The 58,524-nt window shown below is 43.5% G+C and overlaps 2 protein-coding genes across 3 annotated transcripts; one reads left to right on the top strand and one right to left on the bottom strand.

Moving 5' to 3' along the window:
• Positions 1 to 251: 251 nt before the first annotated feature.
• Positions 252 to 16,445, top strand: LOC109872655 (uromodulin-like 1). The gene is made up of 17 exons (XM_020463968.2): positions 252 to 445; positions 889 to 1,131; positions 1,440 to 1,604; positions 1,745 to 1,854; positions 1,969 to 2,155; positions 7,724 to 7,864; positions 7,967 to 8,362; positions 8,633 to 8,890; positions 10,046 to 10,158; positions 10,367 to 10,586; positions 10,858 to 10,995; positions 11,147 to 11,724; positions 12,051 to 12,211; positions 12,442 to 12,678; positions 12,852 to 13,011; positions 15,307 to 15,391; positions 15,554 to 16,445. The coding sequence occupies exons 1-17, from the start codon at positions 370 to 372 to the stop codon at positions 15,739 to 15,741; spliced, it is 3,456 nt and encodes a 1,151-aa protein (XP_020319557.2). The 5' UTR covers positions 252 to 369; the 3' UTR covers positions 15,742 to 16,445.
• A 5,081-nt stretch (positions 16,446 to 21,526) lies between these two features.
• LOC109872518 (microtubule-associated protein 6 homolog) lies at positions 21,527 to 53,240 on the bottom strand. Of its 2 annotated transcripts, XM_031807825.1 has the most exons (5): positions 52,189 to 53,226; positions 32,985 to 33,204; positions 28,041 to 28,273; positions 23,290 to 23,400; positions 21,527 to 22,051 (listed from the first exon to the last, which is right to left on the bottom strand). In XM_031807825.1, the coding sequence occupies exons 1-5, from the start codon at positions 52,920 to 52,922 to the stop codon at positions 21,913 to 21,915; spliced, it is 1,437 nt and encodes a 478-aa protein (XP_031663685.1). In that variant the 5' UTR covers positions 52,923 to 53,226; the 3' UTR covers positions 21,527 to 21,912. The 2 variants fall into 2 exon arrangements, 1 of the variants encoding a protein (XP_031663685.1); XR_004205965.1 differs by lacking the exons at positions 21,527 to 22,051; positions 23,290 to 23,400 and adding an exon at positions 23,890 to 26,149 and having other exon boundaries at positions 26,216 to 28,273; positions 52,189 to 53,240.
• Positions 53,241 to 58,524: the final 5,284 nt, after the last annotated feature.

Genomic DNA, 58,524 nt, shown 5'->3' with positions numbered 1-58,524 from the left:
GTGCAAAGCCTTATGTTTGTCCCGGCCACGCATAACTGGTTGGGATGATAAGCACACACTCAACAGTTAGGGATGAACAGTACTTTTAAATACAGGAAACATACAGGAACATAGGAACAAACAAAGGGATCAATTTGAATCCAGAAATGTCACAAATGTGAATGGATACACCGTCTCCATATAGCTGTATGCACTCTCCATCTAGATATTGCCATGCAGTATGTTACACTGGGGACTGTGGGAGCAAGGGTGGAGGATATCAGGGTGTGTGGACGACGAGGGAAAAGAAACTCCGTTACCAAAAGCTCAGCTCTGAAAATGGTAGTACAGCATGGTCCTTGAATACGTGGCGTATTTCATTTATTCAAGATGAGTTGGATGTACTCTCTCAGTCTGGCCGTGGCTCTTCTGGACCTCTGTAAGGGACACAGCACTTTGTTTAAAGGTAGGACAATAAGTTATGACACAATCAATATTGTGATCATGTGTAAGCTTTACTGTTTATTGCCATGTTCCATGATATCTTTGTTAATGTTTTCTTTGTACAGGTTGAGACAGGTGGCTTATATCTGCTAATCAGTTTCGATTCCATTTCTAAAACCAGGTGTAACCATAAAATGTTGCATACTGTACGTGCGTTTATGTTGTGGGCACTCCTTGGCCCTATATGAATGCTGGCTGTTGTGGAAATTAAAACCTTTTGTTATGTGTTTGTGTTCATATATCCTGTTATTTATGCAACATTGATCTGCAAATACTTATTTACAATATTATGTATTTGTAGCTGTTGTTTGGAATTCCCTTCCCATTTGTCTTACATTCTGCAAACATAAAGAACAGCATTGTCTCCATTAGATACTATATAACTTAAGTATTTCTTTATTTCAGGATATGACCTGTCTATGTCCAGCTACCACCTGTGTACTGGACATGAGAGCACGGTGGTGAGTAAAATGTGGTCCTATAAGACCTCCTACAGGGACCGGAGGTCGTGTGGCGGATGGCTACCCTGGAAGACGTGTGTGGTCACTCTTTACAAAACAGCCTATTGGACTGAGTACATGAATGTCACTGAGGAGGTTATGAGGTGCTGTGAAGGCTATGAACAAGTGGGCAGCTACTGTGCTTTACGTGAGTGTTCCAGCTTACATTTTAGAACTTGTTCATCATGAAAACAAAGTATATTTAGGGGCACACAGAAGTATCTATGTGTAAAGAACATATTTAACCGTTTACTAATTTTCACAATTTACATCAGCACCCTGCCCTACAACAATCAGGACCTGTAGTCACGGAGACCCCTTTTTATGAAGTATCTAACAAAGATCAATAGATGGGGCTGTCGACCAAGAATACAGTTCGTAGTTTGCTATTTACAGTGCTCTTTGTAAACATTTGATATGATATCCTCTCTATTTCTGTTTCTCTCATTGATTAAGCTATGAACAGAAGTGGAGAGTTCACTGCCAAACCAGGCTCCTGCCCCAAGGGTGTAGTGGACACACCCAGGAATACAGGGTGTGAATGGGACTCAGACTGTCCAGGGTGGAAAAAGTGCTGCCAGAGAGAGGGCCTCTCTTTTTGCACCAACCCTCAACATACAGGTGAGAACAGATCCTAGATCAACTTTATTGTTGAAGTGATTCAAGATGTATGTTTTAAATTGTATAATAACTGCAATTGTGTAAACATCACGGCACATAAAATCATATTGCAAACCGTTATTCATTATTATTTCACTCAGGCAATAGAGGCTGTTGCTTCAACGTCACTGTGACCGTGAAGACAGATTACCAGCAGCTGATATCCATGGGTGGGGGAATCATGAACCACACAAGGCTTTTGCACTCTGTGGTAGGCTACTGTATCTCTCCCTATGTTTTTCTCATGATGGTCCATTATATTGTCCCTACATTTCTCACTGTGCGTGCCCAGTATAGGCCTTGACCATTCTGTATTGGCTTATAGGTGACCGGAGCCCTGGACTCCCCTGACATCTCTGTATACTACATCAGCTCCTGGCCTATAGGGCCATTCAGAACCGCTTCATCTATGCTGATTGGTTCCCCTGAAACTCTGTCCTTGTCCAACATGACCACAAAACTGCACCTTCTTCTCAAACACATTGAAGAAGTCACCTCTGTGTCAGTTGAAGGTAAGAGGATATAGTACTGCACTGTGGGGTGTAAATACAAGGCTTTTGTAGTGTGTAACATCCAGGGCCATAAATATCTCTAGGTAATGTAAGTGAGCACCATATACCAGAAATACTGTAACATCTGTCTATCGACTTTGTTGTGTTTTCTGGTGGCTATGATTATGTAGTCTGTGTTGGAGTTATACTCGTGTTACTGAGAACACTGTGCTGACTCAGTAACACCACGGTGTCCCACTCTGCTTCCATTTCCCCTTCACACTCATCTGTGACATGTTTCCTCTGGAAATTAAAAACATGTGTCATTGACACACACTCTGATAAACACACACCACAACAGTGGAAACACACAATCATACACTCACAAAAACACACACAGATGTGCACAGAAGCACACATACTCGCACACATGAACACACACATGAACACGCATGCGCACAATCATGCACGCCTGTATGACCTCCCTACAACGCCTGGGCATGCTCCTGATGAGTCTGTTGGTGGATGGAGCGAGACATGATGTCCCAGATGTGCTCAATTGGATTCAGGTCTGGGGAACGGGCGGGCCAGTCCATAGCATCAATGCCTTCCTCTTGCAGGAACTGCTGACACACTCCAGCCACATGAGGTCTAGCATTGTCTTGCATTAGGAGGAACCCAGGGCCAACCGCACCAGCATATGGTCTCACAAGGGGTCTGAGGATTTCATCTCGGTACCTAATGGCAGTCAGGCTACCTCTGGCGAGCACATGGAGGGCTGTGCGGCCCCCCAAAGAAATGCCACCCCACACCATGACTGACCCACCGCCAAACCGGTCATGCTGGAGGATGTTGCAGGCAGCAGAACGTTCTCCACGGTGTCTACAGACTCTGTCACGTCTGTCACGTGCTCAGTGTGAACCTGCTTTCATCTGTGAAGAGCACAGGGCGCCAGTGGCGAATTTGCCAATCTTGGTGTTCTCTGGCAAATGCCAAACGTCCTGCACGGCGTTAGGCTGTAAGCACAACCCCCACCTGTGGACGTCGGGCCCTCATACCACCCTCATGGAGTCTGTTTCTGACCATTTGAGCAGACACATGCACATTTGTGGCTTGCTGGAGGTCATTTTGCAGGGCTCTGGCAGTGCTCCTCCTGCTCCTCCTTGCACGAAGGCGGAGGTAAAGGTCCTGCTGCTGGGTTGTTGCCCTCCTACGGCCTCCTCCACGTCTCCTGATGTACTGGCCTGTCTCCTGGTAGTGCCTCCATGCTCTGGACACTACGCTGACAGACACAGCAAACCTTCTTGCCACAGCTCGCATTGATGTGCCATCCTGGATGAGCTGCACCACCTGAGCCACTTGTGTGGGTTGTAGACTCCGTCTCATGCTACCACTAGAGTGAAAGCACCGCCAGCATTCAAAAGTGACCAAAACATCAGCCAGGAAGCATAGGAACTGAGAAGTGGTCTGTGGTTACCACCTGCAGAACCACTCCTTTATTGGGGGTGTCTTGCTAATTGCCTATAATTTCCACCTCTTTTCTATTCCATTTGCACAACAGCATGTGAAATTTATTGTCAATGAGTGTTGCTTCCTAAGTGGACAGTTTGATTTCACAGAAGTGTGATTGACTTGGAGTTACATTGTGTTGTTTAAGTGTTCCCTTTATTTTTTTGCGCAGTGTATTATATATCCTGTAGATATACACAGTGTCTACATAAACTCAGCAAAATAAGAAACGTCCCTTTTTCAGGACCCTGTCTTTCAAAGATAATTCGTAAAAATCCAAATTGTAAAGGGTTTAAACTCTGTTTTCCATGCTTGTTCAATGAACCATAAACAATTACAGTTTTTAACAATCACTTTGGCACTTTTTCAAAACTCTAGACACAAAACTCAAAACGGTCATCAATTGTAACACAGGCTGTTCAAAACATAGCATTGTGCATTCATATCGTTAAAGAAACCTTGCACTTGCAGAATCATTGGTTCAAATAACTCATTTATCATGAAATACCATAGGAACATTCATTTAGATCACCCACACACGAGATACCGATAGTTTTACTGTGTAGTTGTTCGTACAATCATTAAATATTGTAGTACAAAATATGTGATACATGTTTCATTATGCTACTACACGTAAATACATCACTGTAAAAGGACTAGTAGAGAGAATACTACAGACACAGTGGAATCATTGAACAAAATATGAAATATATTGATGAAATACAATAAAATCACAACATAGGTTTCTTTGAATCAGAGCAAAAATAATTAGCTACAAAAAAAGAAATAACAGTTAAAGGTGATCTGCAGTGTTCCTCACCTGGCTTACTGTAAAACATCACTGCAGTGTTCCTCACCTGGCTTACTGTAAAACATCACTGCAGTGTTCCTCACCTGGCTTACTGTAAAACATCACTGCAGTGTTCCTCACCTGGCTTACTGTAAAACATCACTGCAGTGTTCCTCACCTGGCTTACTGTAAAACATCACTGCAGTGTTCCTCACCTGGCTTACTGTAAAACATCACTGCAGTGTTCCTCACCTGGCTTACTGTAAAACATCACTGCAGTGTTCCTCACCTGGCTTACTGTAAAACATCACTGCAGTGTTCCTCACCTGGCTTACTGTAAAACATCACTGCAGTGTTCCTCACCTGGCTTACTGTAAAACATCCCTGCAGTGTTCCTCACCTGGCTTACTGTAAAACATCACTGCAGTGTTCCTCACCTGGCTTACTGTAAAACATCACTGCAGTGTTCCTCACCTGGCTTACTGTAAAAAGCTAAACAAAATATTGATTACTGTACTTCTATATTTCCATCAACCCTGTCTTGGGGATTTGGCCACAGGTTCTCATCCACGTCACAATGGATGTTTTCATTAGCCAAACATCTTGGGAAGAATCTTCGGGCATGGCAAATCCAGGCCTGACACTGGTCTGCCGTGATGTCATTACATGCGTCATCCATGGCCTGGAGAAGGGCGGCTTGTTCGTGAGGGCGCCTATCATATACCTTCCACCTCCATGTGGAGAAAAATTCCTCAATCGGGTTAAGGAAAGGAGAGTATGGGGTAAGCACAGGGTGGTAAATTGTGGATGGGCCTGAAACCATGCTTGCACCATTTGAGCATGGTGGAACCTGACAGTATCCCACACAATGACATGGGTCATGCCATCAGCTCTACAGACCTGATTTAGCTCATCAAGGACAGTTAGAGTAGAACAGCAAATCATGTGGCTGCCTGCAACTCAATATATAGAGTATATAGAGTAGAGAGCTTATGATGTTGTTAGACCAAATATTAGAACGGGCAAGATGCATAATCTAAGCAACTTTGACCATGGTATGATTGTTGATGCCACACATGGTGATTCCAGCATCTCAGAAACAGCTGCCTTCCAGGGATTTTTACGCACTACAGTCTCTAGAGTTTACAGAGAATGGTGCGATAAACAAAACACATTCAGTGAACTGCAGCTCTGTGGGCAAAACCACCTTGTTAATGAGAGAAGAGGATGTCCAGACTCATTCAAGCTAACAGAAAGGCCACAAATGCTCACTGTTTAAAACAGTGGTGTGCAGAAGGGCATCTCTTAACGTACAACACCGTGAATAATTCAGGCTGTTGTGGAGGCAAAAGAGGGTCCTACCCAGTACTAGATAGGTGCACCTAATAAAGTGTAGTGAGTGTACAGTAATGTCAAATCTGAAAACATGGTCTGGAAAATTGATACATGGGACCATAGAAACAGTGTCTGATAAAGAATGATGATGAAATATTATATCCATAGATAATGTAGTCCAATTGGTTCATGTTCCACGGTAATTGGTGTCAATGGATCTCGTTATCCTGAAACTTTCATGATCTAAACATGGAATATTGTTTGTCAGTTTCCATAAAACTATGCATTAAGAGTAACGCAACAGTTACTTATCATTTTGAGCAGTTGTATCAATTGATAGTTAGATCATTGTAATTAAATGAATAGACAGTCAACTCAGATATAATGTGTGAATTGCATTTTGAAATGGTAATACTTTGATGTTAGGTTGTGTCATTTTGAACAAGTGATTTTAGTTCAATGAACAAATGATCTTAGCTTTATGTGTATTGTATCCAAGCAATTGGAAAAAGTGTTAGTTTTGAAAAATTTGCATTTTGATCATTGGTTGTGAGTTGTGTCTAGAGTTTGGAAAAATGACATCAAGGTTCCGAAATTAGTGCCAAAGTGATTGTAAAAAACTGTAATGAACATGCACCTGTGGAACGGTCGTTAAGACACTAACAGCTTACAGGCGGTAGGTAATTAAGGTCACAGTTATGAAAACTTAGAACACTAAAGAGGCCTTTCTACTGATTCTGAAAAACACCAAAAGAAAGATGCCCAGGGTCCCTGCTCATCTGTGTGAATGTGCCTTAGGCATGCCGCAAGGAGGCATGAGGACTGCAGATGTGGTCAGGGCAATAAATTGTAATGTCTGTACTGTAAGACAGTGCTACAGGGAGACAGGATGGACAGCTGATTGTCCTCGCAGTGGAGACCATGTGTAGCAACACCTGCACAGGATCGGTACATCCGAACATCACACCTGCGGGACACGTCAGGATGGCAACAACAACTGCCCGAGTTACACCAGGAACGCACAATCCCTTCATCAGTGCTCAGACTGTCCGCAATAGGCTGAGAGAGGTTGGACTGAGGGCTCGTAGGCCTGTTGTAAGGCAGGTCCTCACCAGACATCACAAGCAACAACGTCGCCTATGGGCACAAACCCACCGTCGCTGGACCAGCCAGGACTGACAAAAAGTGCTCTTCACTGACGAGTCACGGTTTTGTCTCACCAGGGGTGATGGTCGGATTCGCGTTTATCGTCGAAGGAATGAGGGTTACACCGATGCCTGTACTCTGGAGCGGGATTGATTGGTCTGGGACTGTGTGTCACAGCATCATCAGAATGAGCTTGTTGTCATTGCAGGCAATCTCAACACTTGCGTTACAGGGAAGATATCCTCCTCCCTCATGTGGTACCCTTCCTGCAGGCTCATCCTGACATGACCCTCCAGCTTGACAATGCCACCAGCCATACTGCTCGTTCTGTGCGTGATTTCCTGCAAGACAGGTATGTCAGTGTTCTGCCATGGCCTGCGAAGAGCCCGGATCTCAATCCCATTGACCACGTCTGGGACCTGTTGGATTGGAGGGTGAGGGCTAGGGCCATTCCCCCAAGAAATGTCTGGGAACTTGCAGGTGCCTTGGTGGAAGAGTGGGGTAACATCTCACAGCAAGAACGGGCAAACCTGGTACAGTCCATGAGGAGGAGATTCACTGCAGTACTTAATGAGGCTGGTGGCCACACCAGATACTGAATGGTACTTTGATTTGGACCTCCCCCATTATTCAATTTCTGTTAGTCACATGTCTGTGGAACTTGTTCAGTTTGTCTCAGTTGTTGAATCTTATGTTCATACAAATATTTACACATGTTTAAGTTTGCTGAAAATAAACGCAGTTGACAGTGAGAGGACGTTTATTTTTTTGCTGAGTTTATAACACACATTATGCTGCTGTCCTTTCAGATATAGATGAGTGTACCTATGCCGCTCTCAGCAGCTGCTCACGTCAGGCAGACTGTGCCAACACAGAGGGCTCCTACAGCTGCACCTGTCATCCTGGATTCACTGATCTGAACCCCAACAACACTGGGGTAGACTGCCAAGGTAAGAACAGAGAGTGGTGTACACTAACTCTGGGTTATATTAAATGAATGTCAAAATCAAAATGTTTAACTCAAACTCTCAACCTATTTGTTTTCCTTTCAGCTTCTGACCTTGTGACCTCAGCCCTGCCCAGTAATGCCACTCATATGTTTTGGTGGGCCAATGCAACAGAGTTGCCACCCAACAGCACCAGTTATCAGTCATGGGACTCCAGCTTTATTGATAACCCAGCAGCCGTAGCTACAACCACAGACAGAGGCATGATGCTGAGCTCCACCCATATGCCTGTTACCACACATGACCTAGCTATAGCCAGCTCCAACAGGTCTGAGACCAGACCAGCTCTCACATCCTGGAGTAGTCCCACCTCACTGCAGCATACCACTAACACCAACACTCCTACCCTGCCCCTCTCCACCTCTATGCCCCAAACCAGCATGGGACCTACTGTGGAGGACATGTACCTGAGTGTATCCTCACTATCACCATCCACATGCCGTATGTAAATCAATAAAACTCTCTTTATACAGTGTATAACTGTGACAATTTTTTGTCTCCAATATCAGTTTCCCCCAATGACTCCCCTGCTGTTTCTCAAAGCCTTGAGGCTGTTTGGATAATATTTTCCAAAGTGCTCCACTTTAATCTAATAGTTTTAAGAAATTGAACACTTAACAAAATCACAACTAATTTCAAAGCAGCTCAGATGCTGTAATATTTCATAGAAGGTGAGATTGACTACTGATTCCCTTCTCCCCTCTCCCCCAGACCCAACCCCCACCACCAACTTGCAGGCCTCCAATGTTACTGGCTTCTCTTTCTGCCTGTCCTGGACTGGCCAATCCCAGAGCGGGCTCAGCTTCCTCGTGGTGTTGAAGGAGGGGTCAGAGGTCAAGGGACGCTGGGAGACAAAGCTGTCAGTCTGGGAGGTGACAGGGCTGCAACCTGGGGTTCTCTACAACGTCACTGTCACTCCTTGTGCCTGTGGGAGCCATTGGGCCAGCCTGCTGGTGCTGGTTAAGACTGGTTAGTACCATGTGCAGGATGTTCGACAGATCAACTAACTGTAATATGCTCAAACTTGAATTGATATGAGGTTTGTGTTCTCCTAACTGATGCTGTGCACTTTATTCATTACACACTGGCACAGCAAAAATGCTGACTCCTATAGCAGATATTAAACTTTTCTACAGTGGTGGAAAAACTACCCAAATGTCATACTTGAGTAAAAGTAAAGAAACCTTAATAGAAAATGACTCAAGTAAGAGTGAAAGTCCCCCAGTAAAATACTCGTTGAGTAAGAGTCTAAAGTTATCTGGTTTTAAATATACTTAAGTATCAAAAGTACATGTAATTGCTAAAACATACTTAAGTATCAAAAGTAAAAGTATAAATGATTTCAAATTCCTTATATTAAGCAAACCAGACGGCACCATTGTCTTGTTTTTTTATTTACGGATATCCAGCGGCACACTCCAACACTCAGACAGTCCGCCAGATCGTAGGCAGTAGGGATGATCAGGGATGCTGTCACGCCCTGACCTGAGTATTCTTTGTTTTCTTCATATATTTGGTTAGGTCAGGGTGTGACATGGGTGATGTATGTGTTTTGGCACTGTCTAGGGTTTATTGTAGGTTTATGGGGTTGTTTACCATCTAGGTGTTTATGTATGTCTATGGTTGCCTACATTGGTTCTCAATTAGAGGCAGATGTTTATCGTTGTCTCTGATTGGGAACCATATTTAGGCAGCCATCTGCTTTGGGTATTTCGTGGGTTATTGTCTATGTGTAGTTGCCTGTGTCTGCGCTCGTTGTCATAGCGTCACGTTCGTTGTGTTGTTTTTGTTCTTCGTGTTCATCATTCATTAAAATAAGAATGTATTCTAATCACGCTGCGCTTTGGTCTCCTCTTTACGACGATCATGACAGATGCTCTCTTGATAGGTGTGTGAATTGGACCCTGTCCTGCTAAGCATTCAAAATGTAATGGGTACTTTTGGGTGTCAGGGAAAATGTATGGAGTAAAAAGTACATCATTTTCTTTTGGAATGTAGTGAAGTAAAAATAAAAACCCAAACTACTTAATAGTACTTTAAAGTATTTTTATTGAAGTATTTTACACCATATTGCTTTTCTAGTTACTGCAGTGCATTGACTGGATGATTGTATCCCATCCACAGCTGCACAGACACTTCGAGCAACAGTTCGCCTGACCAACGTGCAGTTCACTGATGCCTTGCTGTACCCCACTAGCCAGGAGTATCAGAATCTCAGTCGTAGTATTGAGGAAGAGGTACAAGGCAACGGATGCTTTGATAAATGTTTTTTTAATGTTGTCATTGTCCTCACTAATAGCATGGAATACATTAATGATGTAAAGACACCTACACATGTTTTGTAGTTCCTACATGTTGTTGTTGTAGTTCATACATGTTGTAATGTTGTAGTTTGTATCAAACAACACTGACACAAACACCCTGTCTCCGCTAACTGTCTCATAGATCCTCCAGTCTCTCCCTCCTGATATCCTGCCCCTGGTGAACTCAGGAGATGTGAGGGTTCAGATCAGAGGCCTGACTCCTGGAAGTGTAGTAGTGAACTTCATCATCATCTTCACACCCAGTCAGTCCCAGGACATCCTGAAGGTGTCCTCTGCTCTGATGCAGGCCCTACAGAACAGCTCCAGATACACTGTTGACAGCAACAACACCCGTATAGATGGTAACACTGTCTTAACCTTTTACATTTGTAAGAATACTTTGCTTTTGATAAAAGAAATGTGCACAAGATAATGTGTTAGGTCTTAAATTGGCCTTCTTGAAAACTATTATTTGTATCAATAGAACTTCCTGATGAAATATACTGTAGGTTAAATATGAAAGAAGGTAACTCTGTGAGTATTAGATGGAGGGCACATTTTGTGATACAAATCTGCATCAACTGTTAACCTGATTTTCAATGCCAGTTCTATTTTTGTTTTTGTCTCTAACAGATGATGATGAGTGCAGTACAGGGGACATGGACTGCTCCCCATGGGCCCAGTGCACTAACACCTGGGGCTCCTACAGCTGTCTCTGTCTGGACGGATTCACTGACTCCAACCCCTCCAGGCCAGGACGGGGTTGTTCAGGTAGACAATAGAGAATCCTTTCTTTCACTTTAGTTTGATAGTCTTAATTCATATTCATATAGGTATTTGGAGATAGTAGAGTACTTTGGGCTTCATTGCCTAATCAGTTCACTACAGTTCAACCTGTAATTTTCATGTTTTTGCCTTGCAGCACCTTTGACCACAACCCTACCTACAATGCCCATCACGACACCTGTCCAGACGACCACAGCTCCAGCTACAATCACAACCACAACCAACACTCTGGTTACAACCAACAATATAGTTTCAACCACTACAACCTACAATCCAACCTCAATCACATCCAACAATAAAAGTACAACTACAATCAACACACAAGTTACAACCAACAATGCCATTAGAATCAACAACACTGTTTCAACCGCTACTCCAATTCTAATCACAACCATGACCCCAGTTCCAACCACAACCACCACTGACGTTCCTACAGCAATGACCACCACTGTGACCAGCGGTCTCATCACAACGAGTCTGCAGCCTAAGACTCCTACATCTCCGGCTATTCTGGTTTCTTATACGAGGGGCATCTCTGTGGAGTGCAGGGCCAGCTATATCATCGTGACAGTTGCGAGGGACTTCCTGGAGGCGAGGCACATTGGGGACTCTTCCCTCTACCTGGGGAGACAGGAGTGTGGCGTGAACGAAGCGAACAGCAGCCATGTCCAGCTGACGGTGGCTTGGGACCAGTGTAACACACAACTCTTATATGTGAGTCAGTACATTTGTGAGTCAGTGGCTAGAGGATGATAACTGTTGCCCCTTTGTGTCACAACGAGCATAGTCTCTGGTGTGTTTTGGGTAAATTAAAGGCTATTCTGTAATGTACAGTACATAACAGACCTGTATTTTATAGGTTTAATGTCCTTATTTAGTCTAAACATGCAACAACAACAAAAAATATGCCTGTGAACAGCCTATGAACATGGTCTCTTGTAGGTGCAGATGTTTGATCACCAAACTAGATTGAACTGTCCTCATGGTCTGTTAGAAAGTAAAATAACTTTCCCATACCCATGTTAACTTTTGTATTTCAGAATAGCACTCATTACACTGCTCAGACGACTCTGTTCAATTCCATGGATCTCCAGAGCCTGCCCGACAGCAAAACGAGAGTTCCTACAGTACGATTGGAGGTCCCCATCATGTGTACCTTTGGGAGGAGCATCCTCATCTCTGCGGGTTATGACCCCACAGGGTACGCTGTGCCAGGCGCCATGGTGACTTTATCTACCGTCACTATGGTCACCACCATTTTACACCCACAAGTCACTGCTCAGCTAGACTGAAACTGATTACACATAACTCTACTCAATAAAGGCTTGAAACGTCTCTCTGATTGACATATAGTAATGCAGTATCTATGAACTATGACATATTCAGCATGCTGTTACAAAATATCTTATTCATGACATATTTTGTTGACAGGTATGACATGATTAAAGATGTCGTCATGGGCTCAGGGACTTTCCATGTGACGGTTCAGCTCCTGAATGGAATGTCCCCTCTCCCTCAGAACTACAGCCTATCTCCCGAGGAGGAAGTTGTGGTCGAGGTCAGCGTCAACTCCACAGTTGACCAGATCAAAGTAGTCATCAACAAGTGCTGGGCCACCCAGAGCAGCAACCCTTTGGAACCAACTATTTACTTGTTCCTGGAAAACAGGTCTGTTCTACAATTTATTTTTATGTTGCCCTATCATAGTTAGTTTAGATGCTAGGTTTTCCTTAAGTGGCATGGAATAGAACAGAATAGAATGGAAATGTTCCTGAAGATTCAGATGTGTTTAGGTACTATCTAAGCTTTCTGCTAGTTATCTGTCTCTTTCTTCTCATCAGCTGTCCCCTCGTCAACACATACACCACAGTCTTGGAGAACGGCAACTCCAGCAAGTCTCGCCTGTCCCTTCGCATCTTCTCCTACGTCAACCTCAATGTCATCTACTTGCACTGCCAGATTCATATCTGTATTGAGACTGGCTCAGCCACCTGCCAGCCTGTGAGTGTCTGTCCATCTTTATTCATACTGTACTATTCAAGTATACAGTATGTATATTGATGTCTAGATTTACTGTTCAACCAGGGGTTCAATTGGGAACTGGGGAAGTCCTGGCGGGTTGAATATAAGGGTTATGCCAAAATTAGGGTTAGCGTTAGGCTTACTGCTGTGAGTACAATGTATTACTATTCTAGGGTTAGGATTAATACAGTGCTCAAAAAAATTAAGGGAACACTAAAACAACACATCCTAGATCTGAATTAATGAAATATTCTTATTAAATACTTTTTTCTTTACATAGTTGAATGTGCTGACAACAAAATCACACACAAATTATCAATTCAAATCAAATTTATCAACCCATGGAGGTCTGGATTTGGAGTCACACTCAAAATTAAAGTGGAAAACCACACTACAGGCTGATCCAACTTTGATGTAATGTCCTTAAAACAAGTCAAAATGAGGCTCAGTAGTGTGTGTGGCCGCCACGTGCCTGTATGACCTCCCTATAATCCCTGGGCATGCTCCTGGTGAGGTGGCGGATGGTCTCCTGAGGGATCTCCTCCCAGACCTGGACTAAAGCATCCGCCAACTCCTGGACAGTCTGTGGTGCAACGTGGCATTGGTGGATGGAGCGAGACATGATGTCCCAGATGTGCTCAATTGGATTCAGGTCTCGGGAACGGGCGGGCCAATCCATTGCATCAATGCCTTCCTCTTGCAGGAACTGCTGACACGCTCCAGCCACATGAGGTCTAGCATTGTCTTGCATTAGGAGGAACCCAGGGCCAACCGCACCAGCATATGGTCTCACAAGGTGTCTGAGGAACTCATCTCGGTACCTAATGGCAGTCAGGCTACCTCTGGCGAGCACATGGAGGGCAGTGCGGCCCCCCAAAGAAATGCCACCCCACACCATGACTGACCCACCGCCAAACCGGTCATGCTGGAGGATGTTGCAGGCAGCAGAACGTTCTCCACGGCGTCTCCAGACTGTCACGTCTGTCACATGTGCTCAGTGTGAACCTGCTGTCATCTGTGAAGAGCACAGGGCGCCAGTGGCGAATTTGCCAATCTTGGTGTTCTCTGGCAAATGCCAAACGTCCTGCACGGTGTTGGGCTGTAAGCACAACTCCCACCTGTGGACGTCGGGCCCTCATACCACCCTCATGGAGTCTGTTTCTGACCGTTTGAGCAGACACATGCACATTTGTGGCCTGCTGAAGGTCATTTTGCAGGGCTCTGGCAGTGCTCCTCCTTGCACAAAGGCGGAGGTAGCGGTCCTGCTGCTGGGTTGTTGCCCTCCTACGGCCTCCTCCACGTCTCCTGATGTACTGGCCTGTCTCCTGGTAGCGCCTCCATGCTCTGGACACTACGCTGACAGACACAGCAAACCTTCTTGCCACAGCTCGCATTGATGTGCCATCCTGGATGAGCTGCACTACCTGAGCCACTTGTGTGGGTTGTAGACTCCGTCTCATGCTACCACTAGAGTGAAAGCACCGCCAGCATTCAAAAGTGACCAAAACATCAGCCAGGAAGCATAGGAACTGAGAAGTGGTCTGTGGTCACCACCTGTAGAACCACTCCTTTATTGGGGGTGTCTTGCTAATTGCCTATAATTTCCACCTGTTGTCTATTCCATTTGCACAACAGCATGTGAAATTCCTTGTCAATCAGTGTTGCTTCCTAAGTGGACTTTTTGATTTCACAGAAGTGTGATTGATTTGGAGTTACATTGTGTTTATTAAGTGTTCACTTTATTTTTTGGAGCAGTGTACTTTATCCTACTCTTTTTTGAACCCGTATGGTGCTGGAGCTCTGCTCTACCTGGCTCTGCCTTTAACCCAAGGTGCTGGAGCTCTGCTCTACCTGGCTCTGCCTTTAACCATTTTTTCAACCTTTTATTTAACTAGGCAAGTGAGTTGAGAACTAATTCTTATTTTAAATGACGGCCTGGGAACAGTGGGTTAACTGCCTTCTTCAGGGGCAGAATGACAGATTTGAACCTTGTCAGCTCAGAGATTCGATCTTGCAACCTTCCGGTTAGGGATTCGAGCTCGGGGATTCGATTTTGCAACCTTTCGGTTACTAGTCCAACGCTCTAACCACTAGGCTACCTGCCACCCCTAATAGGTGCTGGAGTCCAGCTCCGGGTATTTCCAGTTTAATTTCAGCCACTGTGTTCAACCATTTTGGTATGACTACTCTAGAGGCTTTTGAAAACTTCTCTACTAGGAGAAGAAGTTTAACTAGTTCAATGCTGTTCTCTTTCCATATATTAATTTTTGTTAGGATTGTATTGAACGGACAGAAAGATTCTCTAATCTAATCGGAATGGGAAAAGCAACCTGTGGACCATTCCTTCGATCACACAAAGGTAAATGCTCTTCAAAGTGTGACTGCATCAAATAATGACTAGGCTACTGATAATATCCAAAATATCCAGAATGTCCTACTTATAGCCCATGACATACAGTATATGATGATGATCAGATGTACATATTGGGGAGTTAATGTATTCTGACATGTTTTCTGGCAGTTCCCATCAAAGAGAGTTCTGTTACTCTTCGTCTGGTGGACTACGTCTTACTGGGAATAGGACTGTTCCTCCTCTTCGTCGGTAGTCTCTCGTCCTTGTTCTTCTGCTACAGGAAGCGAATTGGAACCTACAGCTTCAGCCTTAAACCCAAGCAAGAGAACTTTACCTATCATGTTTTTGATGCTTAGCACTGGAATGCTTTTAGGGTAGTTTTAGAGAACTTAAAGAGATATTAAAGTTGGGATTCAAGCTGCAATGCCAGTTGTGTAGTAGTCAGTGTAATGAAAGTGTCAATATACTGTAGTTTAATTGAAATAAAGATAAATTATTAGAAAAGTGTATCAAAAGCCACAACTCATTATTCATTTGAATAACATCGTCACTTCAATTATTTCAACATTGATACATGTATACGGTATGTACGTGTTTAAAAGGCACCATTTGCCAGATTTGTAACAGTCTAGTTAACCTCTTGCTCCTACTTGAGACATTTGCGTCCCAACTAGACATCTGGAAATGCAAATGCACTACGCTACATGCTAATAGCACTCGTTAAAACTCAAACGTTCATTAAAATACACATGCAGGGTATTGAATTAAAGCTACACTCGTTGTGAATCTAGCCAACAAGTCAGATTATTAAAATGCTTTTCGGCGATCAGATTTGTATAGGAAATTGTATTTATCAAATATATATACTACAATCACTTTATTTTATTTTTAACAGATGTTTTTCTATAACTGAGAAAATCTACCGTTTTTAATGATGGAAATTGCATTTATTTTATCAGCATATCCTGAAGTCTTATTCAATCAATATCTAACACGTCCTGGAATATTGACCTGATGAAATGTAAATTATGTTAATAAAAACCATAGTAATAAAAACGAATGAATTGTATACTGGCTCATTTGTAGCAGAGGAAGAGAGTATTTCCCCAGTCACTATTTATGAGGTGAAATACAATAAGTACTTACGTTGAATTTGTGATCCAATCCTAGAAGTACTGTAATGATCCATACACTAGAGGACACTGTTGGGTCATTGCATGAAACCACTGTAAAAAAAACAAAAAAAAACATGGCCCCTTTACATATAGGTAGGACACAGATGTGATTTTACAGTGTTATGACAATATTAATTACATATGGTTACATTCATAAATCACCACTTTACTCTATCAAATCCCTTTTAGTTCAGTTCAAACCGCTGAGCCTTCTGCTAATGAGTGCTGATAATCCTGATAGGTAGGTCGTTTGTGACACACGTCTTTCTCTCTCTGAGAGGCGAGTCCGGTGGAGGGATACATGGTAACCAAGAGGCTGGCTTCTTTGAGAGGCGTACCCTGGAGACCTGGGGGGTGGGTGGGGGTTAACATCTGTGTTGAGGTGGGCTCTTATAAACCCCACCCCCAATTAACCCATACAGCCGCCCCCCGTTACTGGCAATCTGTTTCCATGGAAACACCTCTGGCCGCAGCCTCAGTGTGCATGGGGGTGTTTGTTACAGTTATACCCACATTGTAAGCTGAGTGAACTGTAGATTCAGTACCCACCAGAATAACATCCTCCTTCAATCAAATTCAATGGATGATTGTCAGTGCCATAGGTTTGATTCCCAATGATCCACCTCTGCAATTTTGTTATATGCATTCTTCCCCTGATCTAATGACCTAATTAGAGATTCCTTTAGCAATTACTCTGGCTTTAAACACATTCGATTACCTTGTTAGGGATATCAGGATTTTTTTTATTTTATGGTGGGCAGATGTGTTGGTTCATCCATAACATTCAGAGTGAATAAGAAAACACAGAAAGCTGTACTGAATTTCCAAAGAACCCCCATTGTTAAGTACCGTCTCTGTGGCAGATAGGACAGGCACAGACAGCATTTATCGCCCAGCAGTCGGTCTGTCTGTCTATGTGTTCAGTCATCTCCCTGGGCTTTCAGACCAGTCCCTTCTCAGTGCTCAGAACTCACACAGATCATTACTAATTCATTTTCTCTCTTCCTCTTCCTTTTAGCCTATTGTCCATTTATGTACCATAATCAGCCAGGGCATGCTCTTTGCACCTCAACTACATAATTATCGCTGAAGGTGAGGACATTCACTACTTTAAGAGGTCGTATTACTGCATGGTCCTGTATGGCTCAGTTGTTCTAGCAGAGGCTTGCACTGCCAGGGTTGTGGGATTGATTCCCGGGGCCATCCATATTTTAAATGTATGCACGCATGAATGTAAGTTACTTTGGATAAAAGAGTCTAAAATGGCATATACAGTATATACTGAGTGTACAAAATATTAGGAACACCTTCCTAATATTGAGTTGCACCCCCCCTTTTGCCCTCAGAACAGCCTCAATTAGTCTGGGCATGGACTCTACAAGGCGTCAAAAGCGTTCTACAGGGATGCTGGCCCATGTTGACTCCAATGCTTCCCACAGTTGTGTCAAGTTGACTGGATGTTCTTTGGGTGGTGGACCATTCTTGATACACACAGGAAACTGTTGACTTGAAAAACGCAGCAGCGTTGCCATTCTTGACACACTCAACCCTGTGCGCCTAGCACCTTGTCAAAGATACTTAAATATTGTTTATCATCCATTCACCCTCTGATTGGCACACATACACAATCCATGTCTTAATTGTCTCAAGGCTTATAAATCCTTCTCTAACCTGTCGCCTCCCCTTCATCTACACTGATTGAAGTGACATCAATAAGGGATGGAATTGTCATGGAAAGAGCAAGTGTTCGTTATGTTTTGTACAGCCAGTGTATATACAGGGCCTTCAGGAAGTATTCACACCCTTTTACATTGTCCACATTTTGTTGTGTTACAGCCTGATTTTAAAATCTATTACATTTATGTTTTTGTCACTGGCCTACACACAATAACCCATAATGTCAAAGTGGAAATATTATTTTCAAAATTTGTACAAAATAATAAAAAATGAAAAGCTGAAATGTCTGGAGTCAAGAACTATTCAACCCCTTTGTTATGGCAAGTGTAAATAAGTTCACGAGTAAACATTGGCTTAACAAGTCAAAATAATTTGCATGGACTCACTGTGTGCAATAATAGTGTTTAACATGTTTTTTGAATGACTACCTCATATCTGTACCCCACACATACTGTAAAGGTCCCTAAGTTGAGCAGTGAATTTCAAACACAGATTCAACCACAAAGACCAGGGAGGGTTTCCAATGCCTCGCAAAGAAGGGACCCTATGTGTAGATGGGTAACAATAAAAAAAGCTAACATTGAATATTATTAATATTAAGTTATTAATTACACTTTGGATGGTGTATCAGTACATCCAGTCACTACAAAGAGACAGGCATCCTTCCTAACTCAGTTGCCGGAGAGGAAGGCAACCGGTCAGAGTTTTCATCATGAAGCCAGTGTTAGAGTTTAATAGCTGTGATAGATAACTGAAGATGGATCAACAAGATTGTAGTTACTCGACAATACTAACCTAATTTACAGAGTGAAAACAAGGAAGCCTGTAGAGAATAAATACATTCCAAAACATGCATCCTGTTTGCAACAAGGCACTACAGTAATACTGCAAAAAATATAGCAAAACAATTACGTTTTTGTTCTGAATACAAAGTGTTGCACTATTTATACAAAAGTACGTGGACACCCCTTCAAATTAGTGGATTCGGGCAATTTCAGCCACACCCATTGCTGACAGATGTAAAAATGGAGCACACGGCAATGCAATCTCCATAGACAAACATTGGCAGTAGAATGCCCTTACTGAAGAGCTGGCACCGTCATAGGATGCCACCTTTCCAACATGTCAGTTTGTCAAATGTATGCAACTGTAAGTGCTGTTATTTTGAAGTGGAAATGTCTAGGAGCAACAACGGGTCAGCTGTGAATTGGTAGGCCACACAAGCTCACAGAACGGGACCGCCGAGTGCTGAAGTGCGTAGTGGGTAAAAATCGTCTGTCCCCAGTTGCAACACTCACTACCGATTTCTAAACTGCCTCTGGAAGCTTAAAACCACCAAGCTTAAAACCACCATGTGCAATGTGTCGGCTGGAGTGGTGTGAAGCTTGCTGCCACTGGAGCAGTGGAAACGGGCTCTCTGGATTGATGAATCACACTTCACCATCTTGCAGTCTGACCGATGATTCTGGGTTTAGCGGACAGCAGGACAATGCTATCAGCCACAATGCATAGTGCCAACTGTAAAGTTGGGTGGAGGAGGAATAATGGTCTGGGACTGTTTTTCATGGTTCAGGCTCAGCCCCTTAGTTCCAGTGAAGGAAAATATTAATGCTACAGCATACAATGACATTCCAAATGATTCTGTGCTTCCAACTTTGTGGTAACAGTTTGAGGAAGGCCCTTTCCTGTTTCAGCATGACAATTCCGCCGTGCACAAAGCGAAGTCCATACAGAAACCGTTTATCAAGATTGGTGTGGAAGAAATTGACTGGCCTGCACAGATCCCTGACCTCAACCCTAATGAACTGCTTTGTGATGAATTGTAACACTGACTTCGAGCCGGGCCTAATCACCCAACATCACTGCCCAACCTCACTAATGCTCTTGTGGCTGAATGGAAGCAAGTCCCCGCAGCAGTGTTTCAGCATCTAGTGGAAAGCCTTTCCAGAAGAGTGGAAGCTGTTCTTGCAGCAAAGGGGGAACCGATTCCATATTAATGCCCATGATTTTGGAATGAGACTTTCGAGGAGAAGGCTTCCACATACTTTTGGTTATGTTGTGTATGTTGGAGCTAAGCACAGGCAAAGTCCTAGAGGAAAACCTGGTTCAGTCTACTTTCCAACAGACACTGGGAGATGAATTCATGTTTTAGCAGGACAATAACCTAAAACACAAGGTCAAATATATACTGGAGTTTCATACCAAGAAGAGTGAATGTCTCCCTGTGGCTGAGTTACAGTTTTGACTTAACTCTAGTTGAAAATATATGGCAAGACCTGAAAAGGATTGTCTAGCAAAGATCAACAACCAATTTGACAGAGTTTGAAGAATTTTGAAAATAATAATGGGCAAATGTTGCACAATCCAGGTGTGGAAAGCTCTTTGATACCCAGAAAGACTCACAGCTGTAATCACTGCCAAAGGTGTTTCTACAAATTATTGACTCAGGGGTGTGAATAGTTATGTAAATGAGATATTTCTGTATTTAATTTTCAATACATTTTAACATTTCTAAAAATTGTCATTAAGGGCTATTGTGTGTAGATGGGTGAGAAAAAACCCAACATATCTCTCCTCTGTCCATGTCCCTGTTATAGACAACAGCTTTATATGGAACATTACTGAAATATCCTCTAATCGTTATAACCGACAATAACTTTGCAACAAGATTCTAGTTGGACTGTTTGTAGGCTATGATTTCCTATTAATTGTAATAGCTATGTTTACTGGTAGTAGGAGGAGACTTGTGTGTGATGAGACACAGTCTATAGGAGAAGAATCATCCTCAGAGATACGAGTCCTCCAATCCTGATGAGCAACTCAAGTCCTTGTAGCATCATGTGAAGATGTGAAGGCTTCACATCAAAGTCTTGTGTGCATGCATGTGTGTTTACTCCTCTGGGGCGGCACATTGAGGAGGAGGCAGCAGAGCACATCTGTACAGTCAGATGTCTCGGTGCCTACACTGATTATTCTTATTGTTTAATACTAACTCTTTCCTCATCTTTTACTGCATAATCAAAGAAAGGAGAGAGGGGTACTTAATGAAGAGTATTATGAAGAGTGACAGAGAAACAGCTGCTCCAGCCAAGAACTAAAACCCCCTTCACACAAGAGTTTATAAGCATTATCACACAAATATTCACTAGACTAAAATGAAACTCATACAGTAAATTAATATGTGTCCTAAAGCATTTCTGCTTCACAAAAGGGTGGCCTGACAACCTTGATATTCATTTTGAAGTGCGTTTACACACTTCACACACCAGTAAAAATGCAACACAGATTAGCAAATCCACAAGTGATATATATTTATTTGCATTTGAATTGATCAATATATAGTAGAGTGCCGTTTCATTTTTTCAATAAGCACTTTATGGTTTGGCATTTCTAATATCATTACCAATGAAACAACATTATTTTCAGACATGAGCATGTCACAGAAATTCTATTCATAGCACCTTTTGCATTTGCAATTGCTCAAACAGCTATGACCATTACGCTGTTTCAAACACACTACGTGTATGTGGGTTTACCTCACTCAGAGGAGTTCTTAATGGGGTATTTCTCTTCATGAATAGAACTCGAAAATACTAGATATGTACAGTACAGATCAGAACAATAGTCCCTCCCTGTATACCACAGGCCTACAGTGTAGATCTAGTGGCTCTACTTCTACTTTACATCTGGGGAAAAGCGCACGACTCCGCCGCTCCTCCGTGGTTCGGGTCTTTCCTCCAGTGGTTCAGGTTCTCCTCCAACGGCACCCTGGGAATGATGATCACCGGGTCGGAGAACCTCGCCATTAGGCTCTCTAGGAGGTGAGGCAGCACATAGTTGAAATACAAATAAAAAGGCACAAACAAAGAGACACAAGATGAGGCATTTCTCAAAGGCCAATCAAAAAGCATTTAGCTGAGTTGAGCACCCTGTGGCTACTCATATCAGTGTACAACATCAGACTGATACTGTGTGGGCATGAAGCTCAGTCTCAGGCAAAGCTACTCTTGGTTTCTTGTCACTAAATCTAATGTTGCTCAAAAAGGCTGTTGGTGGACTTAAACAATTCATATTTTCTTCCCTAATCTTCATTCTGGAACAGACTGTTGGCATTTATAAAGAAAACACATACCTTCCCCAAATCCGAACAAAAGTTGGCATTGTTCTTCAATCAGAGTGAGGATTTGATCCATTTCTGTTGAGGGATTTTTGTTACTAAGTTCATGTCAATAAATAGCCACTGCTCTCCGAGTTTGAATCCAATCTGTCACCTGAAACCTTTTCAGACTAAAAGCTAGAGCACACTAATGGGAATAATGAGAGTCTAATGAGAGGCCCAGGGTGTTCAAGAATACACAGCCACAGGACATTCAGAAATAATCTAACCTAAAATGAGCTAGAAACTTGAGGAGACTAAAACATGCACTTACAATCTTCTCTAGTATTTTTTTATTTATTTATTATTATTATTTATTAGTAGCAGAATTGTCTCTCTTTACAGCTAGAGTTTCAGTACACCCACCCTATTCAAACCCATCCCAATACCCATTCAATATACATTTAAGAAAATAAATTGTTATGTTATATTTAGTATCACATTTGGTACTACAGTATAACATTTGAATTGCCGATCTAACTCAAACAACATAACATCATTACATCAAATGATCAACAATGATAGAACAAAAAAGTTCAGATGTATAACTATGTGTTAATATAAACATCTGTAAGGTGTGTTATCCAACATGTTTATTAAGGCACCATACCTACAGTATAGGATGTGACAGCCAACTTTCAAGCACTCACTGACAGACAGACTGACTGACTGACAGACTGACTGACTCCCCTACTCGTTTCCATATGGAAGAGGAATCTGACCTGGTGGGAACTGTAACCGAGTACAGAGAGATTCATGGTGGGTCACTTTCAAAACAAAACTGTGCCACTATCAAATATCGAAGAAATCATGACTTTGAATGACATTTTATGAACACATATGCATGATAATGAGAGATTTATGGCTTGTGGCGGCTGTGTGTGTTTCTAGGTTACCTTGGAATGGGTAGTGCACAGCCCCACAGGTGTTGCTTTAGCGTCTGCACCCAGCCTGTATCACGGATTGGCTGACAGAGCTGTATGTAGTGGTACTGTTTTAGCACAACCCTTCAAATGAATCAGAATGTCACTCGTTAGATTTTCCAGACGTAGGATTTCACATCCTCAAAAAGCTACTCAGTAATGACATGATTAAAATGGTTTCAGAAAATATATCCAAATGTCTCACACATTCTCACAGCCAAACAAAAGGACCTTTCATAAATCATTACATTGTGTAAATTTGTACAGTTTGTTGGCCCAGTGTATTTACATGACATCTAATTCTGTAATAATGTTCCACCCATCCTTAAATTGTACATTGCTGTATAATTTAGGCTTTGAATATATTGGGACACATGATGCAAAATAACATACTGTAGCAGCAATATTCAAGCTCTTGAAAGGATGTCAGAACTCATGCCAGAATGTCTTTGATGAGCTTTGATAAGCGCTAAAGAAAATCTGAAGAGAATTTGTTTTTTCTTCCATGTGGATTCACTCTCTCAAAATCATCTCATGTCTCACAAAGACAAAGACACAACAACATTTAAACAAGTACCTGCAACCGCTGTTCTTTCACCGTCCTCCATACGTTTCAACACAAAGAACCAAGAGGACACTGCTTTTTCTGCTTTTGCATTTATTCATATTTCAGTAAATAGGAGCAAGCAGAGAGAAACACAAGCACTTCACAGTAAAATATATTGGCCTAACACTTCTTTGTTCCATTATTACTTTAAATTTGTAGCTTTTGTTTCTAATGCTTGGATTCAAAATCGATATCACTGGGTGGGTTGTGTCAGCACTTTACATGTAAGACCCCCCGACCCCCCCTTCCTGTGTTACGAGAGAAAGCATCCCCCTTCCTGTGTTACGAGAGAAAGCATCCCCCTTCCTGTGTTACGAGAGAAAGCATCCCCCTTCCTGTGTTACGAGAGAAAGCATCCCCCTTCCTGTGTTACGAGAGAAAGCATCCCCCTTCCTGTGTTACGAGAGAAAGCATCCCCCTTCCTGTGTTACGAGAGAAAGCATCCCCCTTCATGTGTTACGAGAGAAAGCATCCCCCTTCCCCAACCAAAGGCTGCAAAATGCTAATAAGATGGCCCTCGCTCTCTGCTCCGTGGGCGCATGCTCAGTCTGAGTGGAATACGGTGTGGTGATTCATTGTGACATACTAACCAAGACACCACCATGGCAAATGGAGAGACAACACACTCCATTACTCAAAACTGAGGGGAGGGAGGGAGTCAGGGGACACTGACTAGCACAATAGATTACAACAACACAAGAAAGAGACTGGGGAGTGTGAGGAGGTGGGGGTTGACCCATGACAAGACAAGTGCTGCACAACGCACTGCTCTGTTGAGGCCTATCCTATCCCAGGAGTCTGAGACGCTGTTCTGGTCTTTTCTAGTAACATGCTATTACTTACAGCAAATAGAGCTCCACTGGCACTATACAGCCAATACAAAGGCACTATACAGCCAATACACTGGCACTATACAGCCAATACAAAGGCACTATACAGCCAATACACTGGCACTATACAGCCAATACACTGGCACTATACAGCCAATACAAAGGCACTATACAGCCAATACACTGGCACTATACAGCCAATACACTGGCACTATACAGCCAATACAAAGGCACTATACAGCCAATACAAAGGCACTATACAGCCAATACAAAGGCACTATACAGCCAATACAAAGGCACTATACAGCCAATACACTGGCACTATACAGCCAATACAAAGGCACTATACAGCCAATACAAAGGCACTATACAGCCAATACACTGGCACTATACAGCCAATACACTGGCACTATACAGCCAATACACTGGCACTATACAGCCAATACACTGGCACTATACAGCCAATACACTGGCACTATACAGCCAATACAAAGGCACTATACAGCCAATACACTGGCACTATACAGCCAATACACTGGCACTATACAGCCAATACACTGGCACTATACAGCCAATACAAAGGCACTATACAGCCAATACACTGGCACTATACAGCCAATACACTGGCACTATACAGCCAATACACTGGCACTATACAGCCAATACACTGGCACTATACAGCCAATACACTGGCACTATACAGCCAATACAAAGGCACTATACAGCCAATACACTGGCACTATACAGCCAATACACTGGCACTATACAGCCAATACAAAGGCACTATACAGCCAATACAAAGGCACTATACAGCCAATACACTGGCACTATACAGCCAATACACTGGCACTATACAGCCAATACAAAGGCACTATACAGCCAATACACTGGCACTATACAGCCAATACACTGGCACTATACAGCCAATACAAAGGCACTATACAGCCAATACAAAGGCACTATACAGCCAATACACTGGCACTATACAGCCAATACACTGGCACTATACAGCCAATACAAAGGCACTATACAGCCAATACAAAGGGGACAAGTCTAACTTGATTCATTTTGACATCATTCGGTTTTCATTTGTAAAACAGATCATTTTCCTTTCTCACTCATTTTTATCCCATTCAAGAAACTGCAAACATATGCAGAAGTATAACACAAATGTAATCCAAATATAGAATCGAGTTTCGCTGCTTATCCTAATTCAATGAAATCACAGGGGAGAAATATCAAGTTGCTCTACATTGTTAGCCTATGCCTACAATATTTAGATTGCCATGGAAGGCAGCAGAGAGAGATTGATTTGAAGTTGAATGTGTTGAATATAATCTTGACATCTACACGTAATCTTGTCAACCTAATCAAATCCACACACTTAAACACACACCTGGTTGTGGAAGAGGCCAGTTCTTTGAGGCCTGTGTTAGACAGACACACACACTTAAACACACACCTGGTTGTGGAAGAGGCCAGTTCTTTGAGGCCTGTGTTAGACAGACACACACACTTAAACACACACCTGGTTGTGGAAGAGGCCAGTTCTTTGAGGCCTGTGTTAGACAGACACACACACTTAAACACACACCTGGTTGTGGAAGAGGCCAGTTCTTTGAGGCCTGTGTTAGACAGACACACACACTTAAACACACACCTGGTTGTGGAAGAGGCCAGTTCTTTGAGGCCTGTGTTAGACAGACACACACAGATAATAATTTGAGAAAAAGAAGCATTCCAAACAGCCAGCATTCAACTTACCATCACATCACAGTCGCATTATTATTCAATAAAGAGAGGTATTAGCATAGGTTGTAATCAGTGTTTCATACACAAACAAATAGATTCATAAATAAAACATAAATAACATATAATTCCAAAACCTTAACCATGAGTCTGCTCCTACTAGTGTGGACTAATATCACATCCAGCCAGGCACCTCTTTAGACCTCTGGGATGTGATAGTGTTGCTGGGGTCCCATCTGCTAGTCCCATGGGGGCCTAATCACGTCAGTTACAGTCCACCATGGCTCTGTGTGTGTGTGTCTGAGAGGAGGGGAGGGGCTGTAGGCGGGGGTGTGTGAGGTTATAGGTTAGGCTGCTCTATGTAGGATTAGAAAGTGATCCTGGTACTCCACTGAGCTTTATCTATACAGAGTCTGCATGGTCTGGGTGAAAGCATAGCTAACGACCACAGAGCCACAATATCAATTTCCTATCGTGACTCAGTGGCATGTAATGTAGTTATGTAAATGGCTAATGTAATTATAATTTCATGATAGTAACATTTTATTTATCTGCTGTGCAAATAACTGGTCTAGTAATGCATCATCATGTTACTGTAACCCAGATGGCTCCTGGTTTGGCAACAAGGTTGATGAAATAAGATATCCTTGTCTGACCTTTAAAATAACTTGATTAACTCATTTTCCTGTGAATAGAGAGAACACTTTGAATGAGACAGTATGAGGTTTTAAATGTTTACCTGACAATTCATTGCTCAAAACCATTCCCACATCATCCACAATCAACAGTTATTAGGTTTACAAAATAAGATTTCATTCAGGAATGATGGCAAAGTTTAACAAAGCATCTTAGTAATGGCAATCTGATTATAGACAGACTTGGAGGCCCGTGTGCACTGGAAGACAGCATTCAGGACCTACAGAGCAGGCACACACTCAGCCACGGACCAATACACTCTAGAAATACCAAGCTGCACATTTATCAAAGATTTTCAGACCATAATTCTAGATGAGTATCTATCTTTGGATACGTTTAGCACGTTACAGCTATAAAGATCAAGTCCATTCAGTGAGCCAATTTACATGGTTTTCTCTTTGCCAAAAATCCTTGATAAACTCAACAAAGCAATCTGTTCAGTTGGAAGATGGAAGCCAACCACACAGGATTGCTAGTCGGTGAGCTCATGCAACAATAGCACACGCCGTTCATTGGTAGCCATGGCAACCTTGAGATGGAGACGGAGAGAGGGGGGTGGTCGATGGCATCAGGAAGCAGAGGAAGCGGATGCACACATCCCCTCGTTAGTACGGTGATCTAATGTAATGTGAGGCAGGGAAGAAACGACATGTCATGTCCCAACTCTGACATTTACTGTAACTACTACTAACTTAGAGAAGAGAGTGAAAGAGAGAAAGAGCAGAAAGAGGAGAGATAGAAAAGAGAGACAAAACTTAAAAAGGGGATGAGAACCTCTAATTATGCAGCCTTTGTGTTCTTTCCCTCAAAGAAGAATAAAAGGTAGAAGTGATGATTTTTACTCTTTTGCCTCAGCCAGTTTGTTGTTCATCTCTTTACTTTTCTCCTTGTCCATCTCCGCAGGCCTGGACTCAGTGGGCTGGTTCTCCAATGTCTTCTTCTTGGTGCCCCGCAGTGCTGTGCTGCCCTGCAGCTTCTGCTCTTTTGCCTTTTTCACAGGTTTGTCCCCTTGGCTCGCTAACCTGGTGCCCGCCTTTTTGGGTTTGGATCGGGGAGCACTGTTAGACCTCTCAACCTAGGCACAGGTGATGGGGAAGATTGGGATTCTTTATATAGTCTATCACCCAAGAAATTAGCAACAGGAGTAAATCACTGTGAAAAAAAGCTGCAGCAGTCCTCGGTTTGATGTTGTGTTTGTTTCATTATTACAATTAGATGTGTTTTGCCATCACGAAATACACAGTAAACAGAACAGCAAGAGAAATATTCTGTCATTCACAAAGACAGTGGGTTTGAAAATGTACTCTAGGTGGCTGTGGTTCTGAATAGGAGATTATCTCCCTAGTCAAAAAATCCTATAGGATAAGTGATTTTTCCAATAGAATCCTAGAGGATTCTCACCAACCTATGGGATTATGTGTCACCTCTATCAGAATCCTATTGGACTACTTGTTTTGCTATTGGAAATGAAAAGTATTCCTATTGGATCCAATAGGATTCTCACAGTCCTATAGGATTTTGTGTCACCTGTATCAGAATCCTATTGGAATTATATTGGACTATTTCTTTCCTATTGGACCCTATATGATTCTCACAATTCTATCAAACTCCTATTGGAATTCTATTGGACTCGTTTTTACTTATTGGAAATCAAAAGTAATCTGATTGGATCTTATTCATTTTTGATAAACCTTTTTGTGTCACCCCAATCCGAATCTGAAAGTGGAGGTGGAGGTAGAGGATGATTATGGCCAAGGAGGTGTGTGTGCATGGACGTCGGAGGATCTGGCTGAGGAGATCGCCAGGGCGTCGGAGCACAGAGGCCGCTTGATGGAGACCGCTAGAATGATGGTGGCTGAAGCGGGCATGAGAGCTTCATCGACCGTGCTTCGCACGGATTCTAATGGCCGGACCAAAGGGGTGACGTCAACGCTGCGGGACTAGGAATCTGAGGCTCAGGATGTAAACGAACATGGCGGCGTCCAGTTCCCGATTGCGTCCGTATCTGCTAAGACTCCGAAGTACTCCGGTAAGGCGGATTGGGAAGCTTGTCATGCTCAGGTAGAACTGTTAGCTCATTTTGGGGGGTGGTCAAATGAAGTTGCAGGAAGACAGACCCACTGTCTGAGCTGGTGGGCAGAGCAGCCCAGAGCCGGAAAAGCCTGCATGAGTGGCTGAAATGACTGAACTCATTCGTGCTGTGTCGCTACATGCAGCACGAAACACACGCCCTGGTCCCAGGGTCTGCTGGGGGTGTGGCCAGCCAGGCCATCTGCGCAAGGATCACCCCAAGACTCCCAGAGCTCAGGGAAGCGGCTTGTGGTCTGCATAGACGGGGTAGTGCGGACCCCTGGCTCTCTTTCCCAACCCCCACCATCTTCAGGAGGAGCCCACCGGCGAGGATGGGGGAGCAAGACTCCATGTCCCCTAGAAGCAGACGAGGGTGCTCCCCTGAACCACCTGCTGCCGAAGGACAAGGCATTCACTTGGATAGTGGAGTGCGAGGAGGCCTTCAGCACCCTCAAACGTGCACTGATCAAGGCCCCTGTGCTTGCCCCCCCTGACGCAAGCAATATGGGCATGGGTGGGGTGCTGGCCAAGGTGGGTTCAGAGGGGGAGAGAGTGGTGGCATACTTCAGCAAAACATTCAACAAACATGAGCGCCGCAACTGTGTCACCCGGCGGGAGCTCCTTGCTGTTGTGGCTTCCATCAAACACTTCAAGTATTACCTGGGTGGCCTGCCCTTTACTGTAAGGACTGACCACTCTGCTCTACAGTGGCTCATGTCTTTCAGGTGGGCAGGTGGCACGCTAGTTGGGGGAGCTTCAGCCGTATGACTTCACAGTGGTGCACAGGGCAGGGACACGCCACTCTAACGCCGACGCCATGCCCATCAGCCCTGTACTGCAGACGGCTGCTGCCACTGTGAGTGGAGAGAGGGCTGTGAGAGAGAGCTGTGTCTCCAGAGCACTCATGGGGTGGTGGAGACTGGACACTTTGGGGTCACAAAAACACTCTGCGGCCTCCGTCAAGGCTTTTATTGGGGGCAGCACAAGAGGGATGTGGAGGACTTTTGCAGGCCTCCAGGCCTCTCTCATGCTCAGCTCCAACAGTTCCCAGTTGGGGCTCCCATGGAGAGGGTGGGAGTGGATGTAGTTGGGCCGTTCCCCACCACAGACAGCGGAAACCGATGGGTGCTCACGGCCATGGACTATTTCACAAACTGGCCCGAGGCCTATGCTCTGCTTGACCAGGAGGCAGAGACCATCATCGATGCCCTGACAGCGGGGATGTTCAGCAGGTTTGGAGCTGCGGAGTCCATCCACAATGACCAAGGCAGAAACTTTGAGTCCTGTGTGTTCACCATCATGTGTGAGAGGCTGGGTATTGCACAAGTCCCGCACTACTCCTCTCTATCCTCAAAGTGATGGCCTTGTGGAGCGCTTCAACAAATCGCTTGGACAGCAGCTGGCCATCGTCTCTGCCAAACACCAGCGTGACTGGGACAAGCATCTGCCTATGGTCCTCATGGCATGCCGCTCCGCTGTCCAAGCCTCCACTTCCTGCACGCCTGCCCTCCTCATGCTGGGGAGAGAGATCCGCACCCCTGCAGAGATGGCGTTTGGTGTGCCCCTGGATAGCCCTCCTGTTCCCCCGGGACGGAGTATGCCCGGAGACTCCAGGACCGCCTGGAGACAGCCCACACCTTCACCAGAGAGCAGCTGGTGAATGCAGGTGTGAGGCAGATGAGGAACTATGATGTGCACACCCGGGGAAGGCACTTTGTGGCTGGGGAGCTAGTCTGGGTCTATAGCCCCCTGAGAAAGAAAGGCAGATGCCCCAAGTTGGACAGGCACTGGGTGGAGCCCTGCAGAGGGTAGGGGAGGTTGTTTCCCAGGTGCAGCTTTTTTTGTTGTTATGGGACAAGTTAACCCCACACAGAGGGGCCTCTTCTCCCCAAACCCCAGGAACCCCCACAATTCTCCTCTCTGGCAATGACATTCACCAGCCTCCCCCCCGGCACCGCAGACAAGGCTCCAGACAGCCCATTCCTCCAGTCTCCAACCCTGTTTCACCGCGTAGTTCCCCGGAGCTACGGACTGTATTCCCCGTTCCCTCATCCTTGTCCCCCATGTCCCTGCCTTCATCCCATGGGCCCCAGATGGGCAGCCCCCTTCCATGGAATGAGCTCCCTGTTTCAAATCTGGACACTCTGCAACCATCACGGCCACGCAGGCAAAGGAGACCTCTGGGTCGCTTCAGAGACTTTGTTTGTTCCGTAGGGGACGAGGGACTTTGTGGTTGGGGGGCTGTGTAGCGACCCGCACAGACAGCTGTGTGTTATGTGTTATGCTGTTAGTTGGTTGTGTTGTACTTAACAGTACCAGTGTTCACGGGGTCTGACATGCCAATCAACCTGCTATCTGCCAATCACGGGAATGCCTGGAATGTTCTGGTTGGTGGAGTGACAGGGGTTGGCAGGGGGTGGAGCATTGCATGTTTAAGCCCATGTTTTAGCCAATGTTCTCTCACTTATGTCTGGTCTTTACAAGAGAAGGTCATGGTTGTTTTATACGGGTATCTTTCATTTATTTGGTGTGGGCTACGGCCAAACAGTAACCTGTGCAGAGTTGGGAATAAACCGTGAATTTGTAAACTCATTCCTCTGTCTGGACAATTGTTCCTTTATGATCTAGCCAGGTCATTACATATACTATTGAACATTGATTTTGAAAGTTCCATTTATATTCCTAAAACATACATTGAAAATGATGCTGTTGCTGCTTCCCATTGACAATAACTTTTGATAAAGAGCCCAATGTCAAAACACTGTTTTGAAGTGTCCAAATCAATAATTAATAAACCGTTTGTGATATATTGAAAACATAAACATAAAATGCACTACCTACACATACATGTACCATAATAGCGATCATATTACTTATAAACTTTTGACAAGTGGCAATTGATCACTCATATTGATTAGGGGAGAAATCTGTACGTGCAGGAAATTAGCGCAATATAAAATAATTGAGGATATAAAAATAAATCAACATTTCAATTTCTCACTAGCTTAACAATTTACAGAGTAAAAAAATGCTCTTCTGCACAATTGAACAGGCCTGCTCTGGAAAGAGCTCCCATAGTGACTGTGCAGTTCATTCGCCCTGCATACTAATTATAACCTGTCAAGCCATAATATTGATATTATTCTATTCATTTTTATTTCAGATCACATTGTATGGACACTAGAATTACATAAATACAGCTTTATTGGAAAATCTGGGTGGCAGTAACCGAAAGGTCGCTGGCTTGAATCTCGGAGACGACTAGGTGAGGAGAATTGTTTTTTGTCGGTGTGCCTTTGAGCAAGGCACTTAACCCTAATTGATCCTGTAAGTCACTCTGGATAAGAACGTCTGCTAAAATGTAAATCTCACAGCTAAATATGGAACAGAAACCTGAACATTTATGTTTACCTGCAATCAAGATTAAAGACCAGTAAACTGAGGAACATCATCTCCCCCGTGTCTCTGGAGCACAATCTCCATATCTTTGCCTACCACTGAAAAAATCCTGAGGTTCTCAACCTCTTCATCACACCATCACAAAATGGGATAAAATCATATAGGATAGGTTCCAAAGTTTGATTGCAATTTCTATTGGAATTTGTTTTTGGGAATCCTATTCGATTTTTTTTTACTAGGGCCGCATTATTGCTGTACCATTGGTGTAGTCAATAGGACATGGCCTGCATGGTTTAAAGGAGCTTAAACATTCTCACCTTGGTCTCTTGTAGCCCTTTGTAGGGCTCATTGTACAGGCTGCGTATCCTCCTCCTGTCCACAGCCTTGTTGTCATTGGGCTGCTTCTTGGCCTGCTCTCCCCTGTAGGTGGCACTATAGCTGGTCTCCAGGCTGGTCTTCTCATCAGGGGGAAGGAACTGGGACTTGGCTCGGATCAGCTTCACTGGCTTCACATCCCTGTGGGCCTTGAACTCAGTCCTACGAGAAGAATCCGTATCAAATACAGTCACGGAAGAAACTGGGATACAGTAGTGTGATGAAAAAAGCTCTCTTCACATTTCACCTACAATCTATTTAGGGACATTAAAGAAGACTAGATCTGTATTGTCCCAAAGGGCAATTTGTGTTGCAGCATGTAAATACTCATGAACAATGAAGCAGTCACATACCAATAAGTACATTGACATAGAGCAGGCAGTGGTAGTCAAAGTAGCCTACTGTTTGGATATAGAAATATATTTAGTTGAATGACTGGGTCTCTCCCATAGTATGGGTGAATAGGTGGGTGTATGGGAGCAGTGACTGCACCAGGCAGCTCAGCTCAGGTATTTAGTATAGTCCAGACACAGCAGTTCTTCAGAAGGTCAGCTTGACCTCCAGTCTCATAGAGAGGGTTCTGTACAGGACAAGCCAACCTCCAGATTATCATCAAATTGAGATCTGTTCACTATCAACTCTTTTTTAGCAGGTCTATGAACGAACATGTTGCTAATCATTTGAGTTTTAGATTGAACTGCCTTTCATAGATCAAGTTGATTTCAAGAGTTGTAATGGATTTTGAACTCATAAAAGCGGACCTAATTTACCAGAAATGACTACATGATGGCCTTCTCAGTGATGAGCAGCTTGAGGCTGGGACATGGCATATTAACTCTAGTATTAGGAGGTCAGGTGGAAACATATTCATTCATTAATTATCGATAACTTCAATATTCCTTTCCCACTGCTCCTTCGTACTATCTAACCAAATTCCATTGTTCATGCAACTAAGGTGTCAAACACCAAATGAAAACAGAAGACTCCCTCCCTGGTCCCTGGACATGAAAAAACGACCCTTCAAGGCTCCCCAGTGACCTCACTCTGTGCAGCAGCAGACCCCAACCCCTCCCCCCACAACAGCACAATGCACACGCCTTCCCTTATAGCCACACTGAAAAACACAGCATAGACCCGACAGAGAAAAATATCACAGTGAAAAACTCAATGTTCCCGATGTGCACTACAGCAGTGAAGGGAAGGAGGGAGGGAGTGTTTATTGATTAGGTAACACTATTACTAGCTAACGCTATTACTAGCGAACGCTATTACTAGCCTGGATGTAGAAGGCAGCCCAGACAGGCCAGGCAGCCCAAGCAGGCTCAAGTACTCCAGGCCCATTATAACAATTAGGCTGCTGCTGAAGATCACATAAAAAGACATGATATCAATCACACTACAGCTCAACCCATGGAAACCAAGGCAGCTACTGTAGCATGGCCATGGACTGATGACGAGAAGGCTTAAGTAACTGCCATCCATTAAGTAATACACTGTCCTATGTGTGGTACAAATGTGGCCTTCATTTGAATAAAATAGAAGAGTTGGTAACACTTTATTTGGATAGTCCTAAGTAGATGGTTTGTAGACATTCAGTAGATGTTCAATAACTGTCAACAACATTTCAACTAACTATCCACTAACCCTAACCCTAAACTTAACCCTAAACTTAACCCTTATCCTAAACCTTATCCTAACCCTAAACTTAACCATAACCCTTATCCTAACCCTAAACTTAACCCTTATCCTAACCCTAAACTTAACCCTTATCCTAACCCTAAACTTAACCCTTATCCTAACCCTAAACTTAACCCTTACCCTAACCCTTATCCTAACCCTAAACTTAACCCTTATCCTAACCCTAAACTTAACCCTAACCCTAAACTTAACCCTAACCCTAAACTTAACCCTTATCCTAACCCTAAACTTAACCCTAATCCTAACCCTTATGCTCACCCTAACCCATATTCTACACATAACCCTAAACTTAACCTTAGCAAGCAGTTTCTTATCAACATATCATTTGTTGATAGTATGACCATCTGTAGATCATCTACAGGTAACTGCCAAAATAATGGAAACACTTGAGTAAACGAGGGATACAAAGTATATTGAAAGCAGGTGGTTCCACACAGGTGTGAGTCCTGAGTTAATTAAGCAATTAACATCCAATCATTAGGGTCATGTGCTGTATAAAAATGCTGGACAGGCCATTATTTTGGCTACCATGGCTATGACTCCACAGGATGACAATGCCCCCATCCACAGGGCATGAGTGGTCACTGAGTGGTTTGATGAGTATGAAAATGGTGCAAACCAAATGCCATTGCTGTCTCATTCACCAGATCTCAACCCAATTGAACACTTATGGGAGATTATGGAGTGGAGCCTGAGACAGCGTTTTCTACCACCATCAACACAACATCAAATGATAGAATTTCACAACACTTGTAGAATCTATGACAAGGTGCATTGATGCTGATCTGGCTCGTGGTGGCCCAGCATCCCATTAAGACACTTTATGTTGGTGTTTCCTTTACGTAGGCAGTTACCTGTATATGGGACTATCCAAATAAAGTGTGACCCAATAGTTTCAGAATTCCCCAGATCTGTGCCTCGACACAATCCTGTCTCTGAGCTCTACGGACAATTCCTTCGACCTCATGGCTTTTTTTTGCTCTGACATGCACTGTCAACTGTTGGACCTATATAGACAGGTGTATGCCTTTCCATATCATGTCCAATACATTTAATTTAACGCTGGTGGACTCCAACCAAATTGTAGAAACATCTCAAGGATAATCAATGGAAACAGGATGCACCTGAGTCTCATGGGCCTCCCGAGTGGCGCAGTGGTCTAAGGCTGTGCCACTAGAGATTAGAGATTCTGGTTTCGAGTCCAGGCACTGTACCAGCCTTCCGTGACCGGGAGGCCCAATTGGCACAATTGGCCCAGCGTCGTCCGGGATAGGGAGGATTTGGCCGGCAGGGATATCCTTGTCTCATTCACGCACTAGTGACTCCTGTGGCGGGCTGGGTGCAGTGCACACTGACACGGTCGCCAGGTGTATGGTGTTTCCTCAGACACATTGGTGCGGCTGGCTTCCAGGTTGGATGGGCATTGCGTCAAGAAGCAGTGCGGCTTGGTTGTGTTTTGGAGGACGCATGGCTCTTGACCTTCGCATCTCCCGAGTCCGTACGGGAGTTGCAGCGATGAGACAAGACTGTAACTACTACCAGTTGGATGGCACGAAATTAGGGGTAAAATTTTTTAAAGGAATTTGAGTCTCATAGCAAATGGTTTGAATATTTATATAAATCAGGTATTTCTGTTGTATTTTTTTTATACATTTGCAAAATTTCAAAAAACCTGTTTATACTTTGTCATTATGGGGTCATGGGGTTGACTTTTAGTTAAAAGTCAAGGGGTCTGAATACTTTCTGAATGCACTGTATGTAAGAATGCTGTTGATTGACTACAGCTCAGTGTTCAACACCATAGTGCCCTTCAAGCTCATCACTAAGCTCAGGACCCTGGGACTGAACATCTCTCTCTGCAACTACGATCCTGGACTTTCTGACCACCCCCAGGTGGTGAGAGGAGGCAACAACACATCCACCACACTGACCCTCAACACGGAGGCCCCTCAGGGATGTGTGCTTAATCCCCTCCTGTACTCCCTGTTCACCCATGACTGCGCGCACAACTCCAACACCATCATTATGTTTGCTGATGACACGACAGTGGTAGGCCGGATTACCGACGACGATGAGACAGGCTTTAGGGAGGATGTCAGTGACCTGGCAGTGTGGTGCCAGGATAACAACCTATCCCTCAACGTCAGTATGACAAAAGAGCTGATCGTGGATTACAGGAAACAGAGGGCCGAGCACGTCGCCATCCACATCGACGGGGTTGAGAGCTTCAAGTTCCTTGGTGACCACATCACTAAGGAATTAACATGGTACACACACACCAACAAAGTCGTGAAGAAGGCACGACAATACCTCTTCCCCCTCAGGAGGCTGAAAAGATTTGGCATGGGTCCCCAGATCCTCAGAAAGTTCTACAGTTGCACCCTTGATAGCATCTTGACTGGCTGCATCACGGCTTGGTATGGAAACTGCTTGGCATCCGACTGCAAGGCGCTACAGTGAGTGGTGCGGACAGCCCAGTACCTCACTGGGGCTGAGCTCACTGCCATCCAGGACCTTTTCTGTTCTGACTATGCACACTCACTGGACTCTACCCCCACACACACACACACACACACACACACACACACACACACACACACACACACACACACACACACACACACACACACACACACACACACACACACACACACACACACACACACACTACATATACGCTCACACACACAAAACACACATACACACACACACTACATATACGCTCACACACACAAAACACACATACACACACATGCATATTGATGCCACACACACACACACACACACACACACACACACACACACACACACACACTACATATACGCTCACACACACAAAACACACATACACACACATGCATATTGATGCCACACACAGACACACTTTTTCACATATGCTGCTGCTACTCCGTCAATGATCTATACTGATTGTCTACTCACTTTTACCCCTACCTATATGTACATATTACCTCAATTACCTCGTACCCCTGCGTATTGACTCGGTAACGGTACTCCTTGTATAGCCTCGTTATTGATATCTATTGTGTTACTACTTTCTTTTTGCAAATTTTTTTACTTACTCGTAAGTAAGCATTTCACGGTAGTCTACACCTGTTGTATTTGGCATGTGACAAATAACATTTGATTTGATTTAAATTGACCCACAACATTTGATTTTCTCATGAAGTAAACTGCCCATGATCTCTATGATGTGACATGGTGAGTAGAGTGGTGGTTAAAATAAGTACAAAGCAGATTACACAAAGACAGATTATACAATGTCCAAGGCCAAAGGCACAGAGTAATACCCGCAACAGGGCACTAGTGACGGAGGGTAGTGGTAGGACTGGCAGAGAGAGAGAGAGAGAGAGAGAGAGAAAGAGAGAGAGAGTCAAACACAAGTCTATACTGTACATAACTAGCTGGACAACGTCATGCTCATATGACTGGTAACAATCAAGCTAGTGTCTTTCAGGTCAGTGTGTGCTTGGTACCTACTCTCCTTCCAGCTGATCAATGTACATTTCTTTTAAAACAGGCCTTTGACAGGATTAGGTACATTTCTTGAAATTTCTTGAAAATTCCTGCACACCTGTTACACACCTGTTTCACACACTTCTAACTCTACAACTGAACACATCTAATTTCCCTTTACTCCCTCTATTATGTGGTACTACAAATGAAACTTCCCTCCCCAAAAACAAGCTGTTATTTGAAGAGGTAAAGCTAACATATGTATTTCTTACTGTGTGGCCATGTAGAAATGCAGGTGTTGCCAAGCTAACAAACTGGCTAATGGTTCTTCCTGCTCCATGGAGCTGACCCTGCTGATCCTGCTGACCCTGCAGGAGAGATGGGATGTCTTGTGAAAAGCTCTGTCACTATGACGATATGACACTGGCACTGACAAGGGGTGTATATGTGTGTGTGGGGGGGGGGGGCACGGCCAGGCAACAGTCCGGCAGAGAGGGAACATTCTGGCACTCCTCTCTTAGAGACTAAGAAAGGGCAGAGAACAGGAAAAAAGGGCCATCAACACGGCACTTCTAGCTTTATGGCTAGTCTAACTCTAAACAAGTGTATTCCTTAAACATGCCATGTCAGTTAGGCTACATCCATTCATGAGAGAAAATGAAAGAAATCCAATTGATTGCAGCATTTACATTGGACTGTGTTTCATATAGTGTTTTATATTAAAAATCATTATCATCAGTTTGACTGGACAGTCAGTCTATTTGACTGTAAGTTTACCTTCCTATATCAAATCAAATTCTATTGGTTGCTTACCCATATTTTGCAGATGTTATCACAGGTGCAACAAATTGCTTATGTTCCCAGCTCCAACAGTGTAGTAATACCTAACAATACACACAAATCCCCAAAATAAAAAGACAAAAACATCCCACTTTGACAGTAAAAGTGCTCAGCACAGAATTTCTAATCTGAAGCCCATCCAACTGTCCCAGAGTTTCAAATAAGAAACCATACACATCTGAAATGATTGCACGATTTACTACCAGGCAGAATCAATGTTAATTCGATAGCATACACAATAAATAACAGAGGACGTTCTCTCACATTTGATTCAAAGTAAGGTGAATCAATCAACCCCAGTGTACAGTAAATCAGTCCGCATGCTTCCCATCCGAAACAGTTCTGAACAGTTCATGCATAGGACTATATTATGATTACATTTTGTGATGTTTTTGTTCATTTTGGCCTTCGGCAAGGTTTTTTTCAGCTGCTCATGCACACAAAATGGTTTCTTGAGGCAAGCCGAAGTTCGGTAGATGAAGTCTACGCCCTTTCGTCCGTGATTGGTCAAAGGTAGGGATTCTTTAATTAAGTGTTTGTTGTCATTCAATGAGAGACAAATCATTTGCATGCAAATCTTTTCACTTGAGAAATACTGCACCAAACATCTTAGTTAGATGCAAAATTGCACTGCAAAAATGTTACCTCAATAAATCTGTCATTCATTTTTTCTTAGATGAATTCTGACTATTTTGAGGAAGTGTACAGTATACTGGCTATGGCGTCTCAAGATGGACAAACAGCACTATTGCTGCTTTTTAAGAGCGTATGGGAGCACACTAGTTCGGTTCACATAGCAGAGTTTGGCTAGGCGCCAGCCACACCGACGCATGCGGAAGGCTTAGCAGTACCTTGATTTTCTTTCTGTGTCAGTCAGCCATGACATGTAGTCAACGCCGGATGGTTCCTGATCAATACTCTCTCCTCCCTCAGGGATGAGCTTGCCTTTGGCTGTTATGGGAGCTGTAGCTGAATCTGTAACCTTTCAAGACAGCCCATGCAGTCAGATGGCTATTGGCTACAGTGTGACATAGTGCAACTCAGTGAAATCCCCAAAGAGGGTATTGTACCTTCTGATGCATGGCTAAACCTCGTAAAGATCCGATGTGTCATTTAGCAGAAACTTTTATCAAGCGACTAACAGTCACGCGTGCATACATTTTACGTATGGGTAGCTCCGTGAATCAGAACACACAATCCTGGCTTTGCAAGCGCCATGCTCATCATGGTACACACAAGAATTTGACACAAAATAAATCACAATTGAGTGAACATTTTGTGTGACATGAGAAAGAGCGGCGTAATCACAAAACAAATGTTTTGGCTTTATATAGTACATTATGTTGTGCATAGACACACTAACTGAATACTGAAGGACAATTAAGCACCATAATCCAAAAATGAATGTTTAACACTTCAATTCAACAATCCTCTCTTCAGACTATGCTGTAATGCCACACTGCTGATCCTAACCGGCCTGCATCTTAAGGGAGTTACTGGAAGCTAAGCTTTGTATGAGAAAGAGAGACTGAGCAGCATGTCCTGCCCTCCCGCTCTCTCTCCATCCATCCCTCTCTTTATCTCTCCTCAGTCAGAGCCCGTGTGGTTAGATTCAGTGATTCAACACGCACTGCCTGCCTGTCGATAGAAACACCAGGCTTTACAGGCCTTCTAAGAGGATCACTTTTAAATCCACCAAAATCTGTTGGCCTCTTTACAATATTTCAGCCACAACTGCTGCTCTGCTCGTATGGATGGCACACCAACAGTCCAGTGCAACATTCATTCACATTCATTCACTGCAGGCAGGGCAGGGGTGAACATAGGATAAAACTAGGCACTCTCATCTGCAATGATTTGTGAACACCCTGTGCAGAGCAGAGGTCCCTATGGCCAGTGAATGACTAGACAGCTGTCCATCTAACCATGATGAGAGTAATGTGGGTATAAAATGAGTCAATGGCATGAAAGAAAATGAAATTCCAGTATAAATAAATGACTGAATTACATTAATCAATGTTGGATTTAGCAGCAAAGACCAGATTCCACACTCTGCTGGCATGAAAATGTGCTGTGACGCAACCTGAGACAATCTGAAAAAACTAATAATGCGCTCCCTTTCCCCCTCTGGGCTGAAGTAAACAAAACTCAACTAACTCTCTTTCTTAAAGCAGTGCAACATGCTACTTATTCATCACCCACATGGTATGAGGTTATTACACATAATGCAATAGAGGAAGAACAAATAATTGCCTCAAACTGAAACTGTTTTCTAATTAGATTTCAACAATGGAAAAGAAGCCTATTTAATGAGATGAAAAGAAGAGTTGTCTGTGCTGTGGCTCATTGTGTTCATCACCTTGGTCTGATTTCACCATCAGGAAACGGCTGGTGGTCGGTCGGTGGGGATAATGTGGAGTAAACAATGCCTAATAACAGCAGGTGAGGCCTGACCCTAGGGGTATTCTCATGTTATTCTCATGTAAAAGTGACATTCAAAGCGTAAACATGGCACAAAGTAGGGAGGCAGCTGAGCTGAGGGATCTTAACCCCTGCTCTGCCTGAAGTGGCAGCAGGTTCCCTAGTCATAGAATAGAGCTCAGGGATAGAGCTCTGCTACCCGACATGAACCCGACGATACATCAATAACTAGGGTACGGGTAGGACTCGGGTATCACTAAATTGATATCCCTCTAGTGGTGTGGGGGCTGTGCTTTTGCAAAGTGGGTGGGGTTATATCCTTCCTGTTTGGCCCTGTCCGGGGGTCTCATCGGATGGGGCCACAGTGTCTCCTGACCCCTCCTGTCTCAGCCTCCAGTATTTATGCTGCAGTAGTTTATGTGTCGGGGGCTAGGGTCAATTTGTTATATCTGGAGTACTTCTCCTATCTTATCCGGGGTCCTGTGTAAATTTAAGTATGCTCTCTCTAATTCTCTCTTTCTTTCTCTCTCTTGGAGGACCTGAAACCTAGGACCATGCCTCAGGACTACCTTGCATGATGACTCCTTGCTGTCCCCAGTCCACCTGGCCGTGCTGCTACTCCAGTTTCAACTGTTCTGCCTGCGGCTATGGAATCCTGACCTGTTCACCGGACGTGCTACCTGTCCAAGACCTGCTGTTTTCAACTCTCTAGAGACAGCAGGAGTGGTAGAGATACTCTTAATGATTGGCTATGAAAAGCCAACTGACATTTACTCCTGAGGTGCTGACTTGCTGCACCCTCGACAACTACTGTGATTATTATTATTTGACCATGCTGGTCATTTATGAACATTTGAACATCTTGGCCATGTTCTGTTATAATCTCCACCCAGCCCAGCCAGAAGAGGACTGGCCACCCTTCATAGCCTGGTTCCTCCCTAGGTTTCTTCCTAGGTTTTGGCCTTTCTAGGGAGTTTTTCCTAGCCACCGTGCTTCTACCCCTGCATTGCTTGCTGTTTGGGGTTTTAGGCTGGGTTTCTGTACAGCACTTTGAGATATCAGCTGATCTACGAAGGGCTATATAAATACATTTGATTTGATTTGATCACTAACATTTTGAAGCAGAGCCATTTTCTTGTGCTCTGCTGCACGGTACTGTCATATCTGACTAAGATCATCACATGGTTTCGGAAGTGTTTCAACCTTGTCAGCAGTCTAAGGCACTGCATCGCAGTGCTTGAGGCGGCACGACAGACACAGGATCCATCTCGGGCTGTGTCGCAGCCGGCTGTGTTTCCTCTGACACATTGGTGCGGCTGGCTTCCGGGTTAAGTGAGCAGTGTGTCAAGAAGCCGTGTGGCTTGGCAAGGTCATGTTTCGGAGGATGCATGGCTCTCAACCTTCGCCTCTCCTGAGTCCGTACAGGAGTTTCAGCGATGGGACAAGACTAACTACCAATTGGATATCACAAAAAAAGGGTACAAAATTTCAATATTAATAATAATGAAGAAAAAAAATAATCCTTCAGTTTGTCGGAGTTAAGAGTGACGAAAAGTAGGTAACAACTCTCATGTCTAGTCATTGAGCAGAGCAGCCCGAGCCAAGCAGAGCTGTTGTTATGGATACTCACCGAGTGCATGCAGAGCGAGCTGTCTGTGTTCAGGGAGCGAGTGACAGACAGATAGGAGCAGCTAATGGATTTACTAAGAGAGGAAGTTATTTTCTGATTTCGGGTTTTGGGCACGGCCAGGCTTTACATTTGGCAGAAGCAATCGGGTGGGTAGGGTAGGGCCTGAAATGTCGCAGAAGTGTGTAGGGCTTAGGCTTAAAATTCATGCCCGTGCCGGGCTCCACCTCACACAGCTAAGACAAGTCATTGAAGTCTACACAATGGTGGTGGAAGATAGGCTTTGATGGAGACAAAGAGAGGTCCTTGATCACATCTGTCACAGTCCGCACCATCCACAGTCCAACATGTCATGCACACGTTATTATGAAATCAAAAGAAAAAGGTGAGAAATCAGGAATGACTGAAACCTGACATAAAACCAAGGCATTCATCATAAATGCTACTTCATGTTTTCCTATTCGATTGATAAAGAAGCTGTGAATCGCGCCGGAAGGGATGGCTGCCGTTTTAAGGGCACCTAACCAACTGTGTTTGTTAGTTTTTTCGCATTCTTTGTAACTCTTTTTGTACATTATGTTGCTGCTACCGTCTCTTATGACCGAAAAGAGCTTCTGGACAATTACTCAATTACTCACCTCAAACTGGACAAAGATTTTTTATTTATTGAGTCCGACGCGAAGGATATACTGCCTTGTCGAGACAAGGCCCAAATCCTTGTCAACAGCGTGAAGAAAAGACTGAGAAAAAGGGGGAGGAGGGCGGGGTGCCTTGTAAGAATTTGTGTCTAATGTCTAATATTAAAGAAGTCTTGAGGTATTGCTTGCCTGAGGTAGAATACCTCATAATAAGCTGTAGACCACACTATCTACCAAGAGAGTTCCCATCTATTCTATCATCCAGTTTCCTGCTTACAAGCATAAACTAAGCAGGAAGTACCAGTGACTCACTTCATAGAAGTGGTCAGATGACGTGGATGCTACAGGATTATTTTGCTAGCACAGACTGGAATATGTTCCCGGGATTCATCCAAAGGCATTAAGGAGTATATCACCTCAGTCACAGGCTTCAATAAAAAAATGCATCAATGACGTTGTCCCCACAGTGACCGTACATACATATCCCAACCAGAAGCGATGGATTCCAGGCAACATCCGCACCAAGCTAATGGCTAGAGCTACCGCTTTCAAGAAATCACGATATGCCCTCAGACGAAACATCAAACAGGCAAAGCGTCAATACAGGACTAAGATTGAATCCTACTACACCGGCTCTGACGCTCGTCGGATGTGGCGGGGTTTGAAAACTATTAAGGACTACAAAGGGAAACCCAGCTGCGAGCTAAATGCCTCAAGCCTACCAGCTAAATGACGCAAGCCTACCAGACAAGCTAAATGCCTTTTATGCTCGCTTTGAGGCAAGCAACACTGAAGCATGCATGAGCGACCAGCTGTTCCGGACGACTGTTTGATCACACCCTCCGTAGCCAATGTGAGCAAGTCTTTTAAACAGGTCAACATTCACAAAGCCGCGGGGCTAGACGGATTACCAGGATGTGTACTCAAAGCATGCACGGACCGACTGGCAAGTTTCTTCACTAACATTTTCAGTGTCTCCCTGACTGAGTCTATAATATCAACATGTTTATAACATACCACCATAGTCCCTGTGCCCAAGAAAGCAAAGGTAATCTGCCTAAATGATTACCACCCCATAGCACTCACGCTGGTAACTATGAAGTGCTTTGAAATTCTGCTTATGGCTGACATCAACACCATCATGCCAGAAACACTAGACCCACTCCAATTCACATACCACACAATCTTAATTGCACTCCACACTGCCCTTTCCCACCTGGACAAAAGGAACACCTGTGTGAGAATGCTGTTCATTGACTACAGGACAGCGTTCAACACCATATCACCCAAAAAGCTCATCATTAAGCGAAGGACCCTAGGACTAAACACCTCCCTCTGCAACTGGATCCTGGACTTCCTGACGGGCCAACCCCAGGTGGTAACGGTAGGTAACAACACATCTGTCATGCTAATCCTCAGGGGTGTGTATTTAGTCCCCTCATGTACTCCCTGTTCACCCACGACTGCGTGGCCAAGCATGACTCTAACACCATCATTAAGTTTGCTGACGACACAAAAGTGGTAGACGTGATCACTGACAATGACGAGACATCCTATAGGGAGGAGGTCAGAGATCTGGCATTGTGGTACCAGGACAACAACCTCTCCCTTAATGTGAAAAAGACAAAGGAGCTGAACATGGACCACAGGAAAAGGAGGGCTGAACAGACCCCATTAACATCTACGGGGCTGAAGTCGAGAGCGGGCCGAGAGTTTCAATTATTAGATTATTTTGTAAATATTTTCTTAAACCTATTTATTGAACATCATTGTTGTTAAAGGGCTTGTAGGTAAGCATTTCATACAATCTTAATTGCACTCCACACTGCCCTTTCCCACCTGGACAATATAAAAATGTGTTCTGAGGTAGGATGAACGTCCCTGTTAAAATAAATCTACACCTGTTGTATTTGGCACATGCAAAAAATAAGATTTGATTCGATTTTTTCATCTTTGGGGTGCATTGTTGGGACATGCAGGCTGCACAGAATAATTTCACATTGTCTAGATTTTAAAAGGACTGCTACAGTCTAAGCATAGCTCTTGGTTCAGCTTCAGTACTTTTGTTTTTGTACCATGAGGGCAGTTCTATGTACTTTACGGTGTCTTAAAAAATATAATCTGACAGTCACTGGCTGAACACAAATAATGATGTGGTCCAGCTATCCATCTGTAATTTGTATTCAAGAAGCTTCATATCGTATTTATAGGAGAGCATGGATAAAAATACTGTTTTTCTGAATAGGCTTCATTTACATATTGTACATAGGTCCAGGAGGATAATTGCATTAACTGAAGCAAATAGTTGTTCCTTGGCTGAATTGGGAGAACCAACTACACTGCAAATCTCATTCACATATTTCATTCTAATGAATAACACTTCCCTCTCCAACCATGCAGGCATTCAGAGACAAGGTTTTGTCATGACTGTCCTGACCAGGTCAGGTTACAGGAGACCACAACCCTACAGATTATCTCTCAACCCCAACAGAGGAGGAGAGATCTAGGGGTCTCAAGATGTGGGGGGGTTTATGACCCCTCACTCCCCTGGTAAATCTCAGGCCACAGACAAGACACAGACAATAGATGGAATATGAAAATGTATGTCATTTTTGTTTTGTTATTAAAGGTTAATAGATGACGTTATTACAAAAACATTGTAACGTGAAGAGTTTTCCTAGTAGATGTTTGATGATTATACATTGTACGTTGTATGGAAAATATTCAAATCAAAGACAATGTTTTGGGGAAGATGAAATGTTAAGTTAGTTGTCTAAAATTGGATTTGAATCAAATCTAGACCTTGCCTCATTAACTTGGTACGCCCAGAGAATTGACCTAAAGGCGGTTACACCCACTTCTGACCCAAAGGGAAAACCTTTGAGTATAGAATTGACAGGAAGACTACGTGATCCAAGCTGCAGCAAGGTCTAAAAAGTCAACAAACCCAGAACGCAACGCAAGTTTGAAGACTTAGAAATCCTTTTCTACCCAAGCTACGGATGAGCTGTGTCTAAGCGGGTGAATTCAAGTCGAACCACCTAGCCTCCATCTCCCATCGAATTGTGGTATCTAAAGGGTTTCATTCCTATGCTGTGAGCTCTGAGCTACAGAGCTGTCTGTCCTCAGAAGACCCCTTCCAGAGCAAAGGGTGAGAGAACAGACTCCTAAGCCAAAAGGACACTGACATCGGGAGGACGGTCAGAGAGATGCGCCGGAGTAGTGCGTCATCGAGTAGCCTGGACGGTCCACACAGAGAATCCTCTGAGATCATCCCCACGTAATTACATCATTATATTCTGACCAATAAGAGCGGCAGTTTGGGGCAAGGCTAGGGTTAGAATAGCATAGCTGACAAATTCACCCAAATGTATATTTCTCTCGTGTACTTTCTTTTTTCTCTCTCTCTTTGAAATCCCCATTTTGGGTAACATGCGCCATAGTGTGTTGGCCCGTTATACTAAGTTCTAATCAATAGCCTATAATGTGTGTTGTCGATGTGTATCTTTTATCGTAATTTCAGCTTTTTAGTAAATAAATATTCAACTAAGATTGGTGTGGTACGAACTCATTGGTGAGACCCGGGTCCGTGCAGATTCACGGGCTATACGATGTTCAGAACGAGATTGGTAGAGGCAACTGGTTAATTAGCGGCTGTTGTAAAATCGATATTCTGATATTCTTTGAGTTAATTTGGGAAATAGAAACTCAATAAAAACTCGTTTTCCCATGGTGCCCCAGGTTAATGAGTTAATAATTGCTTGATTCAGTTAATCACGCAATTAGAAACTTGAATCATTCGATGAACAACAGTCGTCACATTAACTAATACAACGCCACGACAGTTTCGTCATACACAAATTAGAGACAGACCAGAGGCTTTAGCATCACATGGAAGCAGGCTGAATGAAGCCGCTTTGAGCAGTTCACCTTCAGCACGTGTGTATGTATGTATGTGTGTGTGTGTGTGTGTGTGTGTGTATGTGTGTGTGTGTGTGTGTGTGTGTGTGTGTGTGTGTGTGTGTGTGTGTGTGTGTATGTATGTGTGTGTGTGTGTGTGTGTGTGTGTGTGTGTGTGTGTGTGTGTGTGTGTGTGTGTGTGTGTGTGTGTGTGTGTGTGTGTGTGTGTGTGTGTGTGTGTGTGTGTGTGCAAGTATGTGTGTGTTGGAGATGAACCCATAGCTGACCTGCTTCTTTCTATCTCAGGCCTGCTTGTCACAGTGCAGCCATTTCATGCCATGTAAGGAGGACTGAGGAGGTCTCTCTCTGCCCTGAGCTGGTCCCTAATGGCTGCAGAACAATACTAACACAGCACAGCAGCAGTGTGACCAGCTGCCATACGTGTTGCTCTCTTCTCACACCACCTCCTCCTATCAGGTGATGTTCAGAGAGTCTATTCTCAGCCCTAAGGGTTACTCATGTCTGCTTTGTTAGTAACTTCAGTAAGGAAGTCATTCTAATATTATTCACAGCTGTCTGATAATTTTTTTTGTCGTGTCACCGGGTGATTTTCTCTTCTTCTATTTACCAGACCAGAGGTACTGTGTTTTGCAGTAAGGCTTGGACATAACAACAATGGAGTGTGATCTGTTAGTCATGGGATGGTACTTTTTCTGAATTCAGCAGTGTGATGTTGCAGAGAGGACTAAAAACAGACAAGCAATAACAGTGGTACTGATGCAGCTGAAACAAGAAAGGCAAAACACCCTCAAGGTGTAATTCAAACACTCAAATTATCTGTGGCACTCACTCCGTAAAGAACTCTAATGGGATGTGGCAAATGACTAAACAAGCTACCCACCATCTTTGTTCACATGGCATAACTACTGAATAAACCCCCCAAAAACATTGCACTGCCTCTGCCCCAAGCCATGTAAACGGCATGTCTCTGGCAGGGGCTTCCTTAGTGCTCGGCTCACTGAGCCAGACAGAGATAAGGCAGGTCTCCATCATTACTCATGCACAGGTCATAACACTGGGACAGAGTAACAGATTTATTTTAACAAGGACGTTCATCCTACCTCAGAACACATTTTTATATTGAAAATTATGTATAAGTGTGACATTATTTCTGTGCTCAGTGCTGTTATATCCATGGTACTTTATTGAGGCACATGATTCAAAGTTTTGAATAGAAAACAGTGGTTAGAATTCCTTGGTAAGAATAAATTTGATGTCTGATGATACTGAATGATAGCCTACATCAAGAATATTTTACTTACTTCTCTCATCAATATACAACTACCTTCTTACTACTACCTCCTCACAGGATTAAGAAATAAACGGCACCGGGGCTTTTTTTTTACCCCCTTTTTCTCCCCAATTTCGTAGTGTCCAATTGTTGTAGTAGCTACTATCTTGTCTCATCGCTACAACTCCCGTACGGGCTCGGGAGAGACGAAGGTTGAAAGTCATGCGTCCTCCGATACACAACCCAACCTAGCCGCACTGCTTCTTAACACAGCGCACATCCAACCCGGAAGCCAGCCACGCCAATGTGTCGGAGGAAACACTGTGCAACCTTGGTTAGCGCGCACTGCGCCCGGCCCACCACAGGAGTCGCTGGTGTGCGATGAGACAAGGACATCCCTACCGACAAAGCTCTCCCTAACCCGGACAACGCTAGGCCAATTGTGCTTCGCCCAACGGACCTCCCAGTCGCAGCCGGTTACGATTCCTATTTCACTCAGCCATGCCTCCTTTCCCGTCCAACATTTCCTCATCTCCCACCCCTTCTAATGCGACTATCCCCGATGCTCCTTCATTTTTCCCTGTCCCGTTACAAAGTTTCTCCCTGCAGGCAGTCACTGAGTCCGAGGTGCTAAAGGATCTCCTTAAACTTGACCCCCAAAAACTTTGGGGTCAGATGGTTTAGACCCTTTCTTCTTTAAGGTTGCTGCCCCTATAATCGCCAAGCCTATCTCTGACATTTCTAACCTGTCTCTCCTCTCTGGGGAGATTCCCATTGCTTGGAAGGCAGCCATGGTTCATCCTTCATTTAAAGGGGGAGATCAAGCTGATCCTAACTGTTATAGGACTATTTCTATTTTGCCCTGTTTAACAAAAGTGGTGGAAAAACTGGTCAATAATCAACTGACTGGCTTTCTTGATGTCTGTAGTATTCTCTCTGGTATGGAATCCTCAATGATGCCACCATTGCCCTTAATTCTAAGCAATATTGTGCTGCTATTTTTATTGACTTGACCAAAGCTTTTGGTACTGTAGACCATTCCATTCTTGTGGGCCGGCTAAGAAGTATTGGTGTCTCTGAGGGGTCTTTGGCCTGGTTTGCTAACTACCTCTCTCAAAGAGTGCAGTGTATAAAATCAGAACATCGGCTGTCTCAGCCACTGCCTGTCACCAAGGGTGTACCCCAAAGCTCGATCCTAGGCCACACGCTCTTCTCAATTTACATCAATAACATAGCTCAGGCAGTAGGATACAGAGAATAAGTTCATATTCATTTTTAAACAACACAATAGTAATGTTTTAATTTAGGAAGAGTTCAGAAATCAATATCTGGAGGAACAACCCTGATTTTCAATCACAGCTTTCATCCGTCTTGGCATGCCCTCCACCAGTCTTTCACATTGATGTTGGGTGACTTTATGCCACTCCAGGAGCAAAAATGTAAGCAGCCCGGCTTTGTTTGATGGCTTGTGACCATCCATCTTCCTCTTGATCACATTCCAAAGGTTTTCAATGGAGTTCAGGTCTGGAGATTGGGCTGGCCATGACAGGGTCTTGATCTGGTGGTCCTCCATCCACACCTTGATTGACCTGGCTGTGTGGCATGGAGCATTGTCCTACTGGAAAAACCAATCCTCGTAGTTGGGGAACATTGTCAGAGCAGAAGGAAGCAAGTTCCTTCTGCTCTGACAATGTTCCCCAACTACGAGGATTGGTACGTGGCTTGATTCATGTGTCCTTCACAAAGACAAATCTGCCCAAATCCAGCCTTGCTGAAGCATCCCCAGATCATCACTGATCCTCCACCAAATTTCACAGTGGGTGCGAGACACGGTGGCTTGTAGGCCTCTCCAATTTGGTGGAGGATCGCATGAAAGCTATGATTGAAAATCAGGGTTATTTCACCAAATATTGATTTTTGAACTCTTCCTAAGTTAAAACATTAGTATTGTGTTGTTCAAAAATGTATATTAACTTATTTTCTGTGCATTATTCGAGGTCTGACAACACCGCATCTATTTTGTTATTTTGACCAGTTGTCACTTTCTACAAATAAATGCTCTAAATGACAATATTTTTATTTGGAAAAATCCATAGTTCCCATTCAAGTCAGGACTGGCAGCCATCACTAGTGTATCCATTAACAGTCAAATTGACGGTAAGAGGTTCCAAAAACCATTCTATGGATTATGTCTATGGCCACAACACATTTGGTGCACATAGGAATACCGGTAACTGACAAAATTAAGACAACACTTAAGTAAATGAGGGATACAAATTATATATTTTGGTGTGGAGTACATTTTCCTGGCATTGTTTCGGTCCACTTGTAGAATCTATGACAAGGCACATTGAAGCTGTTCTGGCAGCTTGGTGGCCCAACACTCTTTAAGACACTTTATGTTAGTGTTTTCTTTATTTTGGTAGTTAGGCCTACTTGTATGTGCTTGTGATAAAACATACTCTTTGGCTAAATTATGCTCTCTGGTGTACTTTGAACATTGAGAGTGGGCCCTAGTGCCTCATCATCTTAAAATTGATCTCACTAAGTGGGTACATGATACCAGTGGTGTAAAGTACATGTAAAGTAAAAATACTTTAAAGTACTACTTAAGTAGTTTTGGGGGGTATCTGTACTTCACTATTTACATTTTTGACAACTTTTACTTTTACTCCACTACATTCCTAAAGAAAATAATATACTTTTTACACAGTACATTTTCCCGGACACACAAAAGTACACGTTACATTTCGAATGCTTAGCAGGACAGGAAAATGGTCCAATTCACACACCTATCAAGAGAGCATCCCTGGTCATCCATAATGTCTTGGTCATCCCTACTGCCTTGGTCATCCCAACTTCCCCTGATCTGGCGGACTCACTAAACACAAATGCTTTGTTTGTAAATTATGTCTTTGTAGTGTGCCCCTGGCTGGCAGTAAAAATAAATGTAATGCCATTGTGCCATCTGGTTTGCTTAAAATAAGGAATGTGAAATGATTTATACTTTTACTTTTGATACTAAGTATATTTTAGCAATAACATTTACTTTTAATAATTAAGTATATTTAAAACCAAATACTTTTAGACTTTTACTCAAGTAGTATTTTACTGGGTGACTTTCACTTTTACTTGAGTCATTTTATATTAAGGTATCTTTACTTTTACTCAAGTATGACAATTGGGTACTTTTTCCTCCACTGCATGATACAATGTATGGTTCCGTGTTTCATCTGTCAATAGAATTTACAACTTACTTGTATGAGCTGCCAATTGTAACTTCCTGTTTTAACTGCCTGTTTAGCGCATCTAACGCCGCCCTGCTTCTGGCCCCTGCCGCGTCTTCTCGCTCCACTTTGATGCTAACTTTCTTTTCACCATCCTTCTCTGCAGTTGGATTATTTTTACTGCCTCCCATAATTTCTTTCTCTTGCACTTTGTCAGCAATTTCGCTTTTCTCAACCCCACTGTCAACTTCCGCGTGTGCATGGTAGTGTTTGGACCTATCCTGGACACAGTCACCGCCGATGGAGATGGAGGGATTGGGCCTGGCAATCCAAGGATGGTCGTCCCTTTTCGGAATGGGCCATGGCTTGAAATCCTTCTGATATTGTGTCTTGTTGTTAAAAGGGGTCTCGGGAGTGTGATATTCATTCTTAGGTTTACAGCTTGGCTCAGGGCGCACTTTCCAGTGCTTAAAGTCTTGGCGCATTACAGAACCACATGCGCGCTCCTCAGACACAGCGGTTCCCGTTGCGGGGTGCTCACAAGCCGCTACCGCCTTGTCCTCGTGAGCGGGTAGAGTTTCTATGGCGACCGCGCTTGCCTGTGCCTGGTGATGCGGCTGTTTTTGTTGGTGCTGCAGTTGAAGATGCTGCATCTCCGAGACGTCGTATCTGGTGAAAACCAATGGCACCGAAATGTCCCCCTTGTCCAGCTGGTTCCAGAAGCGGGCCATACAACACGCCCTGGTGATGCAGGGCCACGCCATGATGTCGGCTTTAGCTCAGTTCCTGCGCGCGATACAATGGCACTCTCTGTCTCTCCTAGGCTGTTGATGGGCACCAGTGTTCTGTTAAAGGAACAAAATGAGGAACAAAATGTCCCGAGTTGTTGAATGGTGCAAGATACGATGTTTAGCGAAAATAAAGGAATTATACATCCATGATGCAAATATTACGAATACAGAGATTGGATGCTTAATTAGCGTTATTACAACCTCCCCTCTCGTTGATGTTTTCCCTTTGCCCTGCTCTCAGCTCTGCTCGTTCTGTCCTGTCATGCACATTGCTCTATGATAGTGCACTGCAAGGAAAATCGGTCCCGCCTGCGCGCTCAGCATCCCCCCATGAGACGATGATTAGAATTGGAGTAGAGAAATATCACCTGGCATCGTCATCATCCATCATGCAATGTCTGCAGTGGGAGGGGAGACGTTTTGATGCCTCAACCTATTCCATTATAGTTTTATGTCGCCATGCTTCTATACGATCCCGTGTTTATGTATTGCTAGCATTTAATAAAGCATGAGAGGTTGATGGTTTGCTTAATAGCATATCAAATAGGAAGTCAATTGAACAGTGGCCAATACTGCAACTGGATCTAGAAAGGTTTAGAGCAGAAATCAGAAATGCAGACATATTTCATGTGTGTATGTGTCATTGTATGGCGGCTTTGGAGTAAGTGATAGCAGAGAAGTTGGCTTTGTGATCAGGGGTCTTACCTCTGTTTAACAGAGGACAGATGATGATTTCTGCTCTGAAGTAGACAATGCCTACTCATTATACACAATCAAGAGTAGCACCACACTGAGCATCTGAAAACATTTGCACGTGAATGATGGGAAACGCTAATTACTAATTCCGTATTAGTTTTCACTCTGTTATTACTGTAATTCTAGATGCATAAAACAAGTTATTTTAAGGTAAAGCTGCAAGATCATTCATTCATTGCCCAGCAAAAATCCTGGAATCATTGATTAAGACACCGTTTAAATTCCCTATTGATCTTATAAATATCTGGGCATCTGGAATGACGATCTTTTAAAAGCATGTTGACGAGTTAGTAAAAAAAAAATAAAGAATTAAGTTTGGCTTCTTCTGTAGGAATAGGGCTTGCCTTTCATGAAATAGTAGAAAACAGATAATTCAGTCTACATTTATTCCTGTTATAGATTATGGAGATATTATATACATGAATGCAGCTACCAGTGTTTTGAAGCCTTTGGACATAATTTATCATAACGCACTTCGTTTACAGTTTTTTTTTGATTGCTTACACACTAAAATTAAAAGTAGTACACTATTAGCAAAACCTTACACTCAAGAAGCAAAACATCAGCCCATATTTGCACAACTATAAGCACATTGTCAACCTCACACTTGTTGCAAAACTCTACACACAGTGATTTGCAAAACACTAAACACACTTAACATACATTACACACAAAAATCTATCATGAAATCACTCCTTGCAATACCAAAGCACTGACTGTCAAATTCCCACACCCTCCAACCAATTGGTTCAACACAGTCATCAGGTGTGCAAACACTCATTTGCTTAATTGTAGACACACCAATCAGGTGTATAAGCACTATAAAAAGCAGCAGGTGAGTTCATCGGTCTTCAAGCACAATGGAAAGAGTCAGAGAAAGAGTAAGACGAGGAGGAGGAGAACGCGGAAGAGGAAGACAAGAAGGTGCTCAAAGAGGACCGAATCTGACAAATGAGATCCGCGCAACACTGGTTGACCACGTTGTCAACCACGGCCTGACGCTGAGGGAGGCTGGACTGGGAGTACAGCCAAATCTAAGCAGGTATACAGTGACAAGTGTGATGAGAACATTTAGACTGGAAAATAGGTATTGTAAAAATATCATCATATCAAAAACATCTGCACGGTTTCAGTAACTGCTTACAGTACTGTATTCTATGCACTATCAGCACTTCTGTTACCTTTCCTGTGAAATTACTGTACTATTGTATACTGTGTTTTTCTACATAGGATTGAGGGTCAGGGACGACAAGGGGGAAGGCCTCCTATGTTCACAGAACAGCAAGAGAGGGAGATAGTAAACATGGTTTTGACCAACAATGCTATAACACTCAAGCAGCTCCAAGCTAACATTGTCAATAACCACACCATTTTCAACGATATCCATCAGGTCTCAACATCAACACTGGCACGCATCCTAAAAAAAAAACATATTCAAGTGAAGCAAATTTATCGAGTGCCTTTCGAGCCCAATTTCGAAAGGGTGAAACGACTGCGGCATGATTATGCAGAGGTATGTATTCACTTTAGCAATGTGATCTTGCATACTGTCTCATAATCTTTTACTGTAATATCTATACTAGATCTACACTGAACTACACAATTTTGCCTGACACTGTTTTTCAGAGAGTTTTACGAATGGATGGAGAGGAGATCCAGCATGAGTTCATTTACATAGATGAGGCTGGGTTCAACCTGACGAGAACACGAAGGAGGGGAAGAAACATCATTGGCCACAGGGCTATACTCAATGTCCCAGGGCAACGTGGGGGTAATATAACACTCTGTGCAGCCATTACACAGAATGGGGTCCTCCCCCGCCATGCCCATATGGGCCCTTACAACACAGCACTCATACTTACATTCTTGGACCAATTGCACAACATAACAGTGGCAAATCAAATCGATCATATGCAATACATTGTTGTCTGGGACAATGTGTCTTTCCACCACTCTGCTCTGGTTCAGAACTGGTTTCAGCAACATCCACATTTCATCGTCCTATATCTTCCACCATACTCTCCATTCCTCAACCCTGTAGAAGAGTTTTTCTCGGCATGGCGGTGGAAGGTATATGATCTCCGTCTCCAGGCTGAAGTACCCCTCATCCAAGCCATGGAGGAGGCCTGTGACCAGATGGAGGTAGCAGCAATGCAAGGATGGATTTGTCATTCAAGACGTTTCTTTCCAAGGTGTCTTGCTAATGGCAACATTGCCTGCGATGTTGATGAAATTCTCTGGCCAGATCCAGCTAGGCGAAAAGACAATGTCTAGTTTTATTTTTAATTATTTTTTACAGTTTTTTTGGATTGCTTACACACTAAAATTAAAAGTAGTACACTATTAGCAAAACCTTACACTCAAGAAGCAAAACATCAGCCCATATTTGCACAACTATAAGCACATTGTCAACCTCAAACTTGTTGCAAAACTATACACACAGTGATTTGCAAAACACTAAACACACTAATATACATTACACACAAACATCTATCATGAAGTCACGTCCTTGCAATACCAAAGCACTGACTGTCAAATTACCACACCGTCCAACCAATTGGTTCAACACAGTCATCAGGTGTGCAAACACTTGTTTGCTTAATTGTAGACACACCAATCAGGTGTATAAGCACTATAAAAAGCAGCAGGTGAGTTCATTGGTCTTCAAGCACAATGGAAAGAGTCAGAGAAAGAGTAAGACGAGGAGGAGGAGAACGAGGAGGAGGAGGAAAAGAAGGTGCTCAAAGAGGACCGAATCTGACAAATGAGATCCGCGCAACACTGGTTGACCACGTTGTCAACCACGGCCTGACGCTGAGGGAGGCTGGACTGCGAGTACAGCCAAATCTAAGCTGATATACAGGGGCAAGTGTGATGAGAACATTTCGACTGGAAAATGGGTATTGTAAAAATATCATCATATCAAAAACATCTGCACGGTTTCAGTAACTGCTTACAGTACTGTATTCTATGCACTATCAGCACTTCTGTTACCTTTCCTGTGAAATTACTGTACTATTGTATACTGTGTTTTTCTACATAGGATTGAGGGTCAGGAACAACAAGGGGGAAGGCCTCCTATGTTCACAGAACAGCAAGAGAGGGAGATAGTAAACATGGTTTTGACCAACAATGCTATAACACTCAAGCAGCTCCAAGCTAACATTGTCAATAACCACGCCATTTTCAACGACATCCATCAGGTCTCAACATCAACACTGGCACGCATCCGAAAAAAAAAACATATTCAAATGAAGCAAATTTATCGAGTGCCTTTCGAGCGCAATTCTGAAAGGGTGAAACGACTGCGGCATGATTATGCAGAGGTTTGTATTCACTTTAGCAGTGTGATCTTGCATACTGTCTCATAATCTTTTACTGTAATATCTATACTAGATCTACACTGAACTACACAATTTTGCCTGACACTGTTTTTCAGAGAGTTTTACGAATGGATGGAGAGGAGATCCAGCATGAGTTCATTTACATAGATGAGGCTGGGTTCAACCTGACGAGTACACGAAGGAGGGTAAGAAACATCATTGGCCACAGGGCTATACTCAATGTCCCAGGGCAACGTGGGGGTAATATAACACTCTGTGCAGCCATTACACAGAATGGGGTCCTCCACCGCCATGCCCATATGGGCCCTTACAACACAGCACTCATACTTACATTCTTGGACCAATTGCACAACATAATAGCAGCAAATCAAATCGATCATATGCAATACATTGTTGTCTGGGACAATGTGTCTTTCCACCGCTCTGCTCTGGTTCAGATCTGGTTTCAGCAACATCCACATTTCACCGTCCTATATCTTCCACCATACTCTCCATTCCTCAACCCTATAGAAGAGTTTTTCTCGGCATGGCGAGAAACAGAGGCCATACATTTCTGAGTTGATAAACCTCACAGTGAATGTTTTGTTATCATTGTTTGTCCATTTATAAGTAATTTCCAAGTTTATGTAAGTTGAACAGTAGGAAGCTATTGTTCAAGAGGAGGGTTTTGAGAATATGAAATATACTTACTCATGTCACTGGAGTGCTGAGGTTTAGAGGATCTACACCAGACGTTAAGGGTTATAGGAGGAAGGTATATAGTGGGGGCAACTAAGCTTGGATTGTGTTGACTGCAGTGAAGTGATTACATGTGGCAGGCACTGATAAGGGGAAAGAGCCATGGATCAGTGATGGAAGGGGGTTGAGGTCAGGTCACCTTTAAGGGGGAAATAGAAGTTTATGGCCCGTATCACTAGTGTCCTGCCTAGCAGTAAAGAACAATGCTTGTACAGATGGCTAGGAGGAGACTCAGCCTATGAGGAACGGTTAAATATCAGTGCTTGTGTGAAAATGAATTTTGTCTGAATCCAGCTGTATCGACCCTTTTAGAAGAATTAAACTTGGTTAAACTTCTCTAGTGTCCGTGAGTTATTTACTCTGAAAATTAGAACCTAACAACGTACACATGGATTTTTGTGCTGTAGATATGTGGTGGAGTCGGGGCCTGAGGGCTCACAGTGTGTTTGGAAATCTGTGAATGTATTGTAATGTTTTTAAAATGGTATAAACTGCCTTAATTTTGCTGGACCTCAGGAAGAGCTGCTGCCTTGGCAGCTAACGGGATACATAATAAATACACATACAAATGACGAGAGAATATTTGGATTAATTGGTACCTGACAAGGACATGGTAGTTTGCAGGAAGATTGGAGTACCATAAACCAGGAGGTTGGGAGTTCAAATCCCATGTGTGGAAATGTTGAATAATAATTTCTGTATACATGCACAATGTAATCATGCATGTCAAAATGTGT

This window comes from Oncorhynchus kisutch, linkage group LG28, assembly GCF_002021735.2.
Source record: "Oncorhynchus kisutch isolate 150728-3 linkage group LG28, Okis_V2, whole genome shotgun sequence".
Classification (NCBI taxonomy): Eukaryota; Metazoa; Chordata; class Actinopteri; order Salmoniformes; family Salmonidae; genus Oncorhynchus; species Oncorhynchus kisutch.
The sequence above is the reverse complement of the archived record's forward strand: the minus strand, read 5'-3'. Positions and strand labels throughout refer to the sequence as shown.

Coding starts and splice junctions, on each gene's coding strand:
- LOC109872655 (XM_020463968.2), top strand. CDS start 370: ATGAGTTGGATGTACTCTCTCAGTCTGGCCGTGGCTCTTCTGGACCTC. Junction 1,855..1,968: donor CAAGGCTTTTGCACTCTGTG/GTAGGCTACTGT, acceptor ATTGGCTTATAG/GTGACCGGAGCCCTGGACTC. Junction 10,159..10,366: donor GTCGTAGTATTGAGGAAGAG/GTACAAGGCAAC, acceptor ACTGTCTCATAG/ATCCTCCAGTCTCTCCCTCC.
- LOC109872518 (XM_031807825.1), bottom strand. CDS start 52,922: ATGGCGTGGCCCTGCATCACCAGGGCGTGTTGTATGGCCCGCTTCTGG. Junction 28,274..32,984: donor AAGGGCTACAAGAGACCAAG/GTGAGAATGTTT, acceptor ACCTGTGCCTAG/GTTGAGAGGTCTAACAGTGC. Junction 22,052..23,289: donor TGTGCACTACCCATTCCAAG/GTAACCTAGAAA, acceptor CTCACCTCCTAG/AGAGCCTAATGGCGAGGTTC.